Source organism: Hyaena hyaena, unplaced genomic scaffold (genome assembly GCF_003009895.1).
Source record: "Hyaena hyaena isolate Hyena2069 unplaced genomic scaffold, ASM300989v1 scaffold_244, whole genome shotgun sequence".
NCBI classification, from domain to species: domain Eukaryota; kingdom Metazoa; phylum Chordata; class Mammalia; order Carnivora; family Hyaenidae; genus Hyaena; species Hyaena hyaena.
Window position 1 is genome coordinate 1794003 of NW_024080876.1, and position 72089 is coordinate 1866091.

Consider the following 72089-nt stretch of genomic DNA (forward strand, 5'->3'; position numbering starts at 1 on the left):
TCACTGCTGCTTCTTTCATGTGAGTGAGGAATCTGTACATGTCTGAACTATGGGAAGATCTTATTTGTATTCCTCTTGTGCTGAGCAGTTCCCTGCAGAGTCCTGAACAATCAATTGTATATCTCAGAAGTGAGACCAGCAATGCTCCTCCCATATCTGACATTTGGTTGATTATCTTACAGAATGTCCTTGTATCACTTTCTATTCTTGTGGATGAAACATTTGACAAATTGTGTCTCTGTTCTATTTCTTTCATTCTTTTCCTCATTATTATTTAGCTGAGGAACATGACCTAAGCTAAATTTTTTACATAATTTACTTCTTTGTTGTATTTTCCCCCACCTTTATATCAAGAGTAAACTATATTTCCCTTTGTGTGTGATTTTACAAATGTATTTGGACTAGGTCTAAACTTGTGATGATTGTTTAATGTGATATAGAATAAAGCATATATCTAGATCATTTAAATTAAGCAGTTAAACTATTAATACTCTGGGTAACTCCCCCATGAGATCATTTATTTCCTCCTTCATTTAGAGAAGGAAAGATTGTCAAATTGGAAACAGAGTGCAATTATCTTTTAATGCCTTCTTATAACAGCTGTTTATAGTTATATGTTAATGTATCTTATTTAGATTGGAAAGCTTTTTACTTCCCTTGATAATTCCAAGAAGTACAATATTATTCATGCAAACAGACGTTATGTCATTTAAACTGAGAAAAATATTTAGGAATTTACTGTAAAAATCCAATGATTTTAATGATATGATTATAGTTAATGCATTAAATCCTAAATTGAATCTTAAATATTAAATGATACTTACCAAATATTAAATTATTGAAGATTATACAATTACATCTAATCTCTTAGAACATATTCTTTAATTAGACATGAATATTTTTTCAAAATATTAAGTATATATATGATCAGATCAGATAATGCACATGAAAATACATGGAGAATGCCACTCTTGAGTCACTTCAAACAAGCTATTGGGTTTTGTGCCAGACATTTAGCTAGGAATGAAATATTCCATTGAGAAGGTGACAGTTTAACAGTGAAATATGTAAACAAGTAAATATTTTTTTAATTCTTTTAGTGAATGATTATAAATATTTTCAAAGAAACACAGATACAGCAAATAATTCCATCTAAAAGAGTCATGGAAACTTGTCCAGGGTTAACAAGTTAGTTACGCTGTGAAGAATGTAAAAAGTGACATTTATCAGGGGACCAGATTCAAAGACATTGAAACATGTAGATATCTTGGGTATAGCAAGAAATCTGTTATTAGCTTCCTAGGGCTACCTTGACAAAATGAAACTAACCGCATGGCTTTAAACAATAGAACTGTATTTTATTCTTACATTTCTGGAGACTTGAAATGTGAAACCAAATCAGGGCCATGTTCGTCTGAAACCTGTAGAGAAGACATCCTTTGTTGCCTCTTCTAGATTCAGTAGGTTGCCAGAAATCCTTGGATTTCCTTGGCCTATAGCTGCTGACTCCATTCTCCGTCTGTTATCACCTGGCTTTTATTTCTCTGTACTCTCTCTGTTTCTATGTTCACATTTCTTTTTTCTTTTGGGGACACTAGTCATTGGATTTAGGGCCTACCTTAATCTAGTATGACTTTAACTTAATTTGATTACATTTGCAAAGACCCTATTTGTAAATAATGTCACATTAATAGGTACTGGAGTTAGTACTTGAACAGATGTTTTAGGCGGGGGGTTGGTGGGTAGGACGCACAATTCAAACCATAACAGAGTTCTACCAAGGATTCTTGGGAAACAATTGAAAACAACGAATATGACATGCTAAGGCATTTGGATTTGAGGCATTGTCAAAAGTTTTAATCAGGATATCTACTAAGATGCTAATTTTTGTTTCAGAATCGTAAATATTGATCCTATTGAAGATAAGTTGAAGGGTGAGAATGCATAAACTTGAGTTAAGAAAAGACTACCAAAGACTGGCAAAAGGGGAAAATAAAATTGAAAAAATGGGCTTTAATTACTGTTATCAGTTTGTCAAATTAACACTTATTAAGTGGAGAACATGTTGCTGGATGTTTAACAATAGATCATGAGAGAATTGAAATAGAGAAGTTTATTACTCACAGGTCCTGGAGGAAGTACCCTGCGTGCCTCAAGGGGCTATATGTGTGGTCAAGGCAGAGTGCAGACAGAGAGGGAGAGGCAGAACATGGAACATATGCTTTTATTAGGGTCCATGCTTGGAGTGTTTGGGGTTCCCAGCCTAAGGCAAGATTAGTTATTTCAAACAAAAAAATATGGTTTTCATATAAAAGGAACATAAGCAGAAGGCCTTGGGGAAATCCTATGAGGAAGTCATCTCAGGAATTCACATTTGCATGTGATTCTGTGGGGTGCTATTCAGGGAATATGCTGGCATGAAGGGCTGGTTGTCAGTTTAAGGTTCGTGCAGGCCACTTGGCCCAACAAAATGGTGGTTAAGGCAGCAGTGTCATGAAGTAGCTTAGCTAAACTCTCAACAGTGGGAAAATGAGTGTTGGATATGGGGAGGAATAAAGATGGAGGAAGCAAACTGGATGCAAAAGTTTATAGCTTGAGTGATTCATATGGAAGGCGATGTTTGTACACCTTGGGAGAATATAAGAAAAGTAGATTTGGGCAGTGAATAGGGAAGGAGGAAATTAGTTTGATTTTAGTTTTTTACTAGTAATCCTTGAGATATAGGGTATGTATTAATGAAAAAAAATTCCATGAACATTTGTAAATACAAACCTGGAGTTCAGGAAAGGGTTAGATGCTGACGGTGTCATCAGATATAAATGGTGTTTGAATCCCTGGGGACTCAATGGCATTGCTCATTTTTCCTGAGGTGGAACAAGAGGGGAAGAGTAAAGACAAATGTTTTGGGAAAAACCAAGCACTATACCTAGCAAAAATATTACCATAGGTGCCATTCATAAAACTGGACTTAAACTATTTTACAGGATTAAATACATGAAACATGACATTTAAATTACAATCTTGAGCTAGCACATAGCAATGGTTCAGTAAATATTTGCTATCATTAATATGATCATCATCATCATTATTGCTTATTGCTTATAAAACATCCTTACTTTTATAGGTCTGGCAGTATTTTAGATTGCTAGAGTTAGTTTAGATTTACAGAAAAAAAGTGAAGATATGTGAAGAGGGTACAGAGTTAACTGTGACAGTTTCTCAGATTTTTCTTGTTTTTCAAGGACCTGGATCTTCTTGAGGTATTCTGGTCAGATATATTGTGGAATGTCTGACATATTTCTAACAATTAGATTGAAGTTACAAGGTTTGGGGAGGAAGACCAAATAGATAAAGTGCCATTTTCATTGCATCATTTCAAGGATACATTCTTTCAACATGATTTTTACTGTTTGTGTTGATTTTGATAACATAGCTGTGTAGCTTTTACAAAGTTTCTTCATTGTAAATTACTATCTTTCTCTTGTTTTCCCCTATGGGAACATTAGAAGAAAGTCACTATGCAAAGTCTATACTTAGGAAGTGGGCAGTTTTACTTCTCTTTCTTGAGATCAGAGTATCTACATAAATCCTATGGAATTCTGCATGAGACAATTATCTTTTCTCCCCCATTTACTTATTTATCTAATTATGTCAATATGGACTCAAATATGGGTTTTTTGAGCATGTCTTTGCTTTTTGGTCCTACAAGATGCTTCTGGATCATCCTGCATATTTCTGTCCTCAGACCTAAAATCAGCCATTCCTCAAGGGGTTCCCTGGTTCATTTTATTGGAGAATGGTCTTAGAAATCAGTGCTGAGTGCTTACATGTACTTATTGCTCTAGAAGTGTCATTGCTTTTACACTTTCTCAGATAACAGAACAATAAAATATGTGTGTATATATACTGCTCTGGGTATATATACATATCTGTGAATACTCTATATTTAATCATTTGTATCTATATTTATTTAAACATGAATTCATATTGATATCTCTAACTCAAATTCGTTACTACCTAGATCAGTCTGCCTTTTTCTCTGCCCCGCCCCCTCCCCGTAACCTCCCAATTTAACAATGAGACATCTGTGAATCTGAATGCCTGTGGAAAGCCACTATAGTGACTAGAGTATAATGCATAAGTGTTTCAGACCTAAAAATTTTTGATCACAGTAAAATTTACTCAAATTAGCACTTTTTCCCACATCCTTTTCAGTGGAGTCCATTTATATATTTGTATAGACTTTAATATTTTAGCAAAAGTTATTTTAAATTAATTCTTAAGGGGCATCCAGATGGCTCAGTTTGACTTCAGCTCGTGGTCCGTGAGTTCAAGCCCCACACTGGGCTCTGTGCTGACAGCTCAGAACCTGGAACCTGCATCAGGTTCTGTGTCTCCCTATCTTTCTGCCCCTCCCCCACTCATGCTCTGTCTTTCTCAAAAATAAATATTTTTAAAAAGTATAAATAAAAAATAATTCTTAAATCCATGTACAGGGTTCATATTTTTCCAAAAACGGAAAAAGAAAAAAAACATAAGTTTGAATAACTGAAATTATAAAATGATGCTATTTTCAAAAGCAAAAAAGACACTTTTTAAACTATCCTTAAAAGATATTCATTTAGTATTATTTTTACATTGTCTTTGACAGAGTAAACATAATTTTATAATTGTTTTAATTAAATAAGATTTGTCCAAATTAGTTTTTTTAATTTAAAGAAGGAAAAATAATTTAAAGAAGGTAACAGAAACTTTGTATATGAAAATGTCCATACGACTATATTTGTAAGGGTTTCTACAAAAAGAAGTAAAATACTAACAATCTTGAGAAAAACAAACCAATTTATTATGTCTCCAGGCAAATTTTATGTAACTCCTTTGTTTAGATAGCCAGTCAATGTTTTGGACAAACTAGATAAACTCTGAATCTTCTGAGATTGCCCTACCAAAATTAAACATATATTCTGTGTAGATATATCTGTCCTAGGGGACTGTTGAAATAGTTCTTTATATAGAAAGGAGAATGATATAATATTTTGTCATTACACAATATCATTCAAGTATTTTTATATAGAGAATACTTTGAAACTAAGTATAAGATTCTAAGCATTTGAGCCAACCATGGGATTTGTTGCTTTCAGTAGCATAGAATTTTTCCTCATCAGTATCTGTCTTTGACATATGACTCTGTAGAAATCTTATTCATTCCCTGAAAAATAATATCCGGAGTAGTAAACCCAGGAATCAAACTAAGGGATAGCGAGAAAAAAGTGAAACCATTTCTGTAGAATTGTGAAGCTCTATGTTGTAAACCTGGACTTTTCACTAAATTGCTTGTGACCTTGAGCACATTCCTTAACTGTTTGTTTCTCCTTTTCCTTTATTCCTTTCTTTCTTCCCTTCCTTTCTCCTTTCTTCCCTCCCTCCCTCTCTACTTTCCTTCCTTCTTCCTTTCCTTCTTTTTGAGAGTGAGGGAACACATGCAAGCATGAAAAGGGGACAGGGAGAGGGGGAGAAAGAGCAGAGGGAGAACAGGCTCCATGTTCAATGTGGAGCTGGACACGGTGCTGATGGGGCTAGATCTCACCATCGTGAGATCATGACATGAGTGGAAATCAAGGGTTGGCTGCTTAACAAAACTGAGCTACCAAAGAGCTCCTCCCTTCTTCATCTAAGTGTTTGGTTTAGAGATGATCTAATGAATGCTCTAATACTAATATGATATGATTTTTCTACAAAAAATTACATATGACATTCTTTCTTCAACTCATACTTAAAAACATGTAAAGCATGTGAAACTCCACCTCAGAACAAAATAATACAGAAAGATGCTGAGGAATAAAACCCTAATAATTTCTTTTATTTAAAAATCATTGTTCCTGAAACCTTATGAAAACCTACATGGGGGTTAGCTGAAAATGAAATAATAATTTTAATTCTAAATATGGTTCTATTTGTTAACCAGATCCTATCCACACACAAAGTAACCTAATAACCCAAATATATTTTGCTGGAATAACTTTTCTGTTCCTAGTATGAATACTCTCCATAAAAGTGTTTGGAAATAACAAGCAGAAGTTGCAGAACAATTTAGTGAGTGACATCTCAATATATCATGGAAGAGTTTGTTCTTGAAACAGAATTTGCTTTAGAAGCAGATTTTGACAATGCTGTAGTTCAAAATATCCCATATTCTCATTCTTCAAAGCTCAATTACATAGAAAATATAAGTATGTGTTTGCCCCTTACTTAGTACCCTACCTGTTAATCATCCAACTCATGTCTATTTCAAGCCACATGGTCTGCTCTTCCTCATAGTTATGTATGAAACAGCCTTTTCAAACTATTCACACTGCCCAAATGGGACCTTCCATCAAATACTTCCAACAAATCTTTACACATGCTATTCCTTCTGAATATAATGACTCTGTTTTCCATTTCTTTATCTGGATGATCTGTAAACATTTAACAGAATCATGTACTCTCTGAATCTTACCACTGCTTTGGAGATTAACTTAATTATTTGTTTCTAATTCCAGAGTAGAATTTTATGCATACCTTTATGTCCTGTATTGCACATTGTTGAATTATGAGGTCTCTCCCCTCTAGATTGTTTTTTCTTTAAGACCAAGGGCAATGTTTTATTTTATTTGATATTACCCACATCTAACCAAATTGGGTAGTCACTTGGTAAATGCCCCCAAACAGGATCAATGAAAAGCTATAAGGTCCCTATTACCATCTTTAAATTATCTTTCCTTCTTTTAATTTCTAGAAATTAATTAAGATAAATATTACTGGATGTGGGCTGCCCCTCCCCGTAAATCCTAGGTCTATAGATACAACTATTCATAATACACTTAACATTAGAAATTGAAGCAGGCCTCTTCATGAAAGGTAAAGGGAATTACTTTTGATTGGACTGATTTTGATTTAAGTCTTGGTTTTGGCTCGTAGTAGTAGGTTGGCCTTGAACAAACTGGTTACATTTTATAAGACTCAGATTCTTTATTTTTAAATAATTAAAAGGAAAAAATTATATCCATGTTGTTAGAGGTTTGAGTGGAATAAAAAATGACATTCCCTACTATATGTGAGGCAGAGAGTGAATACTAATTCTATTTTTCATATGCTCAATTTGAAGCTTATATTACATTCTAAAATATTCAAATAATGTATGAGATTTGAACATAAGTTGTATAATCATGCAAAACTATAAGCAATCAAGTGTTTAGATATTAATTTGTTTAATTTTATCTTAAATGAGAATGCATCACCACAACTGTATAGTCAGTTGACAAAAGCAGGGAAGAGTATCCAATGCCAAAAAGAAAGTCTCTTCAACAAATGGTCTGGGGAAAACTGGTCAGCAACATACAAAATAATAAAACCAGACCATTTATGGGTTAAAGACCTAAATGTGAGACAGGGAATAATAAAAATCCTAGAAGTAAACACAGTAACCTCTTTGACATTGGCCATAGCAACTTCTTACTAGATATGTCTCCTGAGACAAGAGAAACAAAAGCAAAATTAAACTATTTTCACTACATCACAATAAAAAGCTTCTGTACAGGGAAGGAAACAATCAAGAAAACTAAAAGGTAACTTATGGAATGGGAGAAGATATTTGCAAATGACATATCTGATAAAAGATTAGCATCCAAAATATATAAAGAATTTATCAAATTCAATGCCCCAAAATAAATAATTCTTTTAAAAATTCATGTCCAGAAGACATAAATCAACATTTTTTTTTCCATAAAAGACAAACAGATGGCCAATAGGCACATGAAAAGATGGTTAACTTCACTCATTGTCAAAGAAATGCAAACCAAAACTACAATAAGATATCACCTCACACCTGTCAGAATGGCTACAATGAACAACACAGGAAGCAACAGGTGTTCACAAGAATGTGAAGAAAGGGGAGCCCTCTTACATTGTTTGGTGGGGATGCAAATGGTGGAGCCATTCTCAAAAACAAGATGGAAGTTCCCCAAAAAGTTAAAAAAGGAAATACTCTATGATCTAGCAATTGTGGTATGAGATATTCACCCAAAGGATACAAAAATACAGATTCAAAGGGATACAAGTACTCCGATTTTTATAGCAGCATTATCAACAATAGCCAAATTACGGAAGGAATCTGCATATCCATTAACTGATGAATGGATAAAGAAGAAGAGGTGTAGTGTGTGTGTGTATATATATATACACTTGTAATATATTGATAATATATATACTAATAATATATACATATATATATTATTACTCAGTCATAAATAGAATGAAATCTTGCCATTTGCAGTGATGTAGGTAGAGCTAGAGATTTATGAAGTGAAATAGTCAGAGAAAGAGAAATATCATATGATTTTACTCATATGTGAAATTTAAGAGCAAGAGAAATGAACATGGGGGAGAAAAAAAGAGGAAAAACAAGAAGCAGACTCTTAACTATAGAGAACAAACTGAGGGATGCTGGAGGGGAGATGGGTGGGGGATGCACTAAATGGGTGATGTGTACTAAAGAGGGCACTTAGTGTGAAGAGCACTGGGTGTTGTATGTAAATGATGAATCACTAAATTCTACTCCCAAAACAAATATTACACTACATGTTAACTAACTAGAATTTAAATAGAAACTTGAAACAATATAAATATAAAAACAAAAATAAAAGATTTTCATTTGCTTATAAAAAAGAAAAAGTGGATGCATCACTAATTTTGCAAGTTAGAGGAATGTCATTCTCAGGAAGTTTCATTTGGTTTTAAATTTATTTATTTTATTTTTTTAATGTTTTTATTTATTTCTGAGAGAGAGAGAGACAATGTGAGCAGGGGAGGGTCAGAGAGAGAGGGAGATACAGAATCTGAAACAGGCTCCAGGCTCTGAGCTAGTTGTCAGCACAGAGCCTGACATGGGGCTCGAACTCACGAACCGTGAGATCATGACCTGAACTGAAGTTGGACGCTTAACTGACTGAACCACCCAGGCACCCCTCATTTGGTTTTAAATTTAAATAAAACTACTACAGTAAATGACTAGACAAAGCCAACAGACATGATATATGAGGCTATCCAGAAGACAACAAAAATAATTATTACTGTTACCCAAGGTATATTATTTGTATCCAACTTTCTACTATGTTCCAATTCACAATTTTCAAGTTTATGTGCCAAATAAGGGCAAAAATGGAACCTGGTTCTATTAAAAAGTAGACAATTGATTATTAAAAATGCATGTGAAGTAAAAATCTTATTTCTGTCATGGCCAGTAAGTATCAATATATTTTGAGAGATCACCTGCAATTTGGAGTGATTAAAATGCATATTATCATGTCATGCAAAAACCAATTGAAGAAAACAGTTGACTATTTTGTTAAGTGAAAAAAGTAGATCGGGGTACCTGGGTGGCTCAGTCAGTTAAACATCTGACTTTGGCTCAGGTCATGATCTCATGGTTCGTGGGTTTGAGCCCCGCATCAGGCTCTGTGCTTACTGTCAGGACAGAGCCTTGAGCCTGCTTCAAATTCTGTATCTCCCTCTCTCTCTGACTCTCCCCTGCTCACACTGTCTCTATCTCTCTCTCAGAAATAAATAAAAACATTAAATACTATAATAAAAGTAGGTGACATGAATATCTGAAATGGGGTTTGTGGTTTGTGTTTTTGAATATTCTAAACTATCTAATATTGAAACTCAATTTCCCAATATTAACATTCTGAAATCCCAAGATCTCTTACAGAGACTAGCATCTGTAGTGTACAAAGACAAATCTGAGCAAAGTGATAAAAATATAGCAACTCAGTTTGGAAAACATAAAAACAAAACAAATACAATAACTCCCATGTTGCTCTTCTCCAGCCTAATGGCTTGAATATCATCTACTCAGAAATTTACACCTCCAGCCTAAATGCTCCCCTGAACTGTAGACTCATATTCAACATCTTCACCTTGATGCTGTCTCAAATTTACCATGTCCAAAGCTGAACTCCCCTCCAAATCTGATTGTTCTTTACTCTTCTCAATTTGGATAAATTACAGTATTTTCCTGCCAACAGTTTATGTCCAATCTTTGGAGTCATCTTTGACTCTTCTCTCTGTATGTTCATGTGGAATCCATTAGCAAATGCTATCAGCTATCAGCTCTTCTCTCAAATACATTCACTATCCAACCACATCCCAATACTTCTCTGCTAACATTATGGTCAGAACCACATTATCTCTCCTTTGAGCTTTTGAATTTTTATTTATTTTATTTTGAGAGAAAGAGAGTGAGCAGGGGAAGGACACAGAGAGAGGGAGACAGAGGATCCAAAACAAGCTGAAAGCCTGATGTGGGGCTTGAACTCAAGAACTATGAAATCATGACCTGAGCTGAAGTCAGTTGCTTTAATGAATCAGCCACCCAGGTGCCCCAGTCCTTGGTGTTTCTGTATTAGCTTTGTAATCAGTTTACCTTCATGTGTCTTGTATAACTGCATTCTACTCTGTAAAATTAACACAACAGTCAGATGATCTGTAAAATATGAATTACAATGCCGTCTCCTCTGTCCTCAAAACTATCAAATCCCACCAGTAATATAATTGCAGTAATATTTAGATTTATTTAGATTGGTGTTATCAAGATAGAGTGCTCATCAGAGGAAGCCTGGTGAGTCTCAGTAAGACATGATTTACATGGAGGACCTTTATAAGATTCTAAGGAAGAATGTGGAAAACAAGTGTCTGTTTTGAATTAGATACTGTTAAGAAGCAGGGTGATTCAGCAATTGGGTATCTTGGTAATCTTTGTTCCAAAAACAGGAAAAATGATTTAAGGCTGGTTAAGAAAGCAATCACATATAAGAAAAAGCTAATTGTTTGGTGGCTGTGATGAGATCTTGACTGTGTTCTTTTAGAAACTTTGTTGATATGATAGAAAAGGAAAGATTAATTCAAAGTGAGACTGATTTTCAGCTTTTCAGAGCCTATCACATTATCCACTCATTTTAGGGAAAAGGCAGTATTATCACAGTGAACTCCAAGGCTTCAATAAATTCCATCACATCTCACTGATCAAATTTATTTCTACTGCTTTACTCACCTTTTCTATACACACTTGCTTTATTTGCCTTTTCTGCAATAATCAGATTTCCTCCATCTTGGCATCTTTATATTTGATATTTTTCCACCAGGAATGCTTCACTTGAAGATATATGAATAGTTTAGTTACTCTCCTTCTTCAGATCTTTACTCAGATGCTACGTCTTCAGTGTTGCTTTCATGGAGACATTATTTTAAACATGACAAATCTCACTCTACAAATATTCTCTTTCCCCCTTTCTTGTCATATTTTTTTGTTCTTAATAACCCATTGTACAATCTGGCTTGCTGTAGACTTTACATATTCCTTTTGTTTATTTCCTCCTTACTTGTACTAGAATCTAAATTCCATGAAGGCAGGTATTCTTTGATGAGCTTGGTGCCTAGAACAATGCCAAGCACAAAGTAAATGTTCAATAAAAATATATTCTAAGAAAAAAGTGAGCATATTGTGTGCTAAGAAAACAGTGTATATATATATTTTTTTGAATGAACTTTGTGATGGAAATTTTAGGAGATGAAAGTGCATAAGGAAACTAAAAAAATATCATGATTGTTTTTGGCTTTATCTAGTAGAAATAATAATGGACAGCCTTTGGAAGTCATAAATGCAGTAATGTTTTCTGATAATTACATCAAAAGTATAAGTTGGCTGTAGTATGAACAGTGATTGGGAAAGAATGAGATAAAAGGCAGAAAAATCAATTACAAAATTATTATATTAGTCAAAATGATAAAAAAAATCAAGAGACAATGTATGCACAAACTAAAATAGTGAAATGGAGAAATATGAGATTTAGAGGCAGAATTGATTTGGTATATAAAAAATGGTATGGGAAATAAGTAAAGGTAGGGATTATAGAAGATTAGTGGATCATGGTTCTTAAACTAAGTCTGTGGAAAGGCCACATGAAGCACTCTGTTGTATCCATGCGTGAGTGTGTACATGTGCATGTGCGTGGGTGTGTGTGTGTGAACATAAATGCATAAACTCATTGTTTCTGGAGAAATTTTCAAAATCTTTTTTATTTTTCAAATGTAATGATGACTCATAAAAGACCTTTGTACCTATACATGTGATATGTCTTTTTGTGAGGAGATGAATAAACAGATAATATCTTGTTTAGGATAGGAAGGATGAGAACTGTGTAGGCAAAGATGATCACTGCTTGTGGTTAGAGTGTTAGATTTTTCTACAGAACAATCTCTTAGGGACATGCCTATTAGCTAAAGGTAAATGGTATCGTTAGTGACATGAAGTACCTAATGAAGACTAAAATTTGACAGTCATTAATGTACATAGAAATTTTCTGCTCCCTTTAACATCTGATTTTATGGATATTTGTTATACATTAACCATTGAATAGGTTCTAAAAATTAAATTTTCTGTTTTGAGTTGAAAAAAATTTCCCATTCAAGCATTGCATCAATATATAACAGTGTATCACATTTTAAAAATACCTAAAGATTAAAAAACAAAACTTTTTATTACAAAAACTTTAGTGATTTTTCATACATATTTGTACTACTGATTTGTTTTATTCTTTTAGAATGGTTAAGTAAGTGTCTGTGGTTTTAAACTGAACAACCTTTAAAAGATCTTTAATAAATTGTAACTAATGCCAACATTTTGAGCCTAATAAGAATAAATGTGTACATGCAATTCATTAATAAGCATAATTCACATTATATCAGACAAAGAAAAGGAAGCAAATGGAGATTCATGAAAGATGCCTGAGCTCACAAGCTTGCATTACAATAACCCAGGGAGCATGAAGACCTGAATAAGGGCTTTAATATGTCAAATAAAATACTATCTCAGAAAGACCAATATGAACAAAACACTCATTAGCAGTAACAAAATCCTCGTGTAAACAGCTTTAAATAAAATACTAAAGCACATTAGGAAACAATAAAAGAAAATTTTGATCATTGTCTTACATAGATCACTATGATTCAAATGTTCTCCTGCTCAAAATGAGGAAATTGGTGTTAACTTTATTATTCTTTTTTTTACTTTGTGAAAAATTTATTCACATAGGTAGTTAAAACTTGCTTCATTTTCCAAATTGACTTCATTTCCTGGCATCAGAAGTTCTTTGACTATAGATTCTTCTTTCCCCAGCAACTTTATTGTGATACAATTGCATATGATAAAATCCATCTTTTTAAGTGTACAATTTAGGGGCTTTGCATATATTCAGAGTTGTGCCACCATTATCACTTCTAATTTGAGAACATCTCATTACTCCAAAATCTTGTACATAAGAGCAGTCTGTCCCTATTTTTCCCTCCCCTAACCCCTCATAATCACTATTTTCTGTCTATGGTTTTTTTGTACTAAATGTATCCTAGGATACACAATATTTGACATTTCATGACTGATTTCTTTGACAGCATAATTTCAAGGTTAATTTTTGTTATAGAATATGTCCATCCTTAATTCTTTTTTATTGTCAAATAATATTCTGTCATATGATTCTACTATTTATTAAATTGTATTTATTTTGAGAGAGACAGAGACAGGGTGAATGGGGGAGGAGCAGAGAGAGAGGAAAAGAAAGAATCCTAAGCAGGCTCCATGCTGCCAGCAAAGAGCTCTACATGGGGCTTGAACACATGAAACTGTGAGATCATGATCTGAGCCAAAACCAGAAGTCAGACACTTAACCAACTGAGCGTCCAGGCACTAGGCTATACCACTTTTTAAATTTCCATCAGGGGGTGCCTGGGTGGCTCAGTATGTTAAGCTTCTGACTTTGGCTCAGGTCATGATCTCACGGTTCTTGGGTTCAAGCCCTGCATCAGTCTCTGTGCTGACAGCTAGTTCAGAGCCTTGAGCCTGTTTCACATTCTGTATCTCCTCTCTCTCTAATCCTCCCCTGCTCATGCAGTCTCTCTCTCAGAGATAAATAAAAAACATTAAAAAAAATAAATGTATCCAACATTTATGAATATTTTGTTTGATTCCATTTTTACATTATTAAAATAATGATGATTTGAGTTTTGTTTACAAATTTTTGCCCAGAAGTGCATTTTCAGTTTTCTTGGTTATATATTTAAGAACAGAATTTCTGGGTCATGGTAACATTGTATTTGGCTTATCTTTCAGCAGTGTATGAAGGTTGTAGTTTCTCCACATCCTCAATATTTATTGCCTTGCCTTTACTTCTTTTTTTAATTTACCCTCATGAGTGGTAAGCGTTATCTCATTGACATTTTTGGTTTGCATTTCCCTAGTGACTAATTACATTGAGCATCCTTTCCTGTTTGTATGGGTTATTTGTCTTTCTTCTTTGAAAAAGTGTCCATTTAAACCTTTTGCCCTTGTTTGAATTGTCTTTTTATTATTAAGCTTTAAGTGTTTATATATTCTAGACACTGGAGCCTTATCAGATATATGATTTGTGACTTTCTCCCATTTGATGGGTTATATTTTCAGTTTCTTTTGTCCTGGGAAGTACAAAAGTTTTAATTTTGAAAAAATTGAATTTATTTATTTATGTCACTTGCACTGTTGGTGTAATATGTAAGATACTATTATGTAATCGAAGGACATCATGATTTATTTATATTTCTTCTAAGAGTTAGTAGTTTAGCTTCTACATTTAGGTATATCATATATTTGAATTAATTTTACCTTTGGCCTAAAATGTGGGTGTGGGTCCAGCTGGATTTTTTTGGCATATGTGTGGATATGAAGTTGTCCAGGACCATTCACTGAAAAGACTATTCTTTCCACACTGAATTGCCCTTTTACCCTAGTCCAAAATCGATTGCTGGTGATTTTAAGCATTTCCCTTTTGGCTGTCAATACTATTTCACTGATCAATATTTCTATTTTTTTAATGTTGTTTTTTTTTTTTATTTCTAGGGGAGAGAGAGAGAGAGAGAGAAAGAGAGAGAGAGACAGCGTGAGCAGGGGAGGGTCAGAGAGAGAGGGAGTCACAGACTGAAACAGGCTCCAGACTCTGAGCTGGCAGTCAGCACAGAGCCCGACGCGGGGCTCGAACCCACGAACCGCGAGATCATGACCTAAGCGAAAATCGGACGCTCAACCGACTAAGCCACCCAGGCGCCCTTATATTTCTATTTTTTCCCCTTCAACTTTCAAAGAGTTTTTATAGATGACCTTTTACCAGCCTGAGGTAGCCCTTTTCTATTTCTATAGCTTGTTGAGTGTTTTTATTATGAAAGTGTGTTAGATTTGTCAAATGATTTTTTGAATCTGTTGAGATGACAATGTTGTGTTTGTCCTTTATTCTGGTAAAATGGTATATTACTTTTATTAGTTTTTTATATATTAAAATTCTCTTGCATCTCTGGGATAAATCTCACTAGGTAAAGTTATATAATTATTTTTGTAACCCTTTTATATTACATTACATAATTCAGGTTGTTAGTATTTGGTTGTATATTTTTGTGTCTATAGTCATAAAGTTTATTTGCCTTTCATTGTTGTTGTTTCTATTTTTTGTAAGATCTTTATCTGACTTAGGTATCCAGGTAGTACTGCTCACAAAGAATGAGTTGGAAAGTGTTCCCACTTCTGTGTAATTTTCTATTTTGGGGAGAGTTTGTTAGGTATTGGTGTTAGTCTTTAAATATTTGTTAGAAATCACCAGTGAAGCTATCTGGGCCTGGAGTTTATTTGTGAGAAGTTTTTTATTATTAATTTAGTCTCAGGTTTTATAACATCTTCTTGAGTCAATTTTCATATTTTGTGTGTAGGAATTTGTCTATTTCATGTAAATTATTTAGTATGCTGACATACAATTGTTCATAGCCTTCTCTTATAATCCTTTTTATTTCCCTGAAGTCAATAGTAATGTCCTTTCTCTTATTCTTGGTTTTGGTAATTGGAGTCTTCTCTGTTTTCTTCTCAGTGAGTCCAGTTAACACTTGTTAATTGCGGAGCGCCTGGGTCTCTGTTGGTTAAGCGTCCGACTTTGGCTCAGGTCGTGAACTCCTGGTTCCTGGGTTTGAGCCCCGCGTTGGGCTCTGTGCTGACAGCCAGCTCAGAGCCTGGAGCCAGTTTCAGATTCTGTGTCTCCCTCTCTCTCTGACCCTGCACTGCTCACGCTGTCTATCTCTCAGAAATAAATAAAAACATCAAAAAAAAAACCCTTGTCAATTGCTTCTTTTCAAAGAACAAACTTTAATTGTGTTGATTAATTTATTGTTTTCTTCTTCTAGTTTTCTTTTATTTCTACTCTAATATTTCTTATCCCCTTCCATCTTCTTCATTTAATTTGCTTCTCTTTTTCTAGTTCCTTAATGTGGAAGCTTAGATTATTGATTTGAGATCTCTCTCTCTTTTTGAAATATAGATGTTTGCAGCTATAAATTCCCCTCTTGCTGCTTTAGTCACATCCTATAATTTTGTTTTGTCACATTGTCCTTTACATTCATATGGAAATATTTTCAAACTTTTTGTGATTTCTTTTTAACCCATTGATTAATTAGGACCATGCATTTAGAACCTCCAAAATTGACTTTTAACTTAACTCCATTCTGGATTTAACGATCTAGTCTTTATTTGAGAATGTTTCATGTGTGTTTGGGAAGAATTTGTTTCCTGATATTCCTAAGTTGAGTGTTCTGTTGACTTAAGTCTAGTTGGTTTATAGTGCTGCTCAACTGTCCTATTTCCTTGATGACTTTCTGCCTAGTTTTCCTATCTATTATTGAAATGGGGCATTTAATTATCTAATTATTGTTATTAAACTATATTTCCACTTTAAATAATGTCAAAGATAAAAGAAGTTAATACTTTATAATGGATCAGAAGAATAAACAATTGGGGCTCCTGGGTGGCTTAGTCGGTTAAGCGTCCGACTTTCGCTAGGGTCATGATCTCGCGGTTCGTGGGTTTGAGCCCCGCGTCGGGCTCTGTGCTGACTGCCAGCTCAGAGCCTGGAGCCTGTTTAAGTCTGTGACTCCCTCTCTCTCTGACCCTCCCCTGCTCACGCTGTCTCTCTCTCTGTCTGTCTCCTAGAAATAAATAAAACATTAAAAAAAAAAGTTTAAAAAAAAAAAGAATAAACAATTTATTGGCACCAGATTTTTTTTGAAGGATCAGTTATGGGTTTTTTTTTTTTTGTTTGAAGGATCAGTTAATGTTTTTGTTTATTTGTTTTATTCAAATATAATTAACGTACACAATTGTATTAGTTTTGTGTGTACAATGTAATGAGTCAACAATTCTGTACATTACTCAGTGGTCCTCATAATAAGAGCAGTCTTAACCCCATTTACCTGTTTCACCCATCCTTTCACCCACCTCTGGTAACCACCAGTTTGCTTTCTGTATTTAATAATCTGTTTTTCTGCTTGTCTCTTTTTTTCTTTGTATATTTGTTTCTTAAATTACACATATGAGTGAAATCATATGGTGTCTTTCTCTGAATGTTTACTTCACTAAGCATTATACTTATAATACTTATATACATGTTGTTACAAATGGCAAGAATTTATTATTTGGCAGGATTTCATTATTTTTACGGCTGAATAATATTCTACTATATATAATATATAATACTCTCCTATAGTTATAGATATAGATGATATAGATATATTACACATATCTTTTTTCCACTCATCTATGGATGGACACTTGGGTCACTGCCATAATTTACATATTGTAAATAATGCTGCAATAAACATAGGCGTACATGTATCCCATTGAATTACTGTTTTTGTATTCTTTGGGTAAATACTCAGTAGAGCAATTACTGGATCATAGAGTGGTTCTATTTTTGTGAAAGTTTCATACTATTTCCCAGAGTGACTGCACCAGTTCACATCCTCACCAACGGTGCACAAGGGTGCCTTTTTCTCCACTCTTGACAACACTTCTGTTTCTTTTATTTTTGATTTTAGCCATTCTAACAGGTGTGAGATAATATCTCCCTGTTGTTTTCATTTGCATTTCCCTGATGATGAGTGATGTTAAGCATCTTTTCATATGTCTGTTGGCCATCTGTATGTGTTTTGGGAAAAATATCTATTCATGTTCTCTGCTCATTTTTCTTGGATTATTTGCTATTTTGGTGTTAAGTTGTATAAGTTCTTATATATTTTGGATATTAACCCTTTATATGATACCTTATCCCATTCAGTAGGTTTTTTGTTTAGTTAGTTGCTTCTTATAATGTGTAAAAGTTTTTTATTTTGATGTAGTCCCAAAAATTTAATTTTGCTTTTGTTTCCCTTGTCAAAGGAGATATTTCTAGAAATCTGTTTCTATGGCTAATGTCAAAGAGATGACTGCCTGTGTTTTCTTCAAGGAATTTTATGGGTTAAGGTCTCATATTATGTGTTTAATCCATTTTGAGTTTATTTTTGTGTATGGTGTAAAAAAATGGTCCAGTTTCATTCTTTTGCATTAAGCTGTACATTGTCACCAACACCATTTTCTGAAGAAACTGTCTTTTACACTTTGCATATTCTTGTCTCCTTTGTTGTAGTTTAATTGGCTATAAAAGCATGGATTTATTTCTGGACTGTTTATTCTGTTCCATTGTCTATGTGTCTGTTTTTGTATCAGTACCATACTGTTTTGATCAGGTAATGCTTTTTAAAAGATTTTTTTTATTCATCTTAAAAAGTAATTCTAGACAGGGAAAACTGGGTAATTCAGTCAGTTAAGCATCTGACTCTTGATTTCACCTGAAGTCATAATCTCATAGTCCTAGGATAAAGTATGCATTAGATTTTGTGCTGGTCATGGAGCCTGGTTGAGAATATCTCTACCCTTTTCTATCTGCCCCTCCCCAGCTTGTGCTTTTCCTCTCTTTCTCAGAAACAAACCAAATAAATAAATAAATAAATAAATAAATAAATAAATAAATAAATAAACAAACAAACACAAGACAAAAAAATCTCAAAAAAAATAAAAACAAGAACCCCCCCCAAAAAAAACAAAAAATAAAAGCCATGAATCCTACACCTAATGTAGTGATTATTTCACAATATATACACAGGTCATTATGTGTGTATGCATTTTAAGATAATAGAATTTTATATGGCAATTATGTCACTTAAAAAATAAATAGGATATTGCAAAATATTTTAGAAAAGTAATCTTTTAAACAGTATCTAATATGAACTGATTATTAATTATATGTTCACCTATAGTTCAATACCTTAAACATCAACTCTTCAGCTGTTGTGGCTAAAACCTTAAGTATATATATAAATCACATATCTATTTATCTAAATTGGACTATTATAAAAGCAAACAAACAGCCTAACAAATACTAGTAATTATGTTGAGTTACTCAATTAAAATAGGTATTCCTAATATTTTCTAGTCCTTATTCATCACCCAACAGTCCTTTCACTTTTTCAACGCAGCAATGTTCTCAGTGTCCACGGAAGCAATTCTAAATTTTTACTTCAATTTTGAAACCCTTACATTTATATCAATTCCAACTCTCATCATGTCTTTTTTACCTGTCATAATTTTTTCTACCTTTTCCCAATGTCTAAAGAACAATAAACAGTTTTAGTCATAGATATCGCTTGCGCCTTCTTGTTAAAGATAGTATAATGGAATTTTGTGAAGCTAGACTCGAACTAATTTAGAAGAGTTGACTATCTCTTAACACCTCTTTACAGTTGTAGACTTTCTCACTAATCTATGCTAATTCTACACCTTTGAGTTTGTGTGTCCTTCCTTTTGATTGAGAATATAGCTTTCTAATTGGACTTGAGGAGTAGAAGTACTAGATTGGATGCATATGTAGAAAATTAAAAATCTCTTTCCTCACACTTTTCTTCCTAGTCAAGTTGATGCAAATATTTTCAATGAGAAATTTCAGGGGAAAGACGACTAGCTTCACTGTTCTATTAAGAAATATATTCAGGCTCATAAAAAATAACTTGCAAGACTTTGAGGCCATCATTTTTTTAGTATGTTTTAGTTTTAATAAGGCATAAGCAGAGGATAATAACACTTAGATTTAAAAGAACTTGGAGCACCTGGGTGGATCAGTCGGTTAAGCATCTGACTTTGACTACAGTCATGATCTCGTGCTTCGTGAGCCCATTACAGGCTCTGTGCTGAGAGCTCAGAGCCTGGAGTCTGCTTAAGTTTCTGTGTGTGTGTGTGTGTGTGTGTGTGTGTGTGTGTGTGTGTGTGCGCGTGCGCGCCCCTCTCCTGCTTATGCTCTGTGTCTGTCTCTCTCTCAAAAATAAATATTTTAAAATTTAAAAAAAAACTAAAAGCACTTATTATCACATTTTTTTCTTGGAAAGCATAAAATGCTGTTAAAAGAACAAACCTGTTTTAAAATTTCTGACGCATCTCTAAATATAGCCACACCACTGTTTGGTTAAAGATGTTGATATACTAGGTTTTATGTCTAGTTTAGAATTTAGAATTGTAATCATGCTTAAGTAGCTTTTCTTGAAAAATATTCAGCAAAATTGTCCAAATAGAAATAGCACTGTTTTTAATAGAATCAGAGTAGCTCTTGGGGCGCCTGGGTGGCTTAGTCGGTTAAGCGTCCGACTTTCGCTTAGGTCATGATCTTGCGGTTTGTGGGTTCGAGCCCCGCGTCGGGCTCTGTGCTGATTGCCAGCTCAGAGCCTGGAGCCTGTTTCAGTCTGTGACTCCCTCTCTCTCTGACCCTCCCCTGCTCACGCTGTCTCTCTCTCTCTCCCTCCTAGAAATAAATAAAAAATATTAAAAAAAAAAGAAAAGAATTATAGTAGCTCTTTAATTTATCTCTATGTGGCACACTTGATACACAGAAGACTTCTAATATAGAACACATTTATAATTTGGATAAAATTACATTTACCTAATGACTTATTTCACTTCTAGCAATATACCCTAACATAAGATGCACTTATATGATTACAAAAAGTTTAGATGCACATAGTTATTCTTTGTATCATTCAGAATCAGAAAATATTATAAATACTCTAACTGCCCATTTAAAGGAAAATGATAGAGTAAACTATGCTACATTCATACAATGGATCACTATGCATCTAGGAAAAAGAATGAGGAAGATTTCTATGAACTAATAATGTGATTTCTAGGACTTGCTTCTAAGTTCAAAAAGCAAACCACAAATAAATACTTATAATATGTTATTCTGTCCGTAACAAAACTAAATTGGGTATAAAAAATACATGTGTCTGCTCATTTGTGATAAATGAAAACTAAAACCCAAACATAATAAATGTAAACCAGAGACTAAAAGTAATTTTTACTTACATGAGGGTTGTTGAGAAAAGAATGGAAAGAAGGTAGAAGGGGAACATTTCAGCAAAGATGATAAGGAAATGATACTTTTATGAACATAATTGTTTGTATAGTTCTGCCTCTTAGAACTATAGGAATATTTTATATGTATTTCACATACTCTGAAAATTAAATAATTGGCAATAAATGGGATATGAAAAAATTATAAATGGAATATGATCCTGAATAAATGAAACTAACTTTATAATAAGTAAATAAAATATCCACATTGAAGGAGTTGGGGAAGGAAAGAACTAACCTAAGTAACTTTGGAAAACAATACCTTGGATGGATACAGTAAAACTAAGACAAAAAGAATCATAAATACTGCAATTTCATCAATAGATATATTTCTCACAGGTTGGAAACAATTATATATGTATGCTGGAGTTGAAATAAGTAAATGTAGATAATTAGAATTGGGCTCAATGATATTGGGAAAGTTACAAATAAGGAAAAGGAGAGGGCTAATATTAATCCTGTGGTGTTGAACTGTAATTCATAGTGTCAGGACAAACACTTGTTTTTAGATAGATCATAGATAGATATGGATATGGATATAATATATATGGATATAAATATGAATATGGAGTAGATACACAAGTACAGAAATACAGGGAGTGTGTGTGTGTATGTGTGTGTGCACGCGTGCGTGTGCGCTTATTTCTTGCCTGAACACTGAGAGAACCTGGAAGTAATGACTTTTCATAGTGAAATTCATGTGTAAAGCCCTTGTTTCATTTCTGAATACTATTATTAAAAAATAAAAGTAAGCTGGACATCTTGCAGAAGTGTTTGATTACAAGGCTGACACAGAAAAATACAAGAAAAATAGAAGATGAACATAGAACATCTTGAAGGATTAGGGAGGAAGGAAGGGAAGAAGAGAGGAAGGAAGGAAGGAAGGAAAGAAGGGAGGAAAGAAGGGGAGAAGGGAAGGAGGAGAAAAGAAGAAAGGGAAGAATGAAGGGATGAAGGAAGGGAGGAGAAAGGAAGGGAGGAAGGAAAGGAGGAAGGAAATAAAGGAAAAGGGAAGGAGGGAATAAAGGGAAAAGAGAGAGAACTTGACAAAAGAACACAGGAGCTAACCTGAAAGAGTTCCTTGTAGTAAAAGGTAGAACTAGATAACATTTAGTTATCCAGGAAAACCAAATAAATGTTCATGGCTTTAAATTATAACCCACAGAGTAAAATAAAATTCTATCACCCCATGTTGATATAAATGAATAATTAATTAAATAAATACATAAAGAGAAAGACAGTTTTCACTTACGGAATTCCAGTTAACAGATGTAAAACAAAAGATAATTAAAAAATCACCATTAGGCAAAAACCTTAATAATCATATGCAGACATAATCCAGCTATGATTAGTAATATTATACAGGATAAATTTGAAGAAAAACAACAAGCAAAGAAGCTCCCTCAAAATACTTCTTAAATAATCAGGGAAAGTTAGTAACATGAGAATGGAGAAACATTCCAAAACTCACCCTAAGACAGTGGTGATGGTTAACATTAGTAATAAGATATATTGACATCTTAAATCTCATAATGTGACACACAGAAATGGTAAAACCTCATTTTGTTTTATTCTTTTAAAAATTCATAACCTTCATCCAATCTTAAAATGTATTTGAAAGACATATCTAGGGAAATTCATTAAAATAACTGAATAATAGTCTTTAAAAATAAAAGTTCTCTCATTCTTCAGTAGGATGTTTTTTAACCTCCATGTATTTGAAGGCTTTCCAAATATTTCTTATGGTTGATTTCAAGTTTCATAGTGTCGTGCTCTGAAAATATGCCTGGTATGATCTCGATCTTTTTGTAACTGTTGAGTGCTGACTTGTGACTCAATATGTGATCTCTTCTGGAGAATGTTCCATGTGCACTCTAGAAGAAGGTGTATTCTACTATTTTAACTAGAGTGTATTATGCTAAGCAAAATAAGTCAGAGAAAGACAAATATCATATGATGTCCCTTATATATGAAATTTAAGAAACAAAGCAGATGATCTCAGGGCAAGGGAAGGAAAAATAAGGTAAAAACAGACAGGGAAGCAAACGTTAAGAGATTCTTAAATACAGAGAACAAACTGTATTTGAAACCAGAGGTGGGGGTGATGGGCTAAATGGGTGAGAGGTGTTAAGAAGGGCACTTTTACTGATGAGCATGGGATGTCATTTGTAAGAGATGAATCACTGGGTTCTACTCTTGAAACCAAGACTACACCGTATGTTGACTAACTCAAATTTAAATTTAATTAATTAATTAATTAATTAAAGGTGAAAAATATGGAATGACTAAGGAAAAGTAATAGATTGCAGGAAAGAAAGGGACATGATATCCTGCTAGAATCCTAGAGCATAAGAAGGACATTAGTAGAAAAACTGTTGCAGTCAAATAATGTTTTTGGGTTAGATAGCAGCATTATACTAATGCAAATTTCCTATTTTGGATAATTATACTTCAAGTTATGTAAGATGCTAAACAACTAGAAGAGGTTTAGTAAAAGATTTATGAGCATTCTAGTATTTTTGCCTCTCTTCTGAAAGTCTAAAGTTAATTCAAAATATAAAATTTAAAAATATCAAAAAGAGGAAGGAAAAAAGATGCATAAATCTATGGACCAAACTGACATTTACTTGGTCTTATTTGCTTTCTTTAGGGGGCTGAGAGCCATGTGTTTATTGAGTTCTTACTTAAGAGATATGAGATAACCTGGGTAAACATCCAAGACAGGGAAAGAACCAGTCAGATACAGGCATACCTCATGTTACTGTGCTTTTTGGATACTGTGCTTTTTACAAATTGAAGATTTGTGGCAGCCCTTTGTGTAATAACATTTTTAGCAGCACTGTTTTTCCAAGAGCATTTGCTCACTTCATGTCTCTGTGCCACATTTTAGTAATTCTCACAATATTTCTAACTTTTCATTATTCCATTTATTATGGGATAACAATGATCAGTGATCTTTGATGTTAGTGCTGTAATTGTCTTGGAGTGCCGTGATCCGTGCCCATACATAATGGCAAATGTAATCAATAAAGGTGTGTGTTCTGACTGCTCTACCAGCTGGCAATTCTCCATCTTCGGGCCACACTTTCCTATTCTTGCATCTCTTGTACAAGTTAGTCAAGCAGTGAATTCAAAGAAAAAGTTCATGAAGAAAACTAAAAGCATTACGTTAGTAGGAGCATCTAGGAGGCTCAGTTGGTCAAGCGTCCAACTTTGGCTCAGGTCATGATCTCGCAGTTTGTGGGTTTGAACTCCACATCAGGCAGGCTCTGTGCTTACAGCTTAGAGCCTGGAGCTTGCTTTGGATTCTGTGTCTCCTTCTCTCTCTGTCTAACCCCCGCAACCCCCGCTCACACTCTGTCTCTCTCTATATATATACCTCAAAAATAAGTAAACATTAAACATTTTAATAAAAATATTACTTTAGTAATCATGTGAATGAACAAAATCGGAACAACCATATTCCTGATACAAAGAATGTTCTGAGTGTTCTCGATAGAAGATCAAACCAGCCACAACATTCCTTAAAGTCACAGTCTCCTCCAGAGCAAGGCCCTAGTTTTCTTCTATTCTGGAAAGCTGAGAAAGATAAAGAAACTGCAGAAGAAAAAACTTGAAGCTATTAGAGGTTGGTTTATGAGGTTTAAGGGAAGAAACCATCTCTATAACAGAAGGGTGTAAGGTAGAGCAGGAAATGCTGCTGTAGAAGCTGCAGCAAGTTATTCAGAAGATTTAGCTAAGTTAATTGATGAAGGTGACTACACTGAGCAACAGATTTTCAGGGTACACAGAACAGGTTTTTTTTTTTAAATTTATTTTAAAAATTAATGTTTACTTTTGGGAAAGAGAGAAAAAGACAGAGCATGAGAGGGGCATGGACAGAGATAGGAGACACAGAATTGAAGCAGGCTTGAACCCATTCAGATCATGACCTGAGCTGAAGTCAGATGCTTAACTGACTGAGACACTCAAGTACCCCTCAAGGCAGAAGACATTTAAAGTGGTCTCAGGTCTCAGGTCTCAGCTCTGCCAAAGCTCATGACATAACTAGACACTTTTTAAATATAGGCTTGAAAGAATTGGCAGAGATAGTTATATAAGGACCACACCTAAAAAGAGTAAAACAAAACAAAAATTGCAGATAGCCTTGGAAATAAATCCTGGCTGGGATGACAGCCAGGAGATACATTGAGAATATTTTAAATACAATGTGTATACTCTCTTTCTCTCTCTCTCTCTCTCTCTCTCTCTCTTACACACACACACACTTGACTTATCCAAACAATGGAATATTATCCATGCAAAAAAGAGATGAGCTATTCAGTCATGAAAATATGCAGAGAAACTTTGAATGAGCCTTTGAAACTTACTAAGTGAAGGAAGCCAATCTGAAAGGGCCACGTACTGTGTGATTCCAATTTGCCTGACATTCTGTTTAAGTTAAACAGTGGAGATAGTTAAAAGCTAAGTGATTAGGGATGAATAGGTAGAGCACACGGCATTCTTAGGGCAATGAAACTACTCTCTATCATAATACAAAGGTGGATGTATGCATTATAAATTTGTTCATACCCATAGAATGTACAGCACCCATGTGATGTAAACCATAGACTCTGGGTGATAATTTTGTGTCAATATCGGTTCATCAGTTGTTAGAAATTGCCACTCTGGCTTGGGCTATTGATATTGGGAGAGGCTATACAAATATAGGGGCAAAGTGTATATGGGAAATCTCTTTAATCTCCTCTCAGTTTTGATGTGAACCTGCAACTACTTTATAAAAATAAAGTTTCTCTTGAAAATATTTGATGTGTTTAAAGACATGAGAGATAGCCTTGAAAGTATAATTAAGGAAGAAACTGGTATCAAAAAGAATAAGACATAATAAACATATAGACCTATAATAAACTCTAATAGAACTGAAAATAAATTCTCAAAATTAGTAACCCAGCAAATTCAACAAAGAAAAGAGAACTAGTGAAGTAAAGAGAATAAGAAATAACACAGGGGAAAAGGTGATATAATTTACAGACATCAGAAAAATAAAGATTTCAGGCAAAGCCATCAAAAATTTTACATGATATGTGGAAAATTACATTTAGAAATTCTCGTGTAGCTATGATGTGTGGTTCTATTGGAGAATAACAATTCTTAAAGGAATCCTATTTCTGTGATCTGCTACAATGTTGCCAATGTGAGGTAATGAAGAGAATACATTAGAGTTGTAACAGTGGAGATGCTATGGATGAAAAGAATGTGGGAGCATACTGAAAAAGACACATTAGTACTTGACAGTTCATTAGTACAGTTTTGAAGCACTTTCTTTTGATTATTTGTATTAATTAAACTTAAAACAATGATAGGCATTAAAAAAAAAAAACCTGAGGTGCCTGGGTGGCTCAGTTGGTTAAGCATTTGACTCTTGATTTCAGCTCAGGTCATGATCTTGGGGTTCATTCATGAGATCAAGCTTGCATTGGGCTCCCTGCTTGGGGTTCTCTCTCTCTCTCTCTCTCTCTCTCTCTCTACCCCTCTCTGTCTGCCTGTTTGTTGCTTTCTCTCTCTCAAAATAAATAAATAAACGTAAAAAAATAAATAAGTACAAACTATACTAAATCATATTAGAGGATATTTAACCACCACACATTTAGGGATATGGTTAGCCTGATTTTAATTATTATCTTGTTAAAATGCAGATTCTATGCCATTTAACTCAGTCTCTGCAAGATTTACAGGATTGATACATAATTTTGCAAGAAATAGGAAAATCGTTCCTTCCAATAAAGGAAGTATAAACAATTCTACCATTAAAATACTCAATATACCAATAAATAACACTAAAAAATTTAGCTACCCAAAGTTCTCTAGCTAGCATTGTTTGGATTATGGTTTGAAAATAAGTTTACATTCTCCATCTGTGAGATGAACAAAGTCCTATTTACAAATCAAAGGCAAAATAAAAATTGGTTTTCATAAATGTATCAAGTATTTATTCATAAATGTTATATATCAGTTGCCTTCTTTATTATAGCATGGAGGATAATGCTATCAACAAAAACCACCAATTAACAAAGTCTGGTTAACAAACCTTACATAACTCTTGTAGGACAATACAAGTAGAAAGCGTCAAACCTAGAATTAAAAAAATTTGAGAAACTTAAGCCAGAATAAAACTATATTCCTTTCACCACACGATGTTGCCCCTTCGGCTGTTCTATCAATTCACACATCCAAGGTCCTATACATGTATACATGACTCGGAAAGCAAGTCTACATTTCATGCTTGCTCACATTGTTTTCTGATGGAATTGAAACATCAGGAATAACTTAATCTACTTTTCATTTAATTTCAAATTTAAAACATAGAGAAAATCTTATTGTCTTCCAAATAAGAAATCTTATCATACTTGTCTATTTTTTTTAAAAAAAATCCAAATGGTTGCTCTTTGTCAATGAATTAATATATAGCACCTTCACTGTCGCCACTCATAATCAGTTCCCAAACTAACTTTTGTCTTGTCTGAGACCCATCATACTCACACATTCCACAGTGAGTTCGTATGTAATCCATCATCCATGAACTTATTCTTTCTAAGGGTGACTCTAACGTATTCCTGTCTGTCTTTCAATTACTGATTGTTTATCTGCTCAGTCAACTAGCTCAGAATTATCATTTTCTCATATTTTTAAAATATTTATTAAGAACTTATGTCATTACCCAATGCGTTTTCTATAGCTAGATACTGAGAGGTCAAGCATTGGCCATTTAGGTGCTAGGAATAAAATAAGATTGAAAAATTTTTAAAAAGTAAATTATTATTTATTTAGTTCGCTTTAATATAAAACATTAGAAACATTGAGATCTAAAGTATTAGATTTCTTTTTTAAAAATTACCAAGGGTAGCATCAACAGTCTTTGTCTTCTTTTCATTCTGTAACACATTATGAAGTGATTGTCTTTAATATGCCTTTCTTTTTAAAAAAAAAATATTTATTTTGAGAGAGAGCACACATTTATTTTGTGTGCAAGTGGGCGAGGGGCAGAGAGAGAGAGGGAGACAGAGAATCCTGAGGAGGCTCCACACTGTCAGCTCACAGCCCCCATCTGGGGCTTGATATCACCACCAAGAGATCATGACCTGAGACAAAATCAAGAGTCAGCTACTTAACCAACTGAGCCACCCAGACACCCCCCATCTGCTTTTCTAGGTTTGTATCAGTTTCCAGCATTTTAACCTATGTGCTTCCAAAGCCATGTAATGCCTTCTAACGTGTCTTTAATGTGAAGTTTTTTCCAGTGTCCCTTCCACTGGGACATCTTCATCCTTTTCAACACAATCATGTTCCTCATTTATGTCCATATGTTCACTTGACTAAGTTTATTTAGTCAATCTGGCAGCATATCTAGAGTCCCCTGAAGAGTGTCACTGTCAATGTTCCCATACCCCACTCTTTGTTTTGTAATTGTTTATGCTTGAAGCAGATTTTTCTTCTAGAATTTACCATTTTTCATTTTTTTTTTCTGCCCTCTCATATAGTTGGCCAGTTTCCTTTTTTTATGATCCGTGTTGGGAAATGTCACATGTGTTTATCACTGGGAGAGAAAGATACAGCACGGTTACATGCCATGCTGACAGTGTGTGACCTGAAAAACGTGCACAGAGACTAGTCCCTTTGAGATATCAAAAAACAAACAAACAAACAAACAAACAAAAAAAACAGTGACATGATTGGTCACATCATTTTGTGTGTCTCTTATTTACTTACTGACTTGTGGCCTCAAGAGGTGGCAGTGAATTCTGCACTTTACAGTTTCTCACACGTAATGGTCACTGGTAACTAAAAATTGGACCATGTTGCTAGAGAAATTTCATTATTTAACTAAACAATAGTAGCTAAAATTCATGCTTCTCAGAGTCATTTAAAGCAAGTGTTGACTGTGATTCCTCAACAGAAAAGAATGTGCAATACAATAAAAATGCCATTTTTCATAAACATTTTTCAATAGGGGTTAACAGCAGGATATTCACAGAATTTTGATGAGATTGCTATGTAATATGTGCTTTTGTGTACCTTTAGAGTGCAGAATAGTGATTCCAAAGGTTGAATATAATTAATGAGTATTATCTGATTACTTTACTTTTGATGTAATAAGATTACTATAATTAGTATCAGTCAAACATTACTCATAAAAATTAAAATCATCTGTATTTTGGGAGCACCTTGGTGGTTATGTGTCCAACTCTGGGTATCAGCTCAGGTCATGATCTCATAGTTTCGTGAGTTCGAGCTTCACATCAGGCTCCACGCTAACAATGCAGAGCCTGTGTGGGATTCTTTCCCTCCTCCTCTCTCTACCCATGCCTGGCTCAGGTTCACACTCTCTTTCAAAATAAATAAATAAAGTTAAAAAATTTTAAATTTTAAAATGATTTGTATTTTTCAATGGGTTAAGGCGAAGACTGTAACTGCCTATTATGGATTAACTAACTGGAGAATGTTGATAACATTGATGGCAACTTTCTTACATTTTAGTTTCACAAGTGAGAGTGGATTGACACTAAACTGTTGATTCATCTTTCAATTGGATATACACTGTTAAATAAATCAGGTGGCTCATACACAAAAATTCAATTTAAGGCATTGGCCGTATAGGTTTTTCTAAGTATAACAGCTGGTATATATTCTTAATTAAATTTTTTTCTTTTCTCCTCTCAAAAATCTACTTAGTCATGAGGAGCACTAATGTAATAATTGATAACTCTTCACAAAATACACATCTGTAGTATTAAAAAGCCAGTTACGCATCAGTTGTAAAACAATACACGGAAATATTGTTTAGAAAAACAGTTGTTTTGTTTTAAATATACAGTAGGATCAGGCATATGAAAGACATTAGGGGCTTGTTTTAAATTCAACATGATATATGATCACAGATAATAACTGTTGGGAAAATAAACAAACTGAAGGTTAAAAAGAATGCAAAGCTCCTCCATGTTTCTGTTATTTCACAGAAGGGTGTGCCACAGTTAGGAAGTCGGGATTTGGAGTTGCCGGGATTTAGCTCTTTTACTCTTCTTCTTGTAGCCTTTTCACCAGGTTATGCATAGACTCCTGGACCCAGGCAGTCACGATTTGGCTGCTACCTCTTAGCATAGTTTTTCTTGAAAACTCAGATTCCTGGCACCTAGGAGAAGTAACAGCCTCTGTAGTCTGTGAGCACAAACTATTTAATGTCCCTGTGGGAGGAGGTGGCTGAAGCTCACTCTGGCAGAAGATGGATGAGATGGGGTGATGCCAGCTGTTTTTAGGTAAATCACGGCGCAAAGGAGATTAGGAGGCAGGGGAAATGCAGGAGCAACTTCTTTTCTTTTAATCTTTTTTTTTGTTGTTCTTCTTGTCCGCATCACTCCAGAGAATCCAGTTCACTCCAGCTTCCAGCTTCATTTGGCATAAAACTAGGCTCCCATAACTTTTCAAAACTGCCAACCCCAAGTACGTGGTTCCCCTGTCTTAGCTGCCTGAACCTTAGATCTGAGGGGCTTTATTTTATATATATATATATATATATATATATATATATATATATATACACATTTATATGTGTGTGTGTGTGTGTGTGTGTGTGTGTGTGTGTATAAATGGTTATTTTTGAGAGAGAGTGAGAGAGAGAGAGAGAGAGAGAAAGGAAGGGGGGGCAGAGAGAGGGAGACACAGAATCCAAAGCAGGCTCCAGGCTCTGAGCTGTCAGCACAGAGCCTGATGCAGGGCTCAAGCCAGAAACCTTGAGATCATGACCTGAGCCGAAACTGGCTACTCAACTCACTGAGCCACTCAGGCACCCACTCATCTGAAATCTTGATGTACCTAAAGTCATTTTAATTGACAAAGTTTGAATTTGATCTAATAAATATTATACTTAAAATACATCAAGGAAATGGAAATTGTGTGTGTGGGTAGGTTGGGCACTGGATAAATAGCTAAATATTCAACTTCCATGGTGAAAAGTAAAGAACAAAAACAAAACAGAAAAACCTAAAATGGAGAGAAGTTCATTCAATAACAACTTAGAGATGTACAAATTAGTACTAAAACATCAGATGAAAAAGAAGAAATGAAATGCTTTTGGGAAAATATCAATGGAAGGGGAGCAGCGGGCATATTTTTAACAAACTTTACTGAATTATTTAACACTTTAAAGTAAATATAGGTTATGCTTATAAATTTTAATAAAAATAAAAAATATATCAATTCAGGAAACTAATACCACACAATAAATTTTAATTACCCCAAATAACAGGAAATATGATATTAAATATAATAACTCTGAAGAGATTCCCATTAAATTCAAAAATAAGATAGCAGTTCTTACTAATACTTTTAGTATTATTGGGGGGGAGGATTTAGCTAATAAAACAAAAAAAATTCAAATTTGTACATTGTGCAAAATTAGATAAAAATCACATTGTAATTATAATTTTATAATCATGATAAACTGAACAGCAGTCATAATAAATGTTTGTGTGTGCATCATCTTGGCCAGAGCTATTAACATTGTCTTCACTTCAATTGAGTTATCTGTATATTTGGAACTACACATTGAATTTAACTGTCACTTGATATACCTTCAAAAAAAAGAGCATACTATGACTTAACATTGAAAACAAAAAGTTATTTTATATACAAAGAGGCTTGGGAACAGTAGTGGGAGTTCACATCCCATATGGTAAGACAGATATTTTTGTTTGAGTAATGTCTACGATTTTATGTTTTCTTGCAAGGAAAAAAAAGAAACCTACAACGGTCTATGGGACTTGAGAAAAAAAGAAACACTCTAGTATCAGAAACTATATTATAGTCTGTCATTTATATATAATCCAAATGATTTCATATTACAAACTATATGCTACCACTTAAGATAAATTACCAATTCCTTGGAATAGATGAAAAATAAAATCAAAACAACGAGAGATTTGACCAATCTATTATTTATATATCACTCTTGTCAAAGAAACCATCATTGATTTGATAGAAACTTTATGCGCCTTTTGAGCAGACCTATTTAACTTTTAGAAATACATGATTCAAATCAGAAAAAGTGATTATGATTTAATTAAAAAGGAAATACTGATAAAAACTTAGTTACTTCAGCATACCAGAAAGTATGTTGCCAATCCTAAAGATGTCAAGAATATCATCACAGGTTACAGAAACGGTTATTTTCTTGTGATTTTATTATTATGCATAATTTTAAATTGCAGAAGAATAAGGCCATCTCCAAACATTTTATCATGAGGGGAAAAAGTGTGGCTAAATGTTGAAAAGAAAAGGCAGGTAAATGTAATATGGAAGAGTCCTAGGGGCACCTGGGTGGCTCAGTCAGTTAAGCACCTGACTTCGGCTCAGGTCATGATGTCGCAGTTCATAGGTTCTAGCCCGCATTGGGCTCTGTGCTGACAGCTAGCTCAGAGCCTGGAGCCTGTTTCAGATTCTGTGTCTCCCTCTCTCTCTGACCCTCCCCTGCCCATGCTTTCTCAATCTCGCTCTCTGAAATAAATAAAACATGAAAAAAATTAAAAAAAGGAATAGTTCTAGAAAGTATAATTAGCACAATATATGTTTAATAATTGGAATTGTAATCAAAATATTTCCCACAGTTAAAAGCTTAGACTGTAATGGTTCAAATGTTGATACTGTGCGCGATACTTAAGGGTGACTAAATGTCACTAAGCAAGCTCATAGAGAAGAAAAGAACACCTCCAAACAAATATCTTTCATGAACACGGGTATGGAATTTTTTTAATCATGTATCAAATCAGACTTCACAACACAAAAAAGTATCATACAATAGGGCAACATATCTAAGGATTAGATCATATGTTAACATTTCAAGTTTAATAAAATACTTCATCACTCTGCAGAAAGGAGAAGGGGGAAGATGAGGGAGGACAGGATGACCCGTGATGGGGAAAGGTTAGGAGGAGCAGAAAGAAGGGGACAAACAGCACCTGTAACCATTAAGTATGGTGACAAGTCAGTATATTGAAAATCTCCACACATTTTCTCTTTTAGCATTTCAAACTACAATTGGGCTCATTCTAGAGAGAGAGAGTCTAGATGCTTTTCACCTCCCTGATGCATAGTGAAAATAGAGAAAAAAAGTTTTATTTCTATTTAGCTCTAGATAGATATAGATAGACACACACACACTCAGATTTGAATAAAAAAATACATTTCCCACTAACTTTATATGTCAAAAGACATTGTGGAGTTGTTGTGTATTTGTGTTGTGTTTAAATTCATTTAAGTTAAATTTAACCATTTAAGTTAAATGCATTTAAGTTAAATTTATCAGTTAAACATACACAATCAAGATTGATTATCCATGGACTTATATCCTATTAGTCATAATAATGTTCCGTGTAAACCTATGATATTCTGTGCTATCTGTTAAAGTAGTGTAGTGCGTGGAGTATGGATGCAGATCTCAACTCCACATTGTGTGAACTTGGGCAAATTAAACATATTCTCTGACCTGTTTCCTCATCTGTACAAATGAGATAAGTCATCCCCCCCCCACACATAATAAATCTTAGCGATTTTTAAGTTTGAATGCACATTCCTATTATTTCATAAAAAATGTTTCATTGTTACTGTTTTTTTTTTCCTTTATCTGCCTGAAGGAAAATGTTATCTTCTTAGCTTAGCATAATTCTTTGTAAAGGGAATGCATTCATTCAGTGTTTGTTTAATAAAAGATTTATCAGTTCTTCTGGGTATATTTGTTCTCATCACACAGAAAATGTCAGGAGTTGGCTTCTGAATATTAGATATTAAAATGATCACATCAGCCTTCAGGAAATTTTGAATTAGCATAAAGACAGTGTTTGAATACAACATGTGACCTTCCTACTCAGTACAACTCCATAGCATCAACCTCCTGGGTGTGATTCCATGAACACATGAATGCATATCTACACTGACACGATTCCTCTCTAAGTAAACATTAAGTCAAAATAGGAATATTCTAACATTAGCAAAATATAGACAAAGGTAACTTTTGTTCACAAGTCAAAGGTTTAATCACCTTGATAGGTATATCACGAAGATTTGTAAACAGTTCAATAATTCATCAAAGATCTCCAAAATGAACAAAAGTGTTATATAATAGACATTAGGATTAATTGATAATCAGCTTTCTAACATTTCAACAACAAAAAAAAACAAGGTCTAAAATGAACTCAGTAATAGAATTGACAGTCAGACAACAAAACCCACTACCTACCCTCAATTTGTATTAGTGCACGTAAAGGCCTTAATATTTTTTTTTAGGTAATCAACATGTATCACAAGCTCCCCAAAATCCTGAACTATAATTCAATTATGAACATATATATATTTGATATTTTTATACACTAAACAGCATCCATATACACATGCATCCATATATACATGCATATACATATATATATATATATATATATGGATGCTGTTTAATGTATAAAAATTGAGAATGAAACAAAAAGTTAAATATCACTTTTTAATTACTTAGTAATTAAAATTAGATCATGCTCATTTTGAATACAACCTCAACAATAAGCAATATCTTATATTGCTTCTCTTCTTTTCAAAATGGAGGCTTTTGAACTACTACTTGTTATTGAATAATTGTGAATAAGATACCAATTAAGGAAAATTTCATCACCAAGAAAATATCCTTAATGAATACCTTTCTCTTTACCTACTAATAACAAATTGCCTTATAATTATAAGTGGAAATATTCACACCAAAAGTAGAAAGCTTTAGGGGCGCCTGGGTGGCTCAGTCGGTTAAGCGTCTAACTTCAGCTTAGGTCATGATCTCACAGTTCGTCGGTTCGAGCCCCATGTTGGGCTCTGTGCTGACAGCTCAGAGTCTGGAGCCTGTTCAGATTCTATATTTCCCTCTCTCTCTGACCCTCCCCTACTCATGCTGTCTCTCTTTCTCTCAGAAATAAGTAAAACATAAAATATTTCTTTTTAAAGTAAAAAGGTTTTTTCATAAAATAGTAGTAATTAAGGTAGTAATATTAAGGTGGCAAAAACCACCTGGGTCTGCAAAGATTTTTGCCTATAGAACATGAGACTTTTTTATTTCCCTCTATATAAAGTATGATCACAATTATTTATTTATTTTTTAATTTAGTATTATAACATTTATTAAATAATGTTATTGGTTAATAGCAAGAGCAAAGAACCAAAGAATTAAAATGTGAGCTATGTAAAATCCCAACTAAAATCCAAAGTGTCTGATATATTCATTTATTAGCTAACTAAAAGCCCAAGAAAGACAAGACATCCAATATAATAAAATACTCCAAGAGAATTGGCAGTTTTCAGTTATCAAGATTGTGAATTCTATATTTATTATCCTTTTATAAATCAAGAAAATAAAATATTTTGGGAGGTTATATAACATACATATAAAATAAGATACAGAAATACATTACAAACAATAAATAGCATTTAAAACTGACTGTATATGGTACTCAAATGGCTTAACTTACAGTGTTATTAATCACAGAAACAGTAACATAAAAAAATCTCTACATGTACATTAGAGTACATTTTTATAAGGAGTTGTAATAAATTATTCTTTTCTTCATAAAGCAAAGCACATTTGTTGAGTGGGTTCTAAAGTTTGACACAGTTAAATTATATATACCAAATATACCTTATTTCTAACTTGTTGTGAGTATTTAAGATAGAATGTCCATCATTAGAAGAATAGTGATAAATCTTACTAAATTTAAACTATTATACAGTTAACTAACCATAAATATAAAAGATAACTGAATAGCTAAACAAAAATAAAATACACAAATATCATTACTATAAAAATATAGAGCGATATCATTGCAAATTAATGATCCATTAATATGTACATAGCAGAATAAAAATTAAAAAGAAAAAATAAGACACTAGGAGTAATTTTTATTCCATTATATCAAATGACAAAGGAAAAAAGAAAAAATGAAAAATGCCATTACTATAACCAAATTTAATTCAATAAATTAAAATATAGGAAACAGACTTCTACTAATTTGATTTTAAACTATAGAGAATGATGTCTGAATATAGGCCAGATTCACAACACACTGAAAGTATAATTCAAATTTAATCAAATTGATTTCATTGGAGGCTATTTTCAATAAATCTACTTATAGAATAATGAATTGATTATAGGATTAATAACAGAATATCCTTTTGACATATGCCAGACATATTCCTGTGTTCAAGGATTTATTTTTAACTTCCTAATCAAGTTATAATTTAACATGTCTGTTTGGTGAAAGAGACATCAAGTACAATACCTAATTACAACATAAGTTTTTTAGAAACCCAGATCTAAATTCTTAGGAAAAAATATGATGATGTAACTTAATTTAAATGAAAATTTACATTTTTACTTTATTCACACAACATTGTTAAAAACAGTACTGTGCATGTGCATAGTCCACTGTTATAACAACAGAAAATCCCCAATGAGTTAGAATGGAATTATATGTGCATGTATCCAAAAATTACAGTACTATTGATCCAAGTTTAGGTTTACTGTAGTTTAAGGGTAAAACAAAACAATGAACATTTTTACAGAGACTTATCAACTACTTTTAAGTAATGCACTGGTTAGTTATCATTTAATAGTGCTAACAGCAGTAAAACTTCCTACATGGCACTGATTGACAATGTTCTGTGTTGAGAGTTTTCTTTACTTTTTGATGACATTTATTGAATAAGATGGGCAATAATATTATTTGAGGGCCTGATATGTTTCATGTATTTATATATACTCTTTCATTTCATTCTCACACAAACCTAAAGCTAATAATCCACAACTCACTGATGTGAAAACGAAGGTGAATAATCAGATATCAAGTAATTCAGCTAATCTGAAGAGGGTGTGGACATTTTGAATAGAAAAAAAGAGTGTATGAAATGATGGGTGGTTTGTGGCAGTGGGTAGAATAACCATACTTCTCCATCCAACCAGGATAATCCTGGTTTCCACCTGTTTCCAGCAGTCTGTGGATGATTATTAATCCTGCCGCTCTCACTCTCCAAAGTCTTCCAGCTTGGATGACAAATTATATGGTCACTGGATCAATGAGGAACCATGACAGACCTTTTAGTGTGATAATAACATGATGTGGGCAATGCTCTAGAAAGATTAATCTGTAAGAAATGTATACATGGGAATGAAGAGAAGGATCTGAAGCAGAGAACCCAATTAGATATCTACTTCTATCATCTCATGAAATGTACTGAAAATCTGAACTAGGACAGGGAAAATGGAAAGAAAATAATATATATTTACAAGTTGAAGAGAGCAATGTTGCAGATATAAAATAAACAGGACACAAACACTAAATGCTTATTATGAAGGAGAGTGAGGCATTAACAGTGATTATAAGATTTGGATCTTGAATGACTGGGACTACAAAGCTATGCTACTAACATGTGGTAAGCATCGTGATTGTATTCTTGGCCTGAGAGCATTTTTATATCTTTTTCTTTTTTGAGAAGGCTACTTCAATTATCATGTATTCTCTGACTTCATGTTTCCTGTAAATTATTCTACTTCAAATACTAAGATGCCAGTTTATATTTGTCCACAGAATTTCTAGCTATGTAGGTCACTTTTATGTGTATAGTTGATTTTAAAAACTATATTAACATAGAAACTCATATTCTGTACTATTTTCACAATTATTTTCTCTCTTTATCTATGTTATCTTATATGCCAAGTCCCTCTCCCCTATCACAAACAGTAATGTTTTATCTTGTGTTGTATACATTGAAGTTAGAAGTTCTACGTTATTATGATCAAATCCTCAAAGTAGATGATGATATTTTATATTACATTAAAAAATCAGGAATATCACACTAATGTAAATATTAATGAAATGCCAGGTTTTTCAGTAAGGTTTTAAGGTAATTCTGAGAATGAAACATTATGTTCCTCTGAATAAAAAAAAATACTTTATTCGGAAAGCTAATAACTGAAGAAAACCACATCTATTGGAGAGTACTGATAAAGTTAGTGAAAACTTAGAGGGGGTTATGAAAGAGACTGAAGACTTTTTTTAGTGTCTTATTTTATTTTTCAGAGAGAGAGAGAGACAGAGAGGGAGAGAGAGAGAGAGACAGAGCATGAGTGGGGGAAAGGCAGAGAAAGAGGGAGACACAGAATCCGAAGCAGGCTCCAGGCTCTGAGCTGTCAGCGCAGAGTCCAACACAGGGCATGAAATCACCAACTGTGAGCTCATGACCTGAGCTAAAGTAGGGCATTTAACCAACTGAGCCACCAGGCGCCCTGGAGACTGAAGACTTTTTAATGGAACCACGTGATTGGCATTATTGGTGGGCAGAATTTCTCAATATATGTGTTTCCTTTGTGTTTGTATAGGTCTATCACTAGCTTTACATACAGTCATGAGTTGAATTTATGGCTTTTTTTTATGTTTTAAATTTATTCTTTTATTACTTTAAATGCAATGATCTTGCATTTTATATCTTACAATTAGAAATGCAACATCAGCCCTCTTTGTGGATCTGACTCCACAGGTTTATATCACTTTACTGAACAATAATTGACAGAGCAAAAACTTTATGTATTAATGTGTACAAGGCAATGAATTTAGATATTAGTGTATACCACTGAGGTGATCGCCACAATCTATGTCATAAACATATCCATCACCTCCAAAATTTTCCTCATCTATTTTTATTTATTTGTTTGGTTATTTGTGATAAGAATGTTTAATATAAGATCTTCTACCCTCTTAGCAAATTGAAAATATGTAATTCAGTATTATTAACTATAGGCTCTATGCTGTACAGGAAATATCTAGGGATTATTTATCCTGTATAAATGAAACTCTGTACTTTAAGGCTTTTAATTTTAATGTATAAGTGGGATAAAAAGTGATGGGAAGCAAAAGGATAGTGGGTATTTTCTTGAGTTATTTGAGCAGGAAGTAAAGAGATATGGAAGATTTAAAAAGAAAATCCATTAGAAAGCAAATATCTATGGCAGACATATGAGATGTGTGCAAGAAAAATCCTGTAAATAATTATGAAAGAATCCTCTGTACAAGAAAAAGACAAATTATGTGAAGAAACAACACATTCAAGATATTAGGTGGTATCATTATTTTAGAACAGCTTGGCTATAAACAGAATGGCCTGTAGTTAGATAAAATGAATGGAGGTAGTATCCAAAGAAAAGGTTTAAGTGCAATGTTTATAAGCTAGTGTTTATATGTTTAGTCCATGCAGTGGGTAAAAATAGTAATACTACTACCACTATTTAACTATTGCTACTATTACTATCATGTACCAGGTCATGTGCTAGGCGGTTTACACAAGAAGCGCAATGTCACTGTATCATAGTAACATTAAAAGACAGCATCAACTTTTCCATTTTTAAAGATGAGGAAACTGAAGTGTAGAGAGATTATACACACACCTTGCTGAAGTCGTCTCTGCTAATGGAAGTTTGCACACTCTGTTCTGTGACTACAGCCAATTAAGATTATACCCCTCACACACACTATACTCCAAACCCATATATTCTCTAAACAAATTCAGTAGTTTAGACCTTGAATGCCAGAGATTTGCCAAAATAATAATAGTTGAATATTTCATAAATAGGTATTTTATCACATATAACTTGGTTACACTTTGAAAGTCCTGGGTTGATATACCAGTATGTAGTCTTCTATCTCCATGTCATCTCTGGATAATTAAAATTAATCGTTTCCCAGCTTTCTATCAGGGCTGTATATATGTATAAAATACAATATAATTGTGTAAATACAGTGTACATTATACATTATACAATGTAAATACAATGTATAAATGCAGTGTAAAGAAAATGTGTATTTTGGTGTAACAAAATAATACTCTTTTAATTTACCTTTCAGATAAAATCAATATTTTTATCACTATATTTGTGTAAAAATGCTTAAAGTATGGACAATTTTGAAAAAATTTCTTAACAATGAATGTTACTAGCCATTTTTTTTACCCTCTATCTTCTATGATTATTACTCTGCCTTCTGATTAATTCTTTCTGTGGAAATCTTTAATGATGAAATAGTATTGCCTAGACCAAAAAAGTTTTTTTTAAATAGCACATTTTACCCAAAAACACTTTAAAAATACTTTAGTAGGCATTTACTAAGAAGTGACAAAATGAAAGATACTTTAAAAGCTACTGAGTATTTGGTGAATATCTTCCTTTTGCCTTTCCAGATGCTTCACTAAACTGTCTCCACCCTACTCTGTGTCTCTGAGAACTTGGTGGATTCCATCATGGACTTTACAGTTGACTTTAAAGAATGTGTGATAGCAAAAGGATATCTCAAAATGGAAAACAGCAAAACAAATTTAAATTATTTATTCCTCCATTTCCAGCTTGAGGGGTTTTCCTGACTAGCTGCAACTCTTTAAGTCTAACCTTCTAGAATGAAGGCATCTCTGTATAGTCTTTCTTTTGCATAGGATCCCATAACTGTTTCCTGTCTCACCTGGCCCCTTTAAGCCCATTCATGTTTGAGTGAATGGTGACACTAATTAACTATGCCTTACACTTCTCTATTAGGGCTGGCATAACAGAATGCCATATATATGGTGGTTTAAACAACAAAAATGTATCATCTCAGTTTCAAGGCCAAAAGTCAGAGATCAAAGTGTGACCAGACAGGGTACCTTATTGGGTCTGAACTCAGGTTTGGCTGCTCATCCCTAGAAAATCAGTACTTGAGAGACAAGTGATGGTGGAAAAGCAAAAGGTGCTTAACTGGGAAGCCAGAAATATGAGAAGATGGTGGACTAAGGTCTCAAAGACCATCTCCACTGGTTTAGGTGAAGCAGGAAATTTTTAAAGGGCAAGATGACATGATGAAGAGGTTCTGACCAGGAGAAGCTGGTGCTCAGCAGTTAGTCCTTTGTCCACATGACCTGAACAGACAAGCTGGTATCAGTGGAGGCTGTTTTTTAATGTGCTCAGGTCTCATCCTTTCTTCCTCAAGGCCAGTGGTTTGTAAACTCTCAAGGAAAGTCAGTTAGTTCTGCTGCACACTATGGGGTTAGGTCAGCAAGCAAGGAATGCATCAACCTGAAATAATTTAACCCTTAAGACCAGTGGGACTGTTGATACAAAGGTATCCTCAGGATCTGTTCCTTCTGTTGATGCTGTAAGGGGTATTCTGTTCTATACTTCTAATGGTTTGCTTTACCCTTATCTCTGCCTTCATGTTTACATGGTAATTTCCCTGTGTGTGTCTTTCTCTGTGTCCAAATTTCCTCTTTTTAAAAGGACATTAGTTATATTGGATTAAGGACCACATAATAACCCTCTTTTAACTTGATCACCTATATAAAGATCCTATCTCCAAATAAGGTCACATTCTCAGGTACTGGGAGTTGAGACTTACACATATCTTTTTTTTTTTTTTTTTTTTTTAGAAAATACAATTCAATGCAAAAAGACTGTTGGCTCAGCATTGTAAACAATCCCTTTGTTAAATTCTCTTCATACTACTGAATTTGAGAGTTCTACCTGATTTCCCGACAGAGTTCTGAACAGAAAAGCGATAACAGCTGTTCTCAAATGTATTGTACCTCATGTATTGAAGTATAATGACTACTTATTTTCAGATCAGGAATGTCAGAGAGTGTATTACGTATTTCCTAGTACAAATGCATGTCTAGGACACAGACCATAACATTTCAGTCACAGATATCCAAGTATAAAAAAAATCAAGATTTACTCCCCTTGATTTAACATCAAATGGTTTTACCAAATTTCACAAATTGCCATAATAGTGTGTGTGTGTGTGTGTGTGTGTGTGTGTGTGTGTGTGTGCGCGTGTGTGTGAGTTTTAAGTTACTGGTTTTTAAACTTTGTACTTTTTAATGGAAACAACTGGACCAAAAATCTATCACAGAATTTTGAGACCCATTAAAGCAAAAGTTTAATGAGAAAAACAAAAACAAAAAATAAAATTGCCATAACAAAATTTATGAAATTTTTGAGACAAAAAATTTTGTAAAACAATGCTTCTGTAAATTTTTGTTAGTCAAAGATATAGTAAATTTTTGCCTAATCATATACATTTTGACTAATGTGAGGCATCTGCATGGTATTATTACTAATAATTCCCCTACCTTTCTCATCAAATGCCATCGAAACATATACTGTGAAACACTACACAGAGAATTGGTCAAATGGCAAACATTAAGCTGTTGCCTTTTGGATCGTACAGGATTAGCACTATTAGTAGTACCAGCACTAACAATAGTCAGACAGATGTTAGAGGGTTGGCAATGCCAGGAGTTAGAATGGAACATATTTCTTAAATAATGAAAAGTTGTTTCAGTTGAAGTAAAAACAGGATCACTTTATCACAGAGTGGGAGTGGTGATGATGCTGGTGGAAATGAGCATGGAATAAAAATGGAAATGGTATCATTCTAATGTTAACGAAAAGAGAAGTGAAGCAAAATCAGTCTTCTGAATGCTTAGATACTCTTTCCCATTTTTTAAAAGATTTATATTATATTTAAAGAGAGAGTATGAGCAGGACAGAGGAGCCGTGTGTGTGTGTGTGTGTGTGTGTGTGTGTGAGAGAGAGAGAGAGAGACAGAGAGAGAGAGAGAGAGAGAGAGAGAGAATCTCCAGTAGGCTCCCCCTCAGCGTGGGGTTTGCAATAGGATCATGAACGTAGCTGAAATCAAGAGTCTGATGCTCAACCAACTGAGCCATCCATGTGCCCCATACTTTTCCCCCATTGTTTTTAGTAACGAGGTGATTTGGGGGTTACATATATGGATAATATATAATTATTCTTCCAAGCCATCCATGAGATGGCTTTCAATACCTTTAAAATAAATGCTAAATTGACTTTTAATAGCATATTGGTGGGGGGGGGGGAAGAAAGAGGGAACGAGTAGTTGGCTGTAAGTTCTGTTTTGCCAAGATCCTTGGTGCTACGACAAAAGGAAGGTCATATGCAGCCTAAACATTTGTAGTAATGGTAAGAATGTCCTAATGCTTAGAAAATGCCAGTCATTATTCTGCCATTTCCTCTGCTTACTATTTTAAATGTCATGCTTCTGGGAAACAGGAAAATGAGCATGTGTAAAAGCAGAGGGGAAATGTTCCAGATAACAAGGTTGTATAAGAGATAGGAGAATAGGGTGCCTTGATGCCTCAGTCAGTTAAGCGTCTGACTCTTGATTTCAGCTCAGGTCTTAATCTCAGGGTTATGAGTTCAAGCCCCGCTTTGGGCTTCACACTGGGCAGGGAGCCTACTTTAAAAAGAGAGGAGGATGCAATGAGGGCAAGGAGTTCATGGAAGTCATAGTTGAATCAGGAGGCACAGAGAAAACTGCAACCCTACAGAGCAAGGAAAATATAACTTTAAAATTATGAATAAAAAGAGAAATACAGGAAAACAGAAAAAATGAACAATTAGACAAATTACACCTTAGTTTGAGAAAAATTCAGTGAAAAGAGTGAATTTCAGTGCATGAATTGGGTGAAAGAAGGAAAATGATGCTGAACCTAAAAAGCATGACTTTTTATTGTCAAATAATCCAAATCAGGAGTTGCCGGATCTTATAATTGAGTTTGGCTGGATTCTATGCCATGAAAGAGAGGAGCATAATCGGTGAGAAAAACATTTACTCATTTAGGCAATAGTCAATAATCCTAGATGTTACTGTAAGCTAGGCAATGAGTCTTGATCTTACAGTCTACACTGTCTGTAGCCAGCTATGTTCTTTCCTTCATTACTTCTGTTGTCCTTAAGTCCTCATATACAGATCCATTGGTATTTTTCTATCTGCTGGTCTCTAGTTAAGAATTAGTTTTCTCAAAGGTAGAGAATAAACCAATGATATCAGCCTCCTCCATTTATGAGGTTAAAAATTATTGGGGCACCTGGGTACCTCAGTCGGTTAGAGCATCTGACTTCGGCTCAGGGTCATGATCTCACGGTTCGTGGGTTCGAGCCCCACGTGGAGCTCCGTGCTGACAGCTAGCTCAGAGCCTGGAGCCTGTTTCAGATTCTGTGTCTTCCTCTCTCTCTGACCCTCCACTGCTCATGCTGTCTGTCTCTCTCAGAAATAAATAAAACACTAAAAAAAATTATTGGGGCACCTGGGTGGCTCAGTCGGTAAGAGCATCTGACTTCAAGTCAGGTCATGATCTCACGGTTCGTGAGTTCTAGCCCTGTGTCAGGCTCTGTGCTGACAGCTCAGAGTCTGGAACCTGGTTTGGATTCTGTGTCTCCCTCTCTCTCTGCCCCTCCCCACTCCCACTCTGTCTCTCTCTCTCTCTCAAAAATAAATAAATATTTAAACAATTAAAAAAAAACAAATAAAATAAAAATAAAAATTACTATGATCCTTAAATCTATATGCTGGTGATTCATTATTAAGCGTGCACGCACACACACACACACACACACACACACACACAAAATAGTCTCTGAGAAATCTCTGATACAATAGAAGTACCTATGAACCTCTGCAGTCAAATACATCATAAGTCACCCAGTCCTATTCTCATCCATGGAAACAAAGCAAAACAAAGCAAAGCAAAGAAAGCAAAACAAAACAAACAATAAATATTGCATTGATCCAGCCTATAAACCTGGACTTTTATCTCAGAGAGACAACTTGTAACTATCATAATGGATGGAGGAAAAAATACAGTTTTTGGATCAAGACAGACTTAAATACGAATTCTAATTTTAATCCTTTCTAGATATGATACTTTTTAGTATTATTTTCTATTTGAGTATAATTGACATACAGTATTATATTAGTTTCAGGTATATAACATAGTGATTCAACAAGTTAATACATAGTGTTACATTGTCCACATGTGTAACTGCCATCTGCTCAGTTAAATTATTATTGAAATATCATTTATTATATTCCATATGCTGTGTCTTTCATGATTTATTCATTCCACAACTGAAAACCTGTATCTTTTACTCCTTTTCCCCTATTTTGCCCAAACCATCTCTCCCTTCCCCTTCAGCAGCTCTCAGTTTGTTCATATTTATAGTTCTGACTCCACTTTTTGTTTGTTTTGTTTGTTGTTTTAGATTCCACTTATGAGTGAAATCATATGGTATTTGTCTTTCTCAGTCTGACTTATTTCACTTACCATAATACCCTTTAGATCCATCCATATTGTCTTAAATAGTACAATCTCATCCTTTTTATGGCTGCATAATATTCCTCTGTGTGTGTGTGTGTGTGTGTGTGAGTGTGCCTGTGTGTGTGTGTGCGTGTGCACATGTGCATGCCACATCTTCCTTATTCATTCATCTGTTGATGGGCACAGTTTGCTTTTATATGTTGGCTATTGTAAATAATGCTGCAATAAACATAAGGGTGCATATATCTTTTCATGCCCAAGAATGGAATTATTGGATCATGTGATATTTCTATTTTTTTAATTTTTGAAGAACCTCCAATCTATTCACCAAGGTAGCAGCACTGATTTACCTTCCCACCAAGAGTATAGGAGGGTTCTTTTTTCTTTAATATAATAGTTTTCTCCCTGAAGCTAGGGATACATTTGAGGATGAACTTTTTTAAATTATGGATAAAAATATAACAAAAATTACTATCTTAAGAATTTTTAAGTGTACAGTTTAGTAGTGTTAACTATTTTCACATTGTTGTATGAACAGATCTCTAAAACATTTTCATTAGAAAACCGAAACCCTAAACCCATTAAACAATAAGTCCCCATTTCCTTGTCATCCAGACCACTGACAACTGCCATCCTATTCTGTTTCTATAAGTTTGACTGCCTTGGATACCTCACATAAATGGAATCATCTTGTGTTTGTTTCTGTGTGACTAGTTCACTTAGCCTAATGTCCTCAAGGGTCATCCATTCAGTAAAATGTGACAGGATTTCCTTCTCTATTTAGGCTGAAAACATTCCCGTTATATGTACCAGCCACATTTTTTAAAAAATCTATGAATTCACTGATTGACAATTGAGTTGCTTGCATCTCTTGATTATTGCAAATAATGCTGCAGTGAACATGGACATCCAAGATATTGAAGAGTTCTTGCTTCCAGTTTTTCTGGGGGGTATATACCTGGAAGTGGAATTGCTGAATAGTATGGTGATTGCATATCTGATTTGTTGAGGGACCTCAATTATTTTTCACAGCAGCAATATCATTTTACATTCCTACTAAGTGTGCACGAGAGCCCCAACAAGGGTACCAACTTTTTTACATCCTTGCAAACACTAGTTTCCTGAGTTTTGTTTTTGTTTCTTTTTTTGATAGCAGCTGTCTTAACAGGTATCAAATGATATCTCATTATAGTATTTATTTGCACTTCTCCAACGGTTAGTGTCTATGAGCCTCTTTTCATACACTTATTGACCATTTACATATTTCCTTGGAAAAGTATCTATTCAAATCTGTCAACCATTTCTTAATAGTTTTGTTTTTTTGTTGTTGTTATTGTTGAATAATAGGAGTTATTTATGTATTATGGATATTAAGCCCTTATCAGAGAGATGATTTTCAAATACCACCTCTCATTTTATAAACCTTTTCATTCAGTTGATTGTTTTCTTTCATATATAGACGATTTTAAGTTTGATGTATTTTCAAATTTCAGTTTTTACTTTGGTTGCCTGTACTTTTGACATCATATTCAATAAATCAACCAGCTCCAGTGTCATGAAGGTTTTCCCTTATGTTTTCTTGGAGATTTTGTAGTCTTACACTGAGGTTTTAAATTCATTTCCAGGTACATTTTGTATATGGTAAGGGTCCAATTAATTTTTTTTTGCATGTGAATATCCATTTTCTTGTTGTCTTAACACCCCTTGTTGACGAGATGGTCCTCTTCCCATGTGTGGTCTTGGAACTCTTGTTCATGATCATTTGACCATTGGGTGACAGTTTATTTCTGGGTGCTTTATGGCATTCCATTGGTCTATGTAGTCTGTCTTCATGCCAGGACCACATTGTTTTGGTTAGTTTTATAAAGTGCTTTGAAACCAGGAAATGTGAGGCCTCCAATCTTGTTTTTCTTCTTCTTCTTTTTTTTTTTTTTCCCAAGATTGTTTGGCTACTCAGTGTTCCTTGAAATTCAGTATAAAGTTTAGGATTTTTTAAAATATTTCTGCAAACAAATTCCATTGTAATTTTGATAAGGATTGTATTGAATCTGTAGATTTTCTTGGGTAATATTGACAGTTTAACCATATTAAGTCTCTAATTTATTAATTTATTTTTTAAATTATTTTTTTAAAATTTATTTCAGAGAGAGAGAGAGAGCGAGCATGTGCAGGGGAGGGTCAGAGAGAGAGGGAGACACAGAAACTGAAACAGGCTCCAAGCTCTGAGCTGGCTGTCAGCACAGAGCCCGATGCGGGGCTCAAACCCACAAACCGTGAGATCATGACCTGAGCAGAAGTCAGAGGCTTAACCAACTGAGCCACCAGGTGCCCCATTAAGTCTCTAATTTATAAACATAGAATATTTATTTTTATCTTCTTTAATTTCTGTCATCAATGTTTTGGAGTTTTCACTGCATGAATCTTTTGCCTCCTTGGTAACATTTATTCCTAAGTATTTTACTGATTTTGGTGCTATGGTAAGTGGATTGTTTTCATAATTACTTTTCAGATTATTTATTGTTCACGTATAGAAACCCAGCTTGTTTTTACATATTGATTTTGTATCATGCAACTTTGCTGAATTTATTTATTATTTCTAAGTGTGTATGTGTGTGTGTGTGTGTGTGTAATAGATGGTTTTCCATATGTAAGATTATATCATTTGTAAATGAAGATATATTTCCTTTTTCCTTTTCCAGTTTGGATAGAAACATTTTATTTCTTTTCTTGATTAATTGTTTTGGCTGTAATTCCCAGTACTATGTTAAATAGAAGTAGCGGCATCCTTGCCTTGTTCTTAATTTTTGAGGAAAAACTTTCAGTTTTTTTAATGTTTATTTATTTTTGAGAGATGGAGAGACAGAGAATGAGCAGGGGAAGGGCAGAGAGAGAGGGGGAGACACAGAATCCGAAGCAGTCTCCAGGTTCTGAGCTATCAGCACGGAGTCGGGCACCGGGCTCTTACTCATGAACCTCAAGATCATGACCTGAGCCGAAATTAGACGCTTAACCAATTGAGCCACCCAGGTGCCTCAAAACTTTCAGTCTTTAACCATTGAGTATGGTATTAACTAGAACTTTTCATATATGGCCTTTATTACACTGCTGCAGTTTCTTCTATTCCTAGTTTCAAGAGAGTGTTTTCTACAAAAGATGTTGAATCTCGTCATATGCTTTTTTTTTTTTACATGAGTTAGGAAAATCAGATGATTTTTGTCCTTTATTTTGTTAATACAGTATACTACATTAATTGACTTTTAAATATTAACCCATCCTTGCTTTCCAGGAATAAATCCTTCTTGGTCATTGTGCATAACCTTTTTAATGTACTATTGATGTATTCTTTCATGTGATATAGTCTTTCCTGTGGCCACTTCTTACCTGAGATACTGCAGCAGCCTTCTAGCAGTTTTCCCTGTATGAAGTATGCTGTCTTAAAGACAAAGACAAATCTTCATTTAACTGTCAGAGAATTTCTTAAAGATATTACCCAAATATTCCTCCCCCAAACCTTTTAATGACTTCTCATCAAACTCAGTACCAAATATAACACATTATAATGGGTCAAGAGGCTCTACATGGCCAGCCCACCTTCCTCTCTGAGCTTAATCCAATCCCACCATACGAGTTTTCCTTAGCATCTTTTGTCCTTGATATTCCTTCTACGTGGATTATTCCCTGCAGATATTTATAAGACTCTTAGTTTCCTCTTTGCTAAGGTTCAAATATTTCTTTTATTTGGAAGACTACCTTGGACATTATAACTGAAATGTATCATCTACTTCTCTTTATGTTTAGATCAACTAGTTTTTTCATAATTTGTATAACTATAGGGTATATATTATAATAAATATGTATTTTAATAATATGTATTTTTAAATTAAGTTTCTCTCCTACTGTAAAATAGAGTTCCTAAAATGAGCACTATATTTTTCTTTTGTCATTACTGTATCCCCATTGCCTATTATAGCACCTGACCCAAAGAGATATGCAAAATATATTTCTGTAAAACTTGGAGTAATAAATCAAAAAGTAAAATCCCTCCTTTACATTCCATATCAAACTATTTCTTTAAAATCCACACATTCCTAATTTTAGCTTCACTTCTATGACAATGTGAGTCAATCTAACTCAGCTAGATATGACTATAAATGTAACTTAGAAGCAAGTTATTTTTTTTTCATATTTGGAAATAGACTTGATACATGGTTAAAGTTGAATTGCTATCCAGCCATCTATCTTTGTCAAAGTATTTTATAAAAACGCTAAGGTTGGAACAAATGTAATGAACATTTGTAGGAAAAAATATGAACTTCTGTGATAGATGAGGTGGAGCATGTTGAGAATCCCCAGCTCTAGTTTAATTAGGATCGATTAAATGTTAAAATGATAATGAAACAAGGGGACTGGAACTATTAATTGAGCACAAAGATAGGTAATAAGGCAGGTTGTCTGTGAACTGAAACTGAAGAAGCAGCTCTGTGAAGTCACCTAAGATTAGTCTGGCGTACTCATTGTATAGCTAAGTGAATTTTGTCACTTGTGTAGCAAGTGTATAAAACATCATGCCAGCAATAGGGCCTGATTTGAAATAAAAATAAATAAATAACCAAACAAAACATTGAATTGTGTGTGCACTGAGTTGTTGCTTAAGTCTAAGGCATCTGATTACTTTAATGCTTTTTCATAAATTTTCTTTACTAGTTTGTCTTGATATTTTATGCTCAATAGTAAACATAGGAAATAGAACATATTAATCTTCATGACTCATTTTAAAATGTGTTATTTCTTTTACTTCACAGCTTTTAATTCCTTTCTAATATTTCACTGGCTAATGGAACACTTTTATTTATTCAGTATAAAATGTCCTCATAGAACTATTTTCAGTAATTTAAGCAACATTCTGAAAATAAATAATAATAAAGAACTCTTTGGGCTAAAGCTTTATGAAACAGTTTAGTGACATTGTTTTGCTATTCATAATTGATATGCACCTTTCAGGACAATTTAAGTATAATTGTTTTCATGTATAACACCTATATTGTATTTGTTTGAAAATTCTATTTTTATAAAAATTACATTAGTTTAATCACTACTTTAGATAAAATAACTATATGTATAATAAATAAATCCTATAATAAACAATATTTATTGCTGCAAGTTTTCTTTTATTACTAGATTATAGATTCTTTAAATATCTCAAATATTATCTCTTGATTAGTGCTTTCATTAAGCAAGCTATAGTTCACATAATTCTTTTAACTCACAAGAAGGAATGCTACTTTGGGAGAAATTAAAGTTTGCCAATTTCTCTACTGCTTTTAAGCAAAACCATTAGAAAATTACAGTAAATTTAACCAATAAATTACTATTGATAATACGGTTGGTATATCACTCAACCTAAAGGTTACTTTTTAATTATTTAAAATGGACCTATAAACAGCTACTATGAAATACTCATGCTTTGTATATCAGTTTGAAAACTTAAGCATACATTTTCTTAATTTTTGGAATCTTATAAATTGATTTGTGTCATTAACAAAATAGTGGTAAAGGGGAACTGAATATGTACCCATGTGAGACTAACAAGGATTTTGTCAGTGTTTACCATATGGGTTTAGTTTAAAAGTTCTATACTTCAGTCTACATTTGAAGTATATATACTTGAGTTACCCTGGTTTATATCCTTCTCTCCTACATTTACCAAGGATAAGTATAGATTAAAAATCAATAAAATGCTTTACATGGTAAGATAAGAGATCTAAGTCAATGTCAAGAACTTGAAACTTGGGCATCAAACTGTATATTGCTTACTTTCAGATGATTAATTTTCTTTCCACAATGTTCCTAGAAACTGACATATCATTCTTTTTATTCCTAAACTACACAAAGAATGTTAAACTAACCATTTGTTAGGTAGTATTTGGCATAATTAAAAATCTGGTGATCTTAAGACGCTGATTGGTCAAATAAATATCTAATTTTTTTTCATGTTTATTTATTTTTGAAAGATATAGAGACAGAGCATTAGTGGAGGAGGGGCAGAGACAGAGGGGGACATAGAACCCGAAGCAGGCTCCAGGCTCTGTGCAGTCAGGACAGAGCCTGATGCAGGGCTGTAACTCACCAACTGTGAGATTATGACCTGAGTCTAAGTTGGATGCTCAACCAACTGACCCATCCAGGCACCCTGGTAAAATGAACATTTTAAATAATTACTACAAAATAAAACATTATTGAAATAAATTATGAAATGATGATGCTAATATCTTACTGAGAAGGCAAAATTGTAGGAAATGTTGAATTCAGGGGGAAAATGTTCAGAATTTTATTCTTTTACAAGGTATTTATGGAGCTTTTCCTACTTGCCTTTGTGTCTAGGAGAGGAAAATACAGAAGTGAGCAATGACAGAGGCCAAACTCTCATTTAGGGATAGACAACAAACATAAAATAAGTAAATACATACTTTTCTAGATGGTGTGTTTACTATGAGCCAGAAATTCATATCATGAATATCAAATTTATAAATCCTAGGGCTTTTTTATGGACATCAAAATTTTAAGTCGCCTAGGATAATCACTTTCTAGTGTTTGGAGAGAGGAATTAAAAAAACAAACAAACAAACAACTTGGAGTAAAGTCAGAATGAGCATCATGATTAGTGGTCTAAAAGGATGAAGTGTCACAGTTTGCAAATAAAATTTTGTGAAAGAAATAACATTCACCATACTCTTGAAAAAATAGGTAGGTTTTGAAAAAGATAAAGGTGTAATAAATGAATATGTTTCCAAATATATTAATGCATTCGTTTAGTAAATATATACTGAGTACTTATGTTACAGGCAGCTCTCTGCACACAGAATACACATATAAACAAGTTGGGTCTTACATTCAATGAGCTAACAATCAAGTGGGAGAAGAAATAATACTGAGGAATGAGTAAATGAATGAATGAATTATCTGTTTTCAACTGTTATATCCAATGAAGAACAAGTAACAGTATAATTATTAAAAGTTGATAGTATAGAGTATTGGTAGGCAAAAAAAAAAAAAATTTTTTTTTAAAAGGCCACTCCATGGAGCTAAATGCTAAGGTCCTAGCCATAGGGAAATCTGGGAGAAGAGAACTTGGGAAGAGGGAGCATCAAGTATGGAGACCCTAAAATGGGTAGGAGTTTCACATGTTCAAAGAGTAACAAGATTGTTACCATGATTGAAACTCAGTGAAGATAAGGGCAGGAGTAGAGTTCTGACATCAAAGATGTGAATGTCTAATGGTGGAGGGACAATGGTTAGTAATTTAGATTTTTAAAAATATGAAATTAAATGTAAAATTTGAAGGAAAGAAGTAACATAATGTGACATATATTTAAAAAATAATTTAGTTAATGTGAAGAAGATATATTTTAAAGGAGGTAAGAGAGTAGGACATCAGTTTGGCAAGCAGATAATAGGAGATGATAGATGATATGTAATATAGATAATAGTAGCTTGGACTAAGGTATGTACCAGTGACAAAACAAACTTACAAAGTTCAGTGATACTTGTGCTGTCCAATTTTAACTGATTTCATTGTAATTTTAAATGAGAATTTAGGCAAAGTCAGGAGTTTTTACTTAATTTAGTAAATAATAGTAACTCTCAAAAGGTTTTTATTGTTGTTATTGACGGTGGTGGTTCTCTTTTATTTCTTCTTCTTCAATACAATAACTCTTGATCTTTCAAAGAAAGTTATCATATGAAGCTTTGTTATTACTTTGTTGAAATTAAATTCCTTGACATTTGTACAATTCTTTAGAAACTCCAGTGAGCGATTGCTATTTTCCCTGACTTGTTCTCAGTTTATACAGGAGTATTATTTTTATTGTTTTTGGTCATCTCTTTTATTTTCTTTATGATAACTATTGTCTTTTTTTACTTGAATTAAATGCCCATTTTATCCTTCCCCTTCTATCCCAACCAATGTGCACATTGTCACTCCCTTTCTAAAGGTCATTATTTAGGGATTTGGAAACTCTCAAATTATTGGAATTATAGAATTAAGTATATTAAATATTGATTCTATACTATGAGCCATATATGTACTAAGATTAGAAATCCCATAATGAAATATTTTATGGGGATTCATGTAGGAAACACTGTACATGCTTAAATATGCAATTACATGTAATATAATAAAAGCAATGATTTTGAAGAACTTAAAGACTTAGTTAACCATCATATTGGGATACCTGATTAAGATTGCAAAGAGGAAAAAAAAAAGACTCCAAAGTAAGGTGGAAGTAAGAATTCTTTCTGAGAAAGTGACATCTAAATTCATATACTAAGATCTCAAAGGCCAATCAACCAGATTTGAGCTTTAATTGATGAATAGAGGTGCTCTTCAATAAGACAAAGATCATAAGAAGAGATTTCAGTGAGAAAGGTAAATTTAATATAGAACATGTGTTTTATTTCAGATACCTGTGAATTATTTTTATTGCAGTTGTATAGTAAGGCATATGACTCTGAGCCCTGACATGTCAGCAAAATGTAGAAGGTTGTGAAAGAAGTAGAGGAAAATTCCCAGACAATATGTAGAATAATAATTGACAAGAGTAGGATTTGATTCCTGAGAAACAACATTTCAAAATGGCAGAGGAGGAGGAGTCAAAAGGACAAAAGGAGAGGTGGAGGGAGACAGTGAGGAAGAGAAGGAAAGAGAAAAGATAAAACATGAAAAGGAAAGGAAAGAAAAAAGAAAAGAGGCAAAACTGCAAATGATGAGGCAATTTGTTCAAAACAACGGGGTGTAGTGTCAGAAGCCAAATAAAGATTGTGTTCCAATGCGAGTGTGGTCAACAGTGTTACATGATTCTGAGAGCTCAGAACAGGATAAGTATCCTTAAAATTTGTTGAAAAATGGATTATTTTGATCCTAACCAGAGCAATTTCCAAAGACTATATGGAGGAGACACATTAAAGATGGCAGTATTTGGGGAATTCAGTGGAAGAGGAGAAAGCATAGATAATAATTGGGTACAACTTTTAAGAAAAAACTCTTCTTGTCTCATTTGATTTGCTTCCATGACCCTTATGCATCCTATGCTTTTCTAGACTTGATTATTTTTTAAGCCATAAAACAACCAGCTCCAATTTTTATGCACCCCTCCCTCTCTTTTCACTTTCATTCTCTTCCTCAAATACCTTTTCCTCACCTTTGAAGGAATACTCTGTTTCTCCAAATATAAGTAGTTTCCCGCTAAATCTTTTTATCACACCTCAGAAAAACAAGTTTGAATACTAAGGGTTGTGGAGATATACTATGATGGTAAAGTGGAAATATTTTCTGCACTATACTTAGATTAATTCTGGTGTGTTTTACTATCTTGATCTTCAACAATGGACAAATGAATTTACCTCTTTGCAGTCAGTTTTAAATCGATGATTATAATAATAAAATCAGAATGTCATAGTAATTCATAAAAGAAAGAACAAACCTAAATTTCCTAGCAGTATTTGATACAAAGTATTTTCACATTTAATGCTAGTTTTCCTCCTCATAAATTTTCTTAGTACTCTAGATTATTTTTTTCAGACATATATGAAGTGATTAGTTTCATCATAACAATTTAGGACTAGTATGAGTCTGAAAAGGAAATAGGGAGACTTGACAAAACTAGACAAGCTCAAAAAGCAAGGGTGCTTAAATGCTGTAATTGAGCCATTTGGTTAAGTCAGAGTAGCAGTCAAAGGAACAAGTAATTCACCATCAATTTTAGGCATATGGTATAGGATAATATGCATTTTGCTAGCTGTTGCTTAGTTAGGTAGGTGGAATATGAATATAGAGAACATAAGCAGGCAATACTCTGTAATCTATAGATCAGTCATTTTATATCTGGGAGCAATGTCCATGGAAAGTGCCAGCCAATCCTTCTGAATGAGTTTTAAAGGTAGAACTTTGGTCTCTAGTAGAAATAACTGTAAAGCTCATACTGGAATGGGATGATTCTAGGCACATTATCTTACTTTTATACTTGCTACACTGAAATGCAGTGGCTTGGATGGATTTTGTTTATGGTATTACATATTATTTTTTTATATCTCTAACTCCCAGCATATTTGTTTCAGGGTAGAAAACATATTTCTGTTTGTTGAATGAGTAATTGAAGGGATATTTGGAAATTACCACCAAAGAAGAGGCTTGGTTCTTATTTTGGACAAAAATGGGTAGGTGGAAGTGAAATCCTTAAAGATAGTGAGCATTACAAAATGTAGACTAGAAGCCAAATAATTAGCTCTAGAATAATGCACCTAGGTCAGAATAGAAACTTAGTTCAGGTGAATACAGGGTAATTTTATTTTACTAACCTAGTCTAAACTTATTTTAGGATAGATAGTAAGAGGATGAGATTTGTTTTGTTTGATTCCAGATAAATATGAAACATAGGGCATAAATAAGCCTATATATCTCGAGAGATCAGTGACATTATTCACGTAGAAACCTAGAAAGTTCAGCTAATGTGTAACTAAGGTGTTATGAGGGATTGATGCATATATAACTATTTCAAAATTAACTCAACTGCTGTTATTTACCAATTAGTTTAAGCTATTTGTGTGTTGTAACACACTAACAAACCTCAATGGCAGAAGCCTAAAACACACTTTAAATTTCAGTGGCCTAAAATAATCAAGGTTTATTTCATGCTCATGTTTCATGCCCATCATGGATCAGTGTATGTTAATCAGAGAAACAGAACCAATAGAATTTAGATAAATAGATAAAGAGATTGATAAATAGATGATAGATAGATAGATAGATAGATGATAAATAATTTATTATAGAAACTGGATCACACAATTATGGAGACCAAGAAGTCTCATGATCTTTTATCTGCAAGTTAGAGAATCAGGAAAACTGTTGGTATAATTTAATTTGAGTGCAAAAGTCTGAGAATTGGGATGTTGTGGAGAGGACAATGGTGTAAGTCCTGATCTGAGTTCCAAAGCAGGATGGGCACAAGATGGATATCCCAGCTCAAGCAGAGAGAGTGAGTTTGTTCTTCCGCCTTCCTTTTGTTCTATTGTTGCCGTCAGTGGGGTGGATGATACCCATACACATTGGTAAGGGAAATCTTTGCTGAATCTACCAGTTCAAATCTAATCTCTTCTGGAAACACCCTCACAAACACACCCAGATGTAATGTTTCACCAGCTATCTGGGCATATTTAACCCAGTCAAGTTGACACAAAAGTAACCATCACAGTCAGCATAGGCTTCTCAGTTGTCCCTCAGGAATCCAGGCTAACTGAACAACCATTTATCTCAAATGTTGCCAATTTCTTTGACAGAGAAAAAGGAGCTCTGCAGGATCTTGCTAAATTGTCAGCCCAGAAGTGACATGTGTCATTTCTACTCATAATTCTTTGTACAGAAGTGGGCACATGGCTCCATTCAACCATTGGAGACCACAAAATGTGATTCAAACATACACAGGAGGGAAGCTGGGCTTATGTAGTGAGCAGCATTAATGAATACAAAAGAAGTGTATTGTAAAATTCTAGTCTGTTATGTAGACTGTATTTCAAGGTTCTTTTTTGACAGTGTTTGCTTATTGAATTCAAATAATTTCTATGTAATATTAATAAAAAACAGAAAACTTCAAGAAAAGTAAAATGTATACATATCTGTTTGGTCTCAGCATATTTTTCCCCCAGACAGTGCTAGTACCATTCTTGGGAACAAACTGACACAGCTGCTTTGGCCCATATGCTCTGGAAGGATCTTATGTACAGAAAAGTTTAAAAAGAACAAGAAAAATCAGTAGTAATTGCACACCTCACCAAACTCTTTAGTTCTCTTTCAGGATTTACCACTTTTTACATGTGGCATTTGACTCATTTCTTTACCTGTGATATTTTATATATGCTTCTAATATTTTTTATTTCTATCTAAATTATATATTTTAATTTTAGTTGTGCCATTATTAATTTATGTATTATTTATTTATTTTAAATATAATTTATTGTCAAATTGACTAACATACAGTGTGTAAAGTATGCTCTTGGTTTTTGGGGTAGTTTCCCATGGTTCATCATTTAATTTATGTATTATTTAATGCATATGTATTTATAATAATTTTTTAAATGTTTATTTATTTTTGAAAGATAAAGAGAGACAGAGTACAAGCAGGAAGGAGGGCAGAGAGAGAAGGAGACACAGAATCTGAAACAGGCTCCAGGCTTGGAGCTGTTACCACAAAGCCTGATGCAAAGCTCAAACCTACCAACTATGAGATCATGACCTGAGCCAGAGTCAGATATTCAAAAGACGAAGTCACCCAGGTGCCCCAATAATGTATTTATATTATACACTACACACACATACACACACTTATGCTAGACCTTAAGATCTAGATCCTTTTCCATCCTTTCTCACTGTTCTTCACATCTAGGAAGTAGCTACTTGGGCAAATTACTTGTCCATCTGGTCAAATATACATATTATCTCCACTACTAACAGTATATTTCCTTACATATTATAATCTTTTTGAACTGGAGGCTTAACAGCCATATTCTCAATATCTCTTTACATTGTGCTCTCAAAGAACAGCACAAATATGTTGTTGTGTGTGCTCCTTTTGAAATTTGAAAAGAAAATTATTATGACACTCCTAAAATATTCAGAAGTTTAAATAAAATATTGAAGGAAGCTAATCCAGTGACATAAAGATTCTAATAGACAACTAAAATAAATTTTGAAAATATTGAAATGCAAATAGTTTTTACGAATGTTTTATAATTCTAACTCCCATACCAAATTAGTTTTCATGTATTTGCACAATTTAAATCCAACAACAAACATTAAAGATTTCCATCATAAATTCTTTATCAGCATGCATTTAATATTATTTTGATACACAGAATTCTAGGGTTCACACTGCTGTATAATCATTCTCATATGTAATACTAACATTGGCCAATAGATGCCCTAAGAGATCTCTTAAACACAGAAACTCTAAGAATTAAAATCATGTTTTTGAGAATCAGTAAGTCTTATGCTTTATTTTCATAGTTCAATTTTCATTACACTTGTAAAACGGTACAGTCTTTTTAGATCCTAGAGTCTTAAGATTAGTAAATTCCAAATTACCTGCCTCAAACACTGATTATTAAAATAATAAAGGAAAAAAAAAAAGAAACTTTTCCAGAATTGCTTTTAAAACTACAGTATAGGCAGTAATACAGCTGATCCACTTAGATTAATGATATCTAATTTCAATAAATGCATCCATCACTATAGTGTGTAACTATAACTCTCAGGTTAATTAAATCATAGAAGATTAGGTTGAGTTGTAAAGCATTTGCTCAAATGAATTAGTGGATACATTTGGATTTTTCAGATTTTACTACAATTTCTATTATTTTCTATAACACAGCTATAAGCAGGATGTGCATTGAGTCTATTAATGAAAGGTATTTTAATTACAGTTCTCTACATCTAGATACTTTTAACTCTGAAGTTTATAAAGATTACCAAGATTATTATATAAATCTGCGAAAAGAAAACTATGTTATTTTCTCTCTACCTTTAGTTTATAAAAAATTACTCCCAGATTGTTTTTTCCGACTAAGCCAAGGACTAAATTATTTTTTTCTAGGCTTATGTCCATATCTGCCATCTTCTTAATGAAACTATCCTAAATTGTATAGACAAGTGGCAATATAAAAATAATTTTTAATTTATTCAATTACATTTATTATAAAGATATTTTCTTAATTCTTCATTTCATTTGGTACTCCCTTTTATAGAACAACACATTTGACACCAACCCTATGAGCCTGAGAATTCTGTGCATGGACATATGGGTAGATCACAGTTCTTATAGAAAAATTATTCCCATTGTTTTCAGACTAGGACAGAAAAAGTAAATATTCTTTATGAAGCCAAAACAAGAAAGGCAAAATACAGCTCTGGGGGAAATTCATAGAGGTATCACTTGGAAGTCATAGAGAGTATGTCTAAAAAGAACTATTAGATAGGGAATATAAAAGTACTGTACATGAAAACTGCAAAACTAGAGTAGATAACACAGAGTCTGGTAAATCTGTCTATTAAGGTTCATTTCGCTTGATCTGCTTATATAAAAAGGCAGTTTTATTTCTTCCCTTAAATTTAGAAGATAAAACTTATCTTCTATGTTTATGATAAGAAAAATATTAACTTCACAGGTCTTTCCACACTTAGCACTCATATTACATACCATTCATTGTAGTCTACCATGGTCCTTTGAATGGCCCATCAATACTTAGTCCTGAATTCAAATTCAGAATTTTATTTGACTCACATTATTGATGTTAATTGTTGATGATAATAAGCTCCAGATTATTGATGACAATGAACAGCGTTATTCCTTAAAATATAACCTAGATTGCTCTGTTAAATGCTATAGATTTTAGCTTTTGAATGAGGCAGCATTTCTTGAAACACGTTCTAGTCTTTCTCTATTTAATATGACCTTGATACAGATTAACATCAACCAATGTTTTGAACCAATAACTTTCATTCATATTATACATTTTCCAAAGTTCTTGTGAAATTTAAAAAACCTATTTACACAGTGGGAATTAAAGAGTTCATACGGGCATTGATCTGAGAATTTAAGGAATTGAATAAAGAATTCTATCCCAAATTTTAGCATGGTATTTTTGAAAAATGATCTCTAATCTTTTATGAAATATACCATATTGATAGTAGGTTCATGATTAAAAATTACAAAAATAGTCAGTGTGTCTCCCTGTGTGTAAAGTAAATCCTAATAGGAAAAGAACTAACTTTCCTATTACTCATCATAAATATAACAATCTCTTATGTGAAACCAATACAATGCCAGCACTATAATAGACAATGTAGACAAAAAATAAACATAATCTGAATTTGCAACATATATGAAAAGTATTAAAAATCAAGCTAATATAAGGGCACCTGAGTGGTCATTCTGTTAAGTGTCCGACTTCGGCTCAGGTCATGATCTCATGGTTCATGGGTTTGAGCCCCACGTCAGGCTCTGTGCTGACAGCTAGCTCAGAGCCTGGAGCCTGTTTCAGATTCTGTGTCTTCCTCTCTCTCTCTCTCCCTCCCCTACTCATGCTGTCTCTCTCTCTCAGAAATAAATTTAAAAAAAAAATCAAGCTAATATAATCACGCAAAAGCTATGTAGTTGATTGCAAACACCACTTAGGTTAAAAATGCTCTTGCACATGTGTTTAATTCCATAGTGTTCTTCAGTCTGTAGCTTTATATATTAGAATTGAGGTTTTGATTCTTGTATCTTAAACCTTATGTACATATTTTAAAGAAAACATATTTGAAAATCCTCTTCGGTGCATACTCCCCACATCCCTCCCACATACACATAAAGATCTTATGAGGTTGGAATTCTGCATTAGCTAAGAAATTTACATATAACTTCATATCAACACTCCATTTGATAATACAATGCTGTATTTAAATATCCTATAACACAACAGACAGATCACTAATAAATTTTCATTAATAGAATGTTAACATAAAGGATAGGTAGAGAAAGAGAGAGAAAGGTCTTAAAAGAGTAAAGCATAGAAAGGAGGAAGAGAAGCAAGCAATGGGAGTAGGCAGAAAAATAACAGTAGAAGTAAGGGAAGAAAAATATTTTTTCAAGTGTCAAATATTCAAATAATGCTATAAAACATTGCATATGTGGCATTTGGAATTGCTATTAAAAATCTAAAATCAAGAGCATAAATTAAATTTCAAGGATTATTTTATCATAAGAACTAATTGTTCGATGCAGCTTTCATGCTTTAAAAACCCTATTTGCATATAATGTATTAGGTGAAAGCACAATCATGGAAGCTCACATTGCAAGAGAGTTAAAATCTCTAAGATAGATATATTTTGTGCTTATGTTGTAATTTTATTGCTCTTTTAAATTAAGGAAGGTTTGGTCATTTGTGGCACTGATTTTTTTTACTGAGTTTGCTTTATTATTTTGATCTCAAAAGTAAGACTGAAAATTAACCAGGAAAAAGTAGCGAATCTTGGCTTTTCAAAATAAGCATGTTCTTAATTCACAGGAAAGCTCATAATAGATTCAAAAAGAAAAATTAACAAAGCATACACTGTTATTATCTTTAGAGTATTTATAATTCCAATATGCTACAAATACAATGGAGTAATTATAATTTGAAAAGCAGCTTGTAAAATTTGATGACTTTACAGGAGTCCAAAAATAGAGAACCAAAAAACAATATGATTAAAAGGTAATTCTTTCATATAAGTATAAATACACATGCACAAGGCAACAACACAATGAGCTTCATAATTTCTGTGTATTACATTTTAATATGTTCATGTAAATTACCTAAATTAAAATCCTTAAGTACATGTTGGTCATTCAGCCTTAAAGATATTTTCCTTGTTCATATTTACTTAATATTTTAGTCATGTTTATATAAAAATAAGTGACTACTTTATCAGACCCATTCAGCCCTCTCATAATTTCATCCTGGGTAGGTAAAATTTATTTTTTTTACCTCTCATACTTAGCCTCGTCCTTTGTTCTTGTCACATCTTCCTTGCATACCTCCCAAACTAATTAACCTAAGGTACCATTTTCACAGTCTTAGTAACCAGATGCCAATTCATCCCACCTAAGGGGAAGGCTCTTACTATTTTGAATTCTATGACAGTATCATTATAATAATTTATGATGTTTTAAAATTCTACTGTAGAATCATAGAATGACAGATATGTAAGGAACTTTAGAGATAATTTAGTATAATAAAATACTTAAATTTTGCAAATGATCAGTGTGATGAAAGAGTTTGAATAACTTGATCTTGGTCGCACAGCTAATTTAGGACACAACAAAACTTAGAATCTCCGAGGAGGTTTCACTCTTCCCAGAACTTTTCTGTATGTGTGCCTCTTTGTGCCTGCATACCAGAATAGTTCTATTTCTTCTTTTCTCTCTTTCCTTCTGTCCTTCCTTCCTTCCCTCCCTCCTTCCTTCCTTCCATCTTTTTCTTTCTTCTTTCTTTCTTTCTTTCTTTCTTTCTTTCTTTCTTTCTTTCTTTCTTTCTTTCTTTCTTTTCTTTCTCTCTCTCTCTCTTTCTTTCTTTCTTTCTTTCTCTCTTTTTCTCTCTCTCTCTTTCTTTCTTTCTCCTCTCTCTCTCTTCCTTCCTTCCTTCCTTCCTTCCTTCCTTCCTTCCTTCCTTCCTTCCTTTTCTACCCCAACCTCCACAATGAGAAAATGGTTGCTACCTCCCCTTATTTGAAACATTTGGAACAATTTGTTTCCAGTTTTACCCCCTTAAGCTGTTGAATAATATTATGCCTGCCTTAATTTAATTCGTATCCCCAAACAATATGATCACTGAAGTGAACTGAAAAATAGTGTCTATTAAACAGCATATGACACAAATTTGGTAGAAATTTGTAAGGATTTCTGTAATGCACTCTATATGTTTTCACAGTGAACTGTTTAAGTTTTCTCTGCCGTTTTGCCATATTGGCATGAAGCAGACCAGAATATGCCATGTGACATTTCTAAAAGAAGCATAACATGTGTGCTTTGATCAGTCTAAGTACAGGATATTCAGTTGGCTTCATTGTACTCGTAATTGTAGAGTACCCATCTGCCCCCAAATGCCATCCTTTAGGCCCTACCATGGTGTCTGAAACCATTATAAAATCACTTTGATAACTGAAACACCATTGGAATGTATGTGTGTGCATGTGTGTGTGTGTCTGTGTGTGTGTATGTAATGAGCAGTGCAAAAAGGCATTACACTAGTCATTTATATATTTACATAAAATCAATAGATGTCAGAGGGAAATAAAACATTGCAGATTACCTAGGATGCAAGCATTACGGTCTAGATGTGTTGGGAGATATTCCAAGGGAAGTGAATATTTAGGAAAGGGACAGACATATTCTTTAATAAAGCTGGAAAGGAAAGTTTATTGAAAGCAGAAAAAAGGAAGTTCCCTTAGAAGCAAAATTATCTTTTTTTTTTTGCTAATTAACTTTCAAGAAAGGATTTGTGTATATGTGCCCATTAAAGAAATGTGTTTCCTCAAGTAATTTATTAAATATTGCAGAAAATCAAATTTATCATGTTTCTTGATAGAAAATAAACAGGTGTACTCATTTCATCAGAGTCTCTAAAAACACTCCTGAGTGGATCCAGTGCAGAATTATATTAGACCCCAGGAAATCAGGATATATGCATTTTGATGGAAAACAATGTATTGCATGCTATGAAATTTCTTGAACAAATGACTTCGTTTGTGAAAATATTTAGTTGCCCATTTCTTTGTACGAGTAAGTCCTGCTGGGTATAGGTCGGACATGTGGACAGTATATGAATAATGATCTTTCTAGGTGATTGATTGCTTCAGTTCACTAAAAGTATTTGTTTACAAGTTTAAACAGTCAGGAATCTGGCATGGCAGCCCTTTCTCTTGCTATCAAGACCCTTAGAGCTTCACTGGAACAAGAAACATCACATATACTGAGAGAATTGCTAAAGGCTATGAATTGCTTCCAGCATACCCCATCTTTCATAGAACAATTGATATATTAGACATAATAAATATTACATAACCTTCAGGATTTCGGCAGTGGAAGTTGAAGCTGAGAACTTTCACTTTTTTCATTATTAAATGATTTTTTTTAACCCTGGAATTTCCAACTTCACATAGCTTAACGATGTATTCTAATCATAAGAATGAGAAGGAAAGATTCTGTCGATCCTATAAGAACACATGAATTCTGATATATGCTATACATCATTCACATAAAAAATAAGAAAAGATTCTGTTTACGAATGATGATGAGCATTGCTAGCTTTCAAATTTTCTCCCAGTGCTCACTGCAATTTTTTTTCTCCTAAACAAGTTTCTGCTGCAGCGACTCCCTCTAGCAGCTCCCTGAACCGAGGAAAGGGAACGGAACACCAGACACATCCTTTCAGCAAACAAATGGTAGGGAGCAGGAGGAAAGTTTGGCCAGAAAGATCAAAAGGAGCGGGTTTTTTTGTTTTGTTTGCTTGTTTTTTTTTTTTGTTTGTTTTTCTTTTCTTTTCTTTTCTTTCTTTTTTTTTTTTTTTTTGAGTGGTTGGATGCATTCATTTCTTCCCCGGTCCCTTCCCCACCCGCCTCCCAGCCTCTCCTCTCCGTGCTCCGCTGCCGCCACCCCCCGCCCCTTTTCCTGGCAGAGCTGTGCCAGCAGCGATCTTTAGAGCGCACAGAAACGGCAGTCCCAGCGAAGCCAAAAGCTCATGCCGCGTCAAAAGCATTTAGTTTCTTCAGGACCGGCTGTGAATGGATTGTGAAGTCCAATGAAGCCCACGTTGGTCTTAAGCCTGGATTTTGTCGTCTCGGTTGCCTCAGCTGACCCTAGCCGAAGCCCAGTCCAAGGGGCGGCCCCGCACCTCTCAGGGAGTTGATATGCAAAATAGTTACGTCAGATTATGGGGGCGGGGCACGCCCGGGTGAGTGGCAGCCGCTTTTGCTGTGGGAGGAGGCGCGAGAATCAGCCTGGTTCAGTGACTGAGACAAACTGGAGGTGAGAGGAGCTGGTGCTGTCCACGGCGCTGTCGGTGCTGAACCTGGGACGCGAGCGGACGGGCTGCTCCCGCACCTCGAGGCAACGCCCTCTTGCACTCTCTGTGCCCTGCGGGACCCGCTTCACCAGCAGGACCGTATCAACTTGACAAAGGAGTGTGGTGTCGGACGTGGCAGAGAGTCCTCTGTTTGCCACCTGGGCGCCCATTCAAGCGTGACTTTGGAGATTTCTATAGTTTTAGACCAAACTATTTTCCTCTTTTCCCAGCTAAAACGATCTTTTAGGTTTTTTCCTTTTTTTAACTATTGTCATTACTGTGATTTATATATCTACACCATTTAAGAATCTTTCTGGGAGACTTTTTTGACTCTTCAAATAAGGTAAGAAAAAGAATATTGTTATAAAACGTTACAAAGGGGGGAGGAATGCAGAGTGCCATACAAAAATTTAAAAGCGAGTTTGATTTTTCTAATCTGAAACAGGACTTTTGGCAATGATTGCAATAATGATTTTAATAATTGTTATTATTATTTTTATTACAAGAACAGCTATTGGTTTTAATAACTGAATTCTGCAGGGGAAGTTGTGGGGTCTTTCTGTGTGTGTGTGTGTGTGTGTGTGTGTGTGTGTGTGTGAAGTTAATATCATCAGGTTACATCGTGCTTTATATATATAAATATTTGTAGAGCAACACTTCCAGCATGGTTCAAGAAACAAAAACCATTCAATGCAAGCCCCAAATATGTTAGTAAATTTCAGTAAATAAATCATCCAACAAGTTGTTTAAAACAAATGCAATCTTGAAAAAATATTTGAGTGGACTAATCTCTTATTAATCAATTTTACCTCTGGTATCTCCAGCATAGACTGCAAAGTGCAGAGCTCTCTTAACATTTTTGGAGGGGAGGTGGTAAGGATAAGAGCATTTATACCCTGTTGGGTTCATTTAGATGTGTTGTTATGCAGTAGAACCAAATAAAACTTGTGAAACTCAGTCTGAGAATTTTACATCCCAAGGTCATGTGTATTTCTAAGTTGGGGGCTGTTTGTTCTCCTATTGACTAGTAAATGTCATCCCCTCTCCACCCCCTCAGGTTAGAGGTAGATGTAAATGGGAAGCTCTGACTTAATAATACAGTATTAGCTTGTATTATAGTCGCCACTGCTGTTGGTAATTGAATGGAACTGGGAAGCGTGGGCTGAGAAAATGTCTCGCTATTTCAGAAATGTTTAACCTCTTGCATGTTTAACAGAGAGCATTTCTCTACTTACGAGGTTTTCTTTTGAAGCTGTGTTTCTTTTGTCAATTGGCAGTGTGTTTTGAGTGTGTATGAAGAAGGAAGGCAGTACAGAAAACCACTGAACAGTACTTCTTATAGTGAACAATTATTAAATGATAGAAGTTAACTGTTGCTCTGTGTATTTCTTATCACTATTCATGACTTTATATGTAAGGCATGTTATTTGTCTGATAAATAGAATTATGATTTTTCATTTATCTCATTTAGTGGCATTAGATTAAGGATAAATGATGGCTGGAAAACCATACAATGGAGGGTTTACTTTCCAGGGGGAGAGTTCAGGTTGCAATTAGACGTCCTATCTTAATAGCAATGTGTAAAATATAAGCTGTTTCAGACTTACTAAGTATCATTCAACTGACTAGGGCTATGTTGTTCAGCAACTCAAGAGTATACTAAGTTAACTTTATATATTTGTATATCTTTAATTATTGTAAACATTTCTACTCTGGTGGCATTACACTTACTAGTATGAACTTTAGCTTTAAAGTTTATGATATAAAATAATTCTTCTGCGTAGAGATTTTTCATTTTATTTAAGCACAGTACTACATCAGAATGATTGTTACAAGAAATGGCTATTATTGCAAACACTAGAGGTTAAATGTAAATCCCTTTACTTTAAGTTGTTCCCATGTTTTACCCCAAGCAGATTGTTCTTTGTAGGATTCCTGCAAATATTGATATAAAATTTTTAAAGACTAAGCAGGTAGAGGAGCAAAGGAGGGAATATATGTAATACTGGGCCATGAAACTCCCACTAAACAGCCTCTTTTAAATTAATATATAATAATTCTTTTCTTCTATATGTTCTTAAATTCTCTTTTGAAAACTAATTATATGGGTATACACATCCAAAGTTTGGAATTTCGAACAGAATTATGGCTTCTTTTAATTTCAGTTTTCTTTTCATTGTTATAATGAAACAATATATCTCTAAATTTTATAACTTACTTGAAAAGCATAACAGAAATAAACACTAAGTTCACCTAAATGTATTTTAGTATCTCATTGACTTCTTTTTGCATAAAGTTTTCCAAGATGTATGTTTTCGTTTGAAAATAAACAGGTCTCTTGAACTACCAGTATCTGGAATTCTTTCAGGTGAAGTTTAGTGTTGTCACAGTGAGATGGTTAAACACTAAAATCAAAATATGCTGTTGGCAATCATGAAACTAATAAGGTAGATTTGATGAGATTGCAAATTTAAAATATTAGATACATTTTCCCTGGTTTTTAACCTATTTAGCTTTTATATATTAGTTCTGAAGTAAAGTAAAATTAGGTGACCGTAATAAGCCCAAACTTAGCTTATAGGGGATACTATTTGGATATAGAATATGATTCTTACTGTAAACAAATAAAATTGCCAACTTTGAAGACACCTATTAAAGATATTCAAGTGTGGTGTCCCTTCATAAATTTTTTGCTGCACAAAGAAAATGACTGTATTTTAGAATTACAACTTGTCCATGTGAAATTCAAAGGGATATTCAATACCACAGTAGGTAGTCTGCTAAAAAATGAATTCATTTCATTGGATAGGTACTACAAGTATATACAGTGCTTTTTACTTCAAGATGATGAAGTTTATAAAGTGTCTAGAAAGATCATTGAAATAATTTAATTATATGTCACATGACTTGAGAAGCACGTAATTGCTTCTCAGTTTCTTAAATCACATTAATCTAGTCAAAAATTTAAAAATGATATTGCTGGACCGATTTTTTTTTCCTTACAGATAAGATGAATAACTATGCATGCTTGGTTATATTTAAGGCAAAGACGAAACAATTTGGGTTTTCTGTTAGCAAGGCTATACATTGCTTTCTTTCTTTATCTATTTACTAACATGTACAATAGAGAATTTAAAAAAGTAATAATAAACCTGAAATACGCTAAAAAGTTTTAGTGAATTGACTTTTTAAAAGTAACTTTTAAGATTATTCTTAAAAGATTATGGACATAATAGTTTATTGAGAACTGTCTTTGAATAATGACCACTTTTCATGTTTAATGCTTGCTTATCAATGAGATCAAAACACCTTCAATAATATATGTTTCTATTAGTTCTGCTCTAAATCTCAAAATCTACTTCTAGCATTTTTAATTTTAATGAATTATAAAATTCTAAAGACTCTTGTGAACAGATAGGTCAGAAAAAATACTTCCTGTTGTTAACATTATTGCAATAGCCATGTGACCAATTATCTTGTACCAAGCAGACTTAATCATCTTCTGCTTCAACACCTCCAATGTCCTTTGGGCATAGGCTAGTTAAGGTGAGCTGTAGGATCCCTTGTGGAAAGTCCTAATTTTCCCATTAAATTGGTCACCATACCATGCAACAAAACAATTGGTCCCTTTGTGCTTTAGTCACCCTGGCATTGAGGAAGTTAATATTATTATAGTAAGTGAGATAATGTTTTTGATAAATTCAGAATGCCAATGAATCTTAATATGTTTTTTTTTAAAGAGAGGGAATTAAACAATAGTATAAGAGCATAGTATAATGAGTGTATCTGTGTGTACATCACGTGTGTGTAAACATGTGCATTTCTTGGCAAATTATGCTCTACCATAAACATCCAATGGGAATGATCTTGAACATCCAAGTTCAAGAAATGTTACTTAATACAAAAATAATTTACATAACAAGCTGAAATACAATATATAATTTTAGTGGCAAATGTGTTTTTTTGTTTTTGTTTTTGTTATTGTTATTTAGGCTGTTAATGCTTTAGCACTCACCAGTTTTTTGCCATGAAAATGTCATTCATAAGCTCTCAGGCTGATTGGCAAGGGAAGGGACAATTGGAAATGAAAATTTTCCAGGAATAAGAAGCAGAATGGCTGTGTACATAATGAGGAGTTTATATTACCACACTGATTCTGAAAAAAATATGAGTGCTGGTAAGGATTTGAAAGTTTCTATCTCTGAAAGAGATACATCAGGTTTACTTCCTATATCTCTGGGTGATAAGCCATGCACTTCTAAGGGATAGAACCTGGATATTCCTATACCTAAGATATTTTTATTCTTTTTATATCAATGTTTCATGCATAGATGTGTTAAAATGTGGGAAGAAGAGAAGCTTAACACTGAACTTTCTTGCTTTAAAACAGGTAATTAATATTAATTTAATGTGGCTTTTGGTATCAAATTATGTAAATCTCTAAAGCAAAGTAGTTGCTTACTGAGTTCATTTGCATGTCAATACAGAGAATATTATTCCAACTCATAACGGGTTCTAACACTGCTAGCAATTCCAAAACACAATGCAAAAGATTTGAAAATACTTTTTTCATTCAGTTTTATTTAAATATATCCATTGTAATTGACAGTTAAGAGAAACTTACTTTAGTGATATATTTTCTCTGTGTAAGTAACACTAAGGTGGTAATTAAAACATACATACAGTAGCAATTAGAACATACAGGCCTGAATTGTGTTCCCCAAAGATGATGATGAAATGGAAATAATTTGCCTTTCATGATTCAACCACTTCCACAAAACACATTAGGCAGTGTTTTAATGACTACTAAAGCTTTATTTGTTCTAATTTCTAAAACCTTCAAGGTAAAGTCTTTTACTAACATGAAGTGACACATGTCCTCATGTACTCTGTAGGTATGTTCCTCCTTTATCAGAACTACAATAATTTCTGTGATCCTGACGTCAAACAGAGTCTGAACCGCCTCATTTAGGAATAAGGAAGGGGTCCCATTCATCTTTCCAAAGAAAGAGAGAGAGTGATTTGCTACTAGTGAACACATTTGCTGTCTCATGGTAAATTACCTATTGATATTTAAACAAAAAGTCTTTGAGCTTGGATTTACTTATACAAGAAGACAGAAAAAGATAACATTCAAAGTGTTAATATGTGTACACATATATTTTATTTATATATATGTACATATATGTTTTACTCATACTGGGCCATCTTATCTACATTAAGTCATTTAGCATTTGTATAACTGAAAAGATTCATGTTACCTTCATTTTAGATAGGAGACAGCAGAAACTCAGATCAAAGTTGCCCACCTCCTGAGCACCTGCATGTGCTCACACAACCAGGAACAGGTGGATTAGACAATCAAACCCTGCTCACTCCTTTTGCAGCTCTGCTGTACACTTCCAGCACCTCTGTTTAGGACAAATATTCAACTGGCTGTATCTTAATTAAAAGTACGCATTTTCTGTGAGACTTTCATTACTAAATATGAATGTCTACTTTGCCCTCTTTCTCCGAGTCTTCCCTTAATTACTAAATTATGTTGAAGTGATTTTGTGGTATTTATTCTTTAGTATACACACTTTAGAATGCACAATACCAAAGCTTTTAAGAAGTTTTTCCTCTGTATTTAATGTTAGAGAGATGCCATTATTCTGTCTCATAGACCATTAGTAATAGTAGGAGCAGGCAATAGGTAGAATAAGAAACAGTAGAACGGAGTAGTTAATGTTTCCTGAGTTCTAATTTTTTTCCCTCTAAAAAGTCTACTGAAAATCAAATTCAAATACATCTTGAGCTTCAGCCCACTTTAAGCAATTACCACTTGTGCTATCAACTGGTAGTCATATTGAAACTTTCAGACTAGTTAGCTTCTAATATTTCAAATGGTCTGTGAGAGGAAATAATCAAAATAAAATTAGTTTTGAAGCCCAATACAAAAAGAGGTAGTATAAAATGGGCACTTGAGCACTGAGGAAACATTAAATACTTCATTTATTGTTTTTTATTCTTTTTGAGGTACAAAGGGAAATATTGACCACTTTTTGTTTTCATATAGCATTAAGCTCACTGAGTATGAGGAAAGATGAGTACTGGTGGCAGTAATTATAACACAGTTCCTAGGTGAGCCAGAGAGTTGCATCAGATTCCCTAGTGAATCCCCATTATACAAGTTTTGGGTTGTCCTTATTAAGTGGATCCCCAAGGAGGTAGAAAAGTTTGATTTATAGAGAAAGTTAACTTAAAAGTGTAAGATTATATGGCTTTTATTAAATATCTTACATGTTGGTTTGCAAAATATAGTGTTTTACTTTTGAAATGAAGACTGGTATAAAAGTTGTTAATCTTGAAATTTCAGTACCATTTTGTATACTATTCATTTGACTCACTTTTCCTCATTCTCTGTGGAGCCCTGAAGGAAGTCCATTCACTCCAACAGCTACAATTATTCTCTCTTTACAGGTATCTTCCAAATATATAGCTTTGGCCCAGATTTGAACTCCATTAATGTATTTACAAAGGTCTGATGGACATTTTAACTTAGATTTCATGGTGACAGCATAAACTCCATGAACTCATCATCTCATCCCTAAGATGGGTCCTCCATCTTAATTTTTTCCCCTGTCAGTTAATGACACTTTTTCCGTTCACCTAAGTCTGAAAAATTCATAGATGTTTTAAACTTACGTCACTCTTACTATACTATATGCAGTGACTTCCCAAGTTTTGACATTCTTTGCTTTGTAATATAGCCTTTATCAAATTCTCTATTTCTGTTCCTTCGTCATATTACTTTTACCTTGACCTAGAGCACTCATCTCAATTAGAATTATTTTGACACTCTCTGTATTGATCTCCCTGATTCTTG